This window comes from Mustela putorius, unplaced genomic scaffold (genome assembly GCF_011764305.1).
Source record: "Mustela putorius furo isolate JIRA1106 unplaced genomic scaffold, ASM1176430v1.1 tig00537227_pilon_pilon_pilon, whole genome shotgun sequence".
Classification (NCBI taxonomy): domain Eukaryota; kingdom Metazoa; phylum Chordata; class Mammalia; order Carnivora; family Mustelidae; genus Mustela; species Mustela putorius.
The window spans coordinates 780,165-852,253 of NW_025422368.1; the positions used below are offsets into that span (position 1 = coordinate 780,165).

General features: G+C 37.0%; 2 protein-coding genes and 7 pseudogenes across 2 annotated transcripts; 3 read left to right on the forward strand and 6 right to left on the reverse strand.

Moving 5' to 3' along the window:
- Positions 1–10,271: 10,271 nt before the first annotated feature.
- LOC101677221 lies at positions 10,272–11,228 on the forward strand (annotated as a pseudogene).
- Positions 11,229–19,349: 8,121 nt separating this feature from the next.
- Positions 19,350–20,327, reverse strand: LOC123390058 (olfactory receptor 9K2-like). The gene has a single exon (XM_045073439.1). It carries the CDS (start codon positions 20,310–20,312, stop codon positions 19,350–19,352), a length of 963 nt encoding a protein of 320 aa, XP_044929374.1. The 5' UTR covers positions 20,313–20,327.
- Positions 20,328–27,810: 7,483 nt separating this feature from the next.
- LOC123390075 lies at positions 27,811–28,733 on the forward strand (annotated as a pseudogene).
- A 724-nt stretch (positions 28,734–29,457) lies between these two features.
- LOC123390098 lies at positions 29,458–29,569 on the reverse strand (annotated as a pseudogene).
- Positions 29,570–33,054: 3,485 nt separating this feature from the next.
- LOC123389987 (NADH-ubiquinone oxidoreductase chain 6-like) lies at positions 33,055–33,541 on the forward strand. Its single transcript, XM_045073189.1, has one exon. It carries the CDS (start codon positions 33,056–33,058, stop codon positions 33,539–33,541), a length of 486 nt encoding a protein of 161 aa, XP_044929124.1. The 5' UTR covers position 33,055.
- Positions 33,542–33,596: 55 nt separating this feature from the next.
- LOC123390007 lies at positions 33,597–36,310 on the reverse strand (annotated as a pseudogene).
- A 2,239-nt stretch (positions 36,311–38,549) lies between these two features.
- On the reverse strand, positions 38,550–39,230 carry LOC123390024 (annotated as a pseudogene).
- A 250-nt stretch (positions 39,231–39,480) lies between these two features.
- On the reverse strand, positions 39,481–40,146 carry LOC123389984 (annotated as a pseudogene).
- A 68-nt stretch (positions 40,147–40,214) lies between these two features.
- LOC123389983 lies at positions 40,215–41,821 on the reverse strand (annotated as a pseudogene).
- Between the last annotated feature and the right edge of the window lie 30,268 nt (positions 41,822–72,089).

Sequence of the window (72,089 nt, forward strand, 5' to 3'; positions counted from 1 at the left end):
CCATGAGTGATTGAGACCAATCTTAGGAGCCTCAGAATGTCCCAGTAAACCTGGACAAAGTCAAGCCATAGATTTCTGATCAAATCTAAAAATAAAAATAAATGTAGTTAGTTATTTTCATTACTTATTGTATCATATATCCTCTTTCCTCTTCATTTTTTTCTCTATACATGTAGGCATAAGTGGTAGTTATATTTACCATTTATTCCACAGATGACAATAAATCAAAGGGTGCCTAAGGCATTTACAGAGAAGCACATAGATATCATCCAAAAATTCTGACTTGATTCTGAACACAGGAAGTTGCAAAATATTTTTCATTTTTTAGGAAATGATTTTGTTTTGTCTTGTTTTTGTTTTTTTTGAGAGTCCCAAGAATAATTGCTGGGTGTCAGGAACAGAAATATATGCTTCAGGGACACCTGGGTGGCTCAGTGGGTTAAAGCCTCTGCCTTCAGCTCAGGTCATGATCCCAGGATCAGGCTCTCTGTTTAACAGGGAGCCTGCTTCCTTCTCTCTCTCTCTCTGCCTCCTTCTCTGCCTACTTGTGATCTCTGCCTGTCAAATAAATAAATAAAATCTTAATATATATATATATATATATATATATATATATGCTTCAGAATGGGCATGTTGGGATGGGCTCTCAAAGTGTTGAACTATACTGAATTAAAAAAAAAAAAAAAACTAGTCTGCCTGGTGCTAATTTCCCCTTCCTAAATATATTTTCATTACATTTGTTTGTTTGTTTATTGAGTAAGCCCCACCCTGAACATGGAGCTTGAACTCACAACCCCAAAATCACATGCTCTACTGACTTAGCCAGCCAGGCACCCCTTTTACTTTTATTTAAATAAACTTTTTCCTTTCTGATAGTTTTATATTACAGAAAAATTACAAAGATAGTACTTTGAGTTCCTACATACCCCTTACTAAGTTTCCCATGCTGTTAACACTTTACATTACTATGGAATATTTGTCACAGCAAAGGAAGCAAAGAATGGTATATTACTACTAACTAAACTCCACACTTAATTCAGATTTCGCAAACATTTTTTCCTCTAATGTCCTTTTATTGTCTCCGGATTCTGTCCAGGACACAGCATTAATTCTCATGTCTTCCAGGCATCTTTTGACTCAGTGTCTCAGACTTTTCCTGTTTTGGATGGTCTTGTGTTTTGAAGGGCTCTGGTGAGGTATTGTACAGAATGTCCTTAAATTTGGCTTTGTTTGATCCTTTTATCCTGGTTAAACTGAGTGTGGGTTTTGAGAAAAATCAGAGAGATAAAGAGACCTTCTCATCACATGACATCAGCAAGTTCATATGACCAACATGACTTATCATTGATGATATAAACTATGGTCATCTGGCTGAGGTAGTGTTTTCCAGGTTTCTCTATTACCTCTCATTATACCTTCCATAAAAATCTTCTTTACAAATAGTTCACTAAGATCATTTCATACTCAAGGGGTTAAGTTCTACTTTCTTGAGGTTGAAAGGTATCTACATAAATTACTCAGAATTCTTCTGTACGGAAAATGTGTCTCCCCTCTCTGTTTATTTATTTCTTAAATAATTATGTATTATGGACTTGATATTTATTTTATACTTTGAGTTACAATACAATACTATGTTCTTTATTTTTTGCTTAAATTTTTCCACGTTGGGTCATTTAGAGGTCTTTCCAAATGATTCCTGTGTCCTTTTAAAACGTCCCATGTTTTTCTTTGTGTACTAAGGACCCCCCCTTACTTTCTGTTACTGTAAGATTCTGCAGGATCATCTTGGATGTCTTTTGCCCAACCCTAGAACCAGCCATTTGTGCAGTGATTCCTGTTTCTTTTTGCTAAATAATGTAATTAGAAACCAGAATTTCTAGATGTATCATTTGCTACTGAGGTGTCACTGCTTCTAGACTCTCTCAACAAACAACTACAGACACACACACAAGCACACACAAAGACAGGAGCATGTTTTCATACAAATTTATTATTGTTTCTGCATCTACTCATCTGCATCAATACTATCTAAAGACTGGGTGTAGTGCATAAATGAAACTTGAAACAATAAAAAAATAAAATTTAAAAAGAAAAAAATAAATATATATGATACAAGACCAAAAAAATAAGTAAATTGAAATCAAAATATAAATAAATAAATAAATAAATAAGAGTTCATACTGATGGCCCAACTCTAATTTTATGCCACATGATTTTCAATACTGAGAAACGTGATGGTCTCCACCATTTTCCACGCATTTACTTTATTTTCTTTAAGTTAATTTTTTTCACTGTTCCAAGATTCATTGTTTATGCACCACACCCAGTGCTCCATGCAATACGTTCCCTCCTTAATACCCACTACCAGGCTCACCCAACCTCCAAGCCATCCCCCTGCCAAAACCCTCAGTTTGTTTTTCAGAGTTCACAGTCTCTCATGCTCTGCCATGAATTTAGTTTAATTTATTCCAGCCCAATATGCACCAACTCAATTTTCAAGATTGTAACCCTATCTCTCTATTAGAAATGACATTACCAACAAGACTGCCTTCTGTATTTATTCTTATATTTTCCAGCCAAAAAGCTGCTTTCTAAAGTTACTTAGGCCAGCAACTTTATCCTCATCTCATCATTAAAATTATGTCATATATTTGTAATGCAGTATGATTCTTTAGTCACAGTCTATAATTCATCATGGATCCCTTGACCTCCTAAATTTTTAAAATTTGTATGTGTGAATATTCATTATTTGTGTCACAAAGGTTAATGGGCTTTGAGAAATGCATATTGCCCTGTATCCACCACTGACTATCCCTTGGATTTTTATGTGAATGTAAATTTTCAAATCAGCTAGGAGCACTGAGGATTATATGCAAACAATGAATCATGGAGCAACACACATCAAAAACTAGTCATGTACAGTGATGGAAAAAACATAATAATAATAATAATAATAAATTAAAAACATAAGGGGGAAAGCAATTATTATTTTAAGATATAACTTTAAGATATAACTTTCTTCTCAATAGGAAATTAATGTATGCATTAATTAATTAATTAGAATCTTCCTAAATTTGTTATTAGTATTTGAAATGGTTAGCAAATTTGGGTTTATACCTTCTGTTTTTATGTAGTGAATTTTATAACCTTGAGTTATCCCCTTCATTATGAAAGAGTGATATTGTGCCATACATTTATGAGTTGTGTCTTTTAATGTATGTAGTACTTTTATGGAAATGAATAAAAACAAACATTGTGTCAATCTTTGTCCATGACCATATTTCTGTTGATCATGTGTCCTACACAACCAGTGAAATATATTTACATTAAATATGTTTACCTATGCATAATTTTAGGAAGATTGAACTTTCTTTTTGACCTGACAATTAACCATATAGTGGACGTGTGAACAAGTAAGTAACTGCAAAAAGTAACTTTGAAGTAACTGCAAAAAGCTAATGAATCAGAGGGAGCACAATAATTATCAATAATTATTTACATCATCACTTCTCACTCATTACTACCATGTCATAATGGATTACAACAAAATGGTCTTTAGAGTACAAAATACTCTTTCAAAGTTTGTTTTCCTTCTGAATTTGAGAAATTCAGTGGGGAAAAACAGTACCAAAAATATTATCAAAGTTGGACCGTCATGAAATGGATATTTAGCATAGATGTTTTGAGATAAGATTGGAATCTTAACATTTTAGTTTCTGAGAAAAAAATAAATTGTGCCAAGTTTATGGATGGTGCTTTATGTATAGATATGAGCACTGGCAGGAAATGGACTGCTATAGCAGCATTCTAGTCCAACACAGATTTACTTCCTAATGACACTTGTAAGGAAAATATTCTTAATGGACATAATCTCAAACTGCACACTTGTTCTCTTTTCTGAAATACAGTCTGGGACACAAATTTGCACTGATTTAGGGCCAGTGGGCTAGCTGTTTACTTGGGTAACTAGGAACTTGAAAGCAACAAGATTGAAGGATTACTGACATGATGTTCTGTTTGTAGATGGAATTCCCCAAATGATAAAAGGAATTGAGAATATTAACTTCCCACATGAATACTTGGTAATTCCTATCAGATATGGACCAGTTATCAGTAATCTGGTGAAGGCAATGATCCATTATCTTCCATATTCTTTGCCGTCTACTTCATTGCTCATTCTTTGGGTTCTCATCAATAATATAGCCATGGTAGAAAAGGTAGAACTCAACAGCATGGATTGCTAAACATGCCTGACCTAGAAATTACCCATGGTAAGTGCACAATTTTCTTATGATGGTTATCAAAAATATTTGGAAAGGGGCACCTGGGTTGCTCAGTGAGTTAAGCCTCTGCCTTTGGTTCAGGTCATGATCTCAGGGTCCTGGGATCAAGCTCTGCATTGGGCTCTCTGCTCAGTGTGGAGCCTTCTTTCTCCCCCCCCCAACCCTCTGCATACTTGTGATCTTAAAAAAAAAAAAACGAGAACATATGGGGATATGTTATAAAAAATATATGGAGAAAAACAAAATGCCCATTGATGGATGAATGGATAAAGAAAATGTGGCGGGTGCCTGGGTGGCTCAGTGGGTTTAGCAGCTGCCTTCGGCTCAGGTCATGATCTCAGGGTCCTGGGATCGAGTCCCGCATCGGGCTCTCTGCTCAGCAGGGAGCCTGCTTCCTCCTCTCTCTCTCTGCCTGCGTCTCTGCCTACTTGCGATCTCTCTCTGTCAAATAAATAAATAAATAAAATCTTTAAAAAAAAAAAAAGAAAATGTGGCATATGCATACAATGGAACATTATTTGGCATTAAAAAGGAAGGAAATTCTGCCACAGTGACAATGTGAATGAAACTGGAGGACATTGTGCTAAGGGGAAAATGACAATCAAAGCAAATACACCATGATTCCTGTTATATAAGGTATCTCAAAAAGTTAAGCTCATAGAAGCAGAGAGTAGAATGATGATTTCTTGGGGCTGAGGGGATGAGAAATGAGGAACTGCTGTTGAAATGGTTTCAACTTAAATTATGCAAGAAGAAACAGTTCCAGAGATCTGTTGTGTAACATCGTACATGTTGTTACAATACTGTGTTGCACACTTAGAAATTTCTTAAAAGGGTAGATCTCATGGTAAATATTCTTACTACAACAAGAAATGTAAATAAATTCTTGGGCTACCAGCCAGCTGTCATGCTTCCATTTGATTACATTGGTTTTTCCATCAAGAAGAAGTATTGATTCACCCAGGCTCTACTCTAGGTGTTATTTTGCCCATTTTGCTCAATTGCTTCTGTTAACATGACTATATTGGGATTTAACAAATGCCTTATTCACTATTATGCCATATTGCAGTAGAGCTTTGGTGTAATACACTCACTTTGCAAGAACAGAAGTAAGGCAATGCACTCATTCCCATGGAATTCAGTGGAATCATCAGGCACCACATAGAAGAGAATCAAGGGAACTAGTGGAATGGTGGAATCACTTACAAAGACTCAGTCATTAGAACAACTGCTATTGCCCCTTACAAAATTGGGTTATTGTTTCAAGGATATGGTCTATGCTCTGCATTAGCAAACAATGTATGAGGCTATTTCTTTCATAATCAGACTGTTGGCCCAAGTACCTTGGGTCAAAATGGGAATGCCAGTGACCAACCTAATACCTGCTAACCCACCCTCTTTCCCCCATTGCCGATCCTATGTCATTAGACTTTTCTGAATTAGTATACTTATTACTCAATGGAAGGATATTTTATGGGGGGACACAGCAATTAGTCCTATCTCCTGGGTATTCATTTCCAACAGGTAAACAAAATGCTTTGTATTCTTTTGGGTAACTGATAGTGATTAGCAGAAGATATTAATAGAAAGGAGAGGGAGAGGTATATAGAAGTAACCCAGGGAATTTTCCAGAATGCCTTGTAACACCATCGTGTCTGCCAGTAAATGTTAATCAAGTATAGCAATTCAACATGGCAAGACCATAAGGGCCCAGATCCTTCATCAGTGGAGTTTGAATGACACCACCAGGTAAGTAGATTCTGGATTCCGAATTTATTTTTGAGACCAAGGTGCATATGGAAAGAAATGATCAAATGTTGCCCTTGACCAGTGCACATGTGAGGACGTAGGAGCTACCATTACTTTAATTTAATTTTTATTATATACAAATGGGATTTTTTGGACTGATACTGTACATTTAAAGAATAATTGAAGTTTATACAGTGACTGTTGGGAAATTACTTACTTAATATATGACACCTGGACAAAACTTTCAAGCAAATAGAATTATAAGGTGAATTTAACTGTAAATCCAATGAATCAATATTTAACCTCTACTTAAGGAATTAGAATGCATTTGGTGGGCTTATTTACCCCACATCATCCCCATGCCATTGTACTTCTAATTATCAATTATCAGTGACAAAATAGAGCTAAGGAATAAATATAGAGAGTTTTAAGTGAAAATGAATGAACTTCATGACTAGGAGAAACATTTCTTTAAAAATATATTTCATGACATAGTATTTTCTTTCATAACGATGTGAGTTAGCCTACCACAAGTTTTGCTGTAATGATGTAATGATAAATTGAAATGCTTCTTTTTCAGTGAAGAAATTAGGAATGAAAGATCCTTTTGGTCCCTCCCAAAGGATTCACACAAGAAGAGAAAATATGAACTGTTGTTATATATTTTGACTCCTACCAAGTTTAAGCTCTTCTTTTTCCTTTCTTTTCTTCCCTTTATTCCCTTTCTTCCTTTCCTTCCTTTCTTTTTCTTTCCTCTTTTTTTTCCTTTCCTTTTTCCCCTCCTCTCCTCTCTTCTTTTGTTCTCTCCCCACCCTCCAAATCTAGCGATTCTGTGGTCCTCATGGATCTTGACTCCCGAGCCTGAGTATCTTAGTAATTATGCTTCCTTCTCTCCCAGGGGGACTATCTCTCAGAAGGTAAGAGAAACCCCAGTGCTGTAATTATTTGAAAAAGTTACATCGTTATGGTAAAATCAAAGCCAGTAGAGATAACTGCTGCTGACATTCTGGTGGATGATCAGAGATTCTCCATGGCTCAGGACCTCTACTTACATATCCAAGACAATCTACTTTGCTTCTTTAAAAGTATTCAGCATCCAAGAATGCAGGACAGAGTATCCTGCGGATTGACTCCTCAGGTTCACTTTGTGTAATTGTAGAATATAATTCCTGGAACTGTTTCAGTATTAGCAAAGCATCATTTGGAAAATTCACCTTGTGTCTCTTCCACAAAGGACTATAGCATTTTTCAGGAAATCGACTACCTAAAGAAAGTACAGTTTTTAATTAGAGCAACAAGGGAAATTAGCTCAATTTCTCTATGGGAAGAAGTAAAATTGGGATGATAAACATGGGTTTGGAAGTTTTTTTGGAGGGGGAGGGATTCATTTTATTTGACATAGAGGATATTTAGAACCTGTGGCATTGTCATTAATTAATTTTATGTTTATTCTTTCTATAATTAAGACAATAACAAGAATTAAAGACCAGGATTCTGCTGCTTCCTTTTAAGCAACAAAGGTGAGAATAAATCTTAAAACATGTGATTTTTGACAAGTGATAAGTAATAAACTGACTAACTGACTACTTGTTTATTGGCTCCTCTAGGAAAGAATCTCTTTGCTAGGTATAAACATTTTGGGGCATAAACTTACTAACATTAAAACAAGTTTGATAGGAATACATCTGGATAATTAAAATGATCTACAATCTTACCCTGGGAGAGATTAGAAGAAAATAAATAGACTATATTGAAGAAATATTTCATATCAACTTCAGGCTCTCTTTTCACGTTTTAAGTAAGTATTTGATGCCTTTGTTTTTTAATCTTTAGCATTTTCCTTGATTCCTTTCCTCAACTTAGGATGGTTTATCAAAAAATAATACCCAAAACATATTAATAATTTTTAACTTAATCAGTGCTGAATATTTTGGTATGCATTGTTGACTGAGCACAGAAAAATATGATAAAATAGTAATAGCTAGTATCTGTCAGGTGCTTATTCTGTCAGGAAGGGTTCTATATCTAAGTATCCTTAGGAAAATGTTGGGAGTTATAGTGTTTTCATCCCTGGTTTATGTGAGGACACCATGGTATAGTCACTTGCCAGAAGTTATGGCAATAACTTAATTGCCATGAGTAGATTATATAGAGGATATAAGCAAGTTACATAAGTCACTTATTCCAAGGTCCCAGTTAGTAAATGTGAGAAGCAGCCTTGGACGTTCTTTCCCGCACTTAAACCGAAACCCATGTTAACCATCTGAGTATTTCAATGTCTTCAAGGTTTTCTGATTTTGCATTCTCAATTGTCATTCAACATTTATCTGTGTAATAGATACTGATTAATTGAAATCTGCCAGACACAGAACATTGTGCATACATGCATGAGGACAAATTGAAGTTTTGATCTTAAGGAAGAACTTATTAATATTCAATATGAATATTAAAATATGGTGATAATATGGTGATAATAGCTGCTGTCCTTAGGAACATGATATATGCAGATGTGTTTAAACCGAGGTTGAAAGATTGGAGAATTTACTTTGCAGACAAGAAAATTTAATAATTTCAAAGTATAAATAGAGATAAATCAGGTAAAGGAACTGCAATAGATTATTATAAAAGGCGGTAATTTGCAGTGATTAAGGATGCATGGATTCTGCAGCCTGGGTTTTTGACTACAAATGTCACGTCTGACTCTAACAGGTGGCTCTCAACAACTTTACTTATCTTTATCTTTTTCCATGTGTAAACTAGAGAATAGGATAGTAATCACCTCATATTATTGTTGTATGGATTAAAATAAGTGGTCAAAATGCATTTAGAAGAGTGGCAGTTGTGTAAAAAGTTCTCCATTATTGTTTTATTATTGTTACTTAGGCAGAACCATGCATAGAGGGCCCTGAGGAGACAGAAGGACTGACCATGTTGTTAACACAACCAGTTCAAATCCTTAGTTGAGCTGTCAAGTAAATGAGGTATGATGGCTGTGAAAGTCATATCCCAGGTAAATAAGAATGCAATCAGCAATCCCTCATATATATTTTTGTTTGGTCTTTCTTTCTTTCTTTCTTTCTTCTTTGTTTTCCCTTCCTTCCTTCCTTCCTTTCCTTATTTCTTTCCTTCTTTCAGTATCATTTTCCAAAGTAACTCTTCCATCTAAACTACCTGTAGGTCTTTTTTTAAAAAGAAAAAAAAACAAAAAAACAAAAATCATGGATTGCATGAAGCACTGGGTGTGGTGAAAAAATAATGAATATTGTCTTTCTGAAAATAAATAAATTGAAAAAATTTTAAAAAAAATCAGAAAAACAAAACAAAACAACAACAACAACAAAAAAAAAACAAATAAATAAAGGAGCATGTGATAGCTCTTACCTTGTATAAAGTAATGCCTAATTGTAATGGCAAATGTGTTTCTTTGAGCCAATGTGTGTGATGGCCAAGGTTTGTTATCAGAAGAACCCTCTTCAGTTTTGAAGGGGCAGGGGTTGGGAGGTTGGGGGAGCCAGGTGGTGGGTATTATGGAGGGCACATACTGCATGGAGTACTGGGTGTGGTACATAAACAATGAATTCTGTTACACTGAAAAGAAATAATTTTTTTTTTAAAGAAAAAAAAAAAAACAAACTCTGAGCTGCAGGCTGAAGAAATGCAGGGAAATATCATGGTGAAGGGGCTGCGGAGGCCCACCTGGGAAAGAAATACTAGTATTTGAGTCCTAGTAACATTTGTGTTTTTTGTGCAGAACCATGATCTTAGTGAGTAAATAACTTACAACAGAATTCAGAATTTCCATTGCCCACAAAAAATAATTGTACCTCTTATGTCATTTTTAAATTTGATCACTTTCTTTATATCTGCTGCTTTGTAATGTAAAGACCCAAAGTTATGTTTTCTAACTATATTATTCTATTAAATTATTTGTGCATTCTTCCAATTACTCTAATTTCTTCCAATTCCAACTAAATCATGATTCAGAGACATACACAGAAGTGATACTTGCATATGCATTTGGGTGGAAAGGAATTGCATTAGATATAGAGGAAAGAAATCTAATTCCACCACTTGTATGAAGAGGGTCATAAAACTAACCTTTTGATTCACCATCAGTTGCAAAGGTTTAAATTTAATGGACAGTGATCTTTATAAAGTTAAAATGTATGATCACTATAGAAAAGGTTTTTAAGTCCTAAGTCTGTAATGATTATTTCTAGCTAGAACCAAGGAGTTCATTTATTTATTTTCCCTTGTGTCTTTCAGCATGTTTCTGCCATGGGTGACAGGGGAACAAGCAATCACTCAGAAGTGACTGACTTCATTCTTGTAGGCTTCAGGGTCCGCCCAGAACTCCACATTCTCCTTTTCCTACTCTTTCTGCTTGTGTATGCCATGATCCTTCTAGGGAATGTGGGGGTGATGACCATCATTATGACTGATCCCTGGTTGAACACACCAATGTATTTCTTCCTAGGCAACCTCTCCTTCATTGACCTCTTCTATTCTTCTGTTATTGCACCCAAAGCCATGATCAACTTCTGGTCTGAGAGCAAGTCCATCTCCTTTGCCGGCTGTGTGACCCAGCTCTTTCTCTTTGCCTTGTTCATTGTGACTGAGGGATTTCTCCTGGCAGCCATGGCTTATGACCACTTCATTGCCATCTGCAACCCACTCCTCTACTCTGTCCAGATGTCAACTCGTCTCTGCATTCAGTTGGTGGCTGGTTCCTATTTTTGTGGCTGCATCAGCTCAGTTCTGCAAACAGGCATGACATTTACTTTACCCTTTTGTGCTTCCCGGGCCTTTGACCACTTTTACTGTGATACTCGTCCACTTCAAAGGATATCTTGTTCTGACCTCTTCATCTATAGGATGGTTTCTTTCTCCATATATGGTATCATTATCATGCCTACCATCATAGTTATTATTATTTCTTATATGTATATTGTGTCCACAGTTCTGAAGATACACTCCTCTGAGGGACGTAAGAAAGCCTTCTCCACTTGCAGCTCTCACTTAGGAGTCGTGGGTGTACTGTATGGTGCCAGACAGATTTCCTGAGCTGAGTAAAGTGGCCTCCTTATGTTACACTTTAGTCACTCCCATGTTGAATCCTTTGATTTACTCCCTGAGAAACAAGATGTCAAAGAAGTGTTAAAGAAACTTCTAGAGAAGAGAAATACAATTGTTTGATTTTTATTTATTTTCCACCATTGATTTTGTGGCAATTTCTGTCATATGCCTCATGGCCATTACTGAAAATCCTTCTCCATAAAAAATACCAGAACTTTTTCAAGGTGAGTTACCTGGAACACTGTTAACTCTGAATGTCCTAGATATTGGATATATACTGAATATTGGATCATTTTTCAAGATTAACCTCACACTATCTCAAGTATGACTTTGTTTCACAGAATTGATTTCCTTTATTTTAATGGTTGGTTGTTGAACCTGACTTTTATATGTCATTCTGTTGTGTAAACAATGTTTTGCCTGGTGTTTGTTTAAAAATGCTCCTGGCAATATACACAATCACTAGTGATGGACAGGAATGCCCAACTTCTTTCTTCTACTTCTTGTGCTTTTTTTTTTTTTTTAATTTGAAAATGATAGAAAGGGTGAGATTGAGAGAAAGAGAGTTTGGGCAGAAGCATAGAGAGAGAATGTCAAACAAACTCCCCACTGAGCACAGAGCATGACATGGGGCTCAACCTCATGACACATGAGAACATTACCTGAGTGGAAACCAAGAGTCAGACACTCAACTGACTGAGCCACCCAGGTGCCTGAATGCCCAACTTATTTTTTAAAAAGTAATATTTTCACACTTACTAACTACCTTTTTTAGCATGTTAACCTCAATTTTCATTTTAAATGAAGTATGGTAAGTGTATTTTATCAAGAGAAAGAAATAAGAAACCAAACAGAAGTAATCTTTGCTATATGCATTAATTTGAAAAATTTTATATTACGGGTATCAGGTATTTTAGGTTGTTCTGAGATACTGCTAGTTGCTAAATCTTACTATAAATACCAAAGTGATAGTGCAAACAGATTTGGGCAATCATTCCCTCAGTTTGGATTTTCATTCATTTTTACCCGTGTTGATTTTTGTGAGAAATATTGAATAAAGATATGGAGCAAGTTGGTCATTAAAATAGTGTGTAATCTAAAATTCACTCATCTATGCCCCTGGATATTCATTTGTTTCATAATTTTATTGACTGTGTAATACATTTTGTAGTGGGTTCTGGTGTAAATAACCTTATTCTTCAGGGAGCTTACCATTTAGTGTGAAAATCACAACCTCACACAGACAATTCAAATCCATAGATGTTTATGCCAAACAGACACATACAGATTTCAAAGTGGGGTGCCTGATTGCATGTGCTCACAATTAGGGAAAGTCTTAGGTTGATGGATGATGTATTTAAAAGGAGTAAGAATGGAGTCAGTATACTGTTATATCAATTCATGTTATTGATGTGGGCTTGAAGGGTAGCAATGTAAGTGGAAAAGAAAGGCTGATTTGAAAATTTCTATGTTAGATACAGAGAACTGATTAACTGATTAATATGAGGGGACTAGGGGAAGGAGGTGTGTCTCACGATGTCTGAACTGGTATCATGTTTCCGGTGATGGTACCAACAGATAAAAAGTAAAGGAATTCTTAGCAAAGTAGGAATAGAGGGACCTTTCCTCAGCTTGTAAAAGAATATCTACAAAAACCTACAGCTAAAATCACATTTAATGTTAATGAAATAGAAGCTTCCCCACTAAGATAGGAATCAGGGAAGGATGTCCCCCTTCACCGCATCTCTTCAGTGGTTGTTTGGAAGTCTTAAGTGATGCAATAGACAAAAAAGTAAATAAAAGTATTATGGGCTGAATTATGTTTTCCCAACTCATATGTTGAAGGCCTAACCCCTAGTATCTCTGTATGTGACTATAGTTGGAGATAGAACCTTCAAAGCAAGGCTGCTACAGTGGATTTTAATACAGTCTGACCAGTGTCTTTATAAGAAGAGATTAGGACACACAGAGAGATACTGGATATGCATGCGCTCTGAGGGACAACCATTAAAGAGGAAACCAGTGACAGACATCTGTAAGCCAAGGAGAGAATCCTCAGAATATTTAGTTATGGCACATTGATCATGGACCTCTAGTCTGTAGAAGCGGGAGAAAAAAACATTGGTGTTTCAGGCCTCCAGTCTCTGGTGTTTTGCTGTGGCAGCTATATCCAATTACTATAAAAGATTAAAGAGAATGAGAAGGAAAAATAACGTCATCTTTGTTCACAGGTGACATTGTTGTCTCTGTAAAAAATCTGAAAGAATTGACAAAAACACCGTCCTGAAACTAATAGGAAGGGTAGGACGGGACTCGAAGAGATGATGCTGAGTGAAATAAGTCAAGCAGAGAGAGTCAATTATCATATGGTTTCACTTATTTGTGGAGCATAACAAATATCATGGAGGACAAGGGTGTTAGAGAGGAGAAGGGAGTTGGGGTCAATTGGAAGGGGAGGTGAATCACGAGAGACTATGGACTCTGAAAAACAATCTGAGGGGTTTGAAGGAGTGGGGGGTGGGAGGTTGGGGTAACAGGTGGTGGGTATTATAGAGGGCACGGATTGCATGGAGCACTGGGTGTGGTGAAAAAATAACTGTTATGCAGAAAATAAATTAATTAAAAAAAGAAAGATAGGCGGATTGCAGGATACATGGTTAGTATATAAAAGTTAATTGATTTCCATATACCATCATTGAGCAAGTAGAATTTCAAATGAAATCACAGTGCTGTTTATATTATCACTTACCCCAATAAAACACTTAGGAATGAACTTCACAAAATATGTACCAGATCTCTAGAAGGAAAAGCATAAAATTCTAATGGAAGAACTCAAGGCAAACTTAGATAAATGGAGAACCACTGAAGGTTCATGGAGAGGAAGATTAACATCCTCAAGATGTCATTTCTTCCCAACTTGAGATATATTTTCAATGAAATCTCAATGAGTTATTTTTGGTTATTTTTGTTTATTGACAAACTTCAGATAATAAAGTTTATATGAAAAAGCAAAAGACCAGAAAAGCCAAGAGTATGGAAGGAGAAGAACAGAATCAGAGGACTGACACTACCCAAAGTCAACTATACACGACCATACAGCTACAATAATCAGGACAACTGGTATTGTGGGAGAATAAACTAATAGAATAACGGAACAAAACTTAATAAACTCTGGATTCAGGATGACAATGGGTGTCATTGTATTCTCATCAATTGTAATAAACATACCAATCTGGTGGGGCATGTTGACACTGGACAAAGGTATGTGTGTGTGGGGGGGGGGTGGCAAGGGTAATTGGTAGATCTCTATACATTATACTTCTATAAAAATTAACGTCTTAATTAAAAAACAGACAAAAGACAGTGTACTACTAAATACCTACTAGAATGACCAAAATAAAAACCACTGACTATACCAAATGCTGTCAAGGATGTGGAGGGACAGCCACCCTCACTCATTGCTGCTGTGAGTGTAAAGTGGCACAGGCATTTTGGAAGACAGTTTTTCAGGTTCATGCAAAACTAAACATACCCTTACTACATAATCCAGCAATTGTGCTCCTTGATGTTTACTCAAACAAGGTGAAAACTTGTGTCCACATAAGAATCTGCACACAAATGGTGAATGAATAATAAACTATGGAACATCCAGACAATAGAATAATATTCAGCACTAAAAAAAAATGAGCTAAATCTTTCAAGCTGTGAAAGGACATGAGGGAACTATAAATGCGCATTACTAAGTGAAAGAAGCCAATTCAAAAAGGGTACATACTGCATGATTCCCACTATATAACATTTTCAATTTATTGTATCTTTAAGCTCCAGAATATGTTTTAGAAATAATTTCTGTATTTTTGTCTTTTGCCTGTTTATTTTTATATCTGTATTATTGAAATCTCTTTGCTCTGAGAGGCATTCTGTGTCACCTCAGAGGCATAACCTTAGGCTTGTGTGTACTCTTGGATGTCAGCAGTTTTTTGGGTTAGCTTTGGCTGTGTCCTCCCCTGATCATTTCATTGAGTGATGTTCCTCTGTAGATTTTCCACCCAGCAGAGAGACTCCACTAATTCTTCTTGTTCTATTGCTTTGAAGACATTGTGGGACACACACACACACACACACACACACACATATATATATATATATATATTTTTTTTTTTTACTATGTTTCATATCTTAACTATCCAATTAATCCAATTTTGCTCCCCTCTGCAAAGATAGTCTTTAAGGCCAGTCTTTGAGGTTTTCTCCAAACCTAGCATAGCTTTCTTTGTTGTCTTTTTCCCTCATTGTCTCTGGTAATCTTCTAGTTGGTTTACAGCCCCTTCTTAATTGCTTATTACCTAGTGTGTATTGTGTTTGAGAGTCATTTATGCTAAAACTTTCCTACACTTCATTCCAAATAAAGCCAGTTCACATGAGGAGAGCTTTGGGGCCCTCTGTTCTTATGGCCTGCCTTTCATTCTAGGTGAAATCTATGTTCAAGCATGCTAGAACTGGAACAGGAGCAGTGGCCTAGTTCTCTTAGAGTGTCACTTTGGCTTTATGAGCAAGTTTCTGGGTGAGGTCAGTAGTCCATGATCTTTTAAGCTTATCTCTCTTGGCAAAAATTCTCTATCTTTTGAACTGGAGCAAGTGGAATTGGAGGCCTGTAATTTTTGGCCTGTTATGCCTGGAGTAGCTTCTACTCTATGAATAGGCCCTGGGTAGAGGAAGAGATTTCTAGACATTTTAGCCACTCTTGCCTTGAATAGAGCTTCTAAATGTGGAGCTGGAGGAAATAAGAAATGTTTTCAGCCTACTCCTCTCAAGGTGATATGGTAGCCCTTGAGTGGGATCTAGGTGAAGAGGAGCCTGTCTGCACTTGCCTGTGCACTTTCTATCACCCTAGGCTGAAAACTGGAGGGAGGGAGTGGGAGTGGGATCTGGCTCAAATACAGATGTGTGCATATTCCTATTGGCTTTATTCACAATATCCCTGATTTCAGAACCTACACTGTATAGCACAGGCATCCACCTTGAATGAAAAGTAAAATGAGAAGAGTAATTTCATAACAGGAGTGAGAACAGAATATACCTGAATGCAATTCCTGTAGCAATAAAGAAATTTCTTGAAACCAGGAAAGAAAAGAAAAAAAGTCAGCACTGAAAAATGACTTCACATATCTTCTGTGGTAAGGTCTATTAGCTTCTAGCTTAGCGTGAGGATTCTTTTAGGTGTCAGTTGGAGGATACTGGATGTATATTGTTCTAGGGAATGATACATTCAGTGATATTTCTTGGTGTCCCTCTCAGTGATATCCTGGTGTGTGTGTGTGTGTGTGTGTGTGTGTGTGTGAGATATATAGAGAGAGATGGAGAGATAGAGAGAAAGAGTGAAAGCATGCTACTGTTTGATTTTATGTGTATATGTGCGTCCAGTGTGGTTTTGGTGGGGGGTACAGCATATGGTGCTTGTGGAGGAATGTTGTTCTCCCTTGACAGTCAATACCATTGTTAGTGTCTTTTTTTCCTTTCTTCTTCTTTTTTTCTTTTTAAGGATTTTAGCTTTATTTATTTGTCAGAGAGAGAGAGCAAGTGCACAGGCAGGCAGAGGGGCAGGCAGAGGCAGAGGGAGAACCAGGCTCCTTGCCGAGCAAGGAATCTGATGTGGGACTGGATCCGAGGACAATGGGATCATGACCCAAGCCGAAGGCAGCTGCTTAACTGAATGAGCTACCCAGGTGTCCCAGGGTCTTTTTTTCTCATTTTCATAAAGGATTACTAATATCCAATGGACAACGATTTAACGTGCTGGGAGAATCGCTCATTTCAGGTTTATTACACTATAGGACTCAGGTGTTGTCTGAGGGGTCTGCATTTTATTCCCAAGGGAGGATTGGTAAAATATGCCTCTTTCAACCCACACATGTTTGTCCTTCATTTCAGGAAAGAAACAAGACACAACCTGAGCAAGTGAGCATTTTTTTGGAAATCTTCATGAAGTTTTTCTACTTAATGGGCCCCCTGTTTTCCCCAGTAATCTGTGTTTTTAGAAATGTGAAAGAAAGTGATGACATTTTGTTAACGTGTAAGAGAGGATTTTTAGAGAAAAACATTAGTAAAGAGATGAATAGATATCACATCTGATGATAAGATACTATTTTGTATTTAATTGGAGGCTCTATTAACTTTTTGGTCATTGTACAAACTTTTCCATTAGTTGTCATCAGAGGGAAAGGTAAAGATTGAAATGATAATGTAGTAGGCAGTTTCTCAAGCTCCTACAGAAATGAAAGCAGACACTTGGAGACTTGAGGATGCGTCATGGCAGAGAGTGAAGGGAAAGGGGCAGAGAAAGTTTCTGTTTTCCTCTCTCAGATTTAACGTCAATTGTGTAGAAAGCAGGAAGAATGGGCAAATCTGACAGCTCTGAAATATGTGGATTAAACAATTTTATGTGAAATTTATATAATCTAATCATTCAAGTAACTCTGAGATCTAGATACTGTTATGCACCCCCATTTTACAGGAGGAAATAACAACACGGAGATAGTATGTAGCTTGCGTAAAGTCACATTGGCAAACCCAGAATTTGAAAGCTCTGTCTGGCACCTGAGCCTATTTTCTTAACTCTGAAGTTAACCATGAACTGTTATTACCCTTATGCTTTCTACCTCATTTATTAGGTGATATTGAGTAGGAGATGCTCAAACATTAGAAGTCATTATTTTTCTACCTCATTCTCTTTTTATCAACCATCCTGGTCAATATTCAGGTTACATTACCTGCCATTCTAAAAATAGTCTCTTCTTTACCCTCCCTAATAATTCTGCCCTTGGTAAAGCCATCATAACCTCTTACTTGGACAATCACACACATTACCATCTTCTCTTTGTGAACATTTATCTTCCACAAAGCTACCAGTATGGTTTTTGTAAAATGCCAATTTGAACACAGCACTATCTTCCTAAAAATCTCCAATACCTAACCTCTGTCTACAGAATTAAGATCAGTTGCCTTGGCTTGACATAGAGCTTTGAATGATTTCCATTAGTTTCCTTTTAAAAAGCTCATCCTTCACTCGTCTTGTGCATAACAAACTTCATGAAGTTCACCATATAGTTATTTCTCCCTTTGTAGAGAAGCCTATTTATTTCATGTTGCTTAATGCTATTTATTTATTTATTTAAAATGATTTATTTAAAATGATTTTTATTTATTTCTTTGACAAAGATCACAACTAGGCAGTGAGGCAGGCAGAGAGAGAGGAAGGGAAGCCGGCTCCCTGCTGAGCAGAGAGCCCAACTCAGGGCTCAACCCCAGGATTCTGGGACCATGACCGGAGCCAAAGGCAGAGGTCCCAGCCCACTGAGCCACCCAGGTGCGGTCAATGCTATTTGTTTTTAAAAATGTGCTTTGGACAAGTTCCCTGATCATTAGGACCTGTCCCCTTAAGAGGTTGCGCTCTTTCTGTGTTTACAAATGTCTTTTGCAGTGGACTTCCATATGGTATTTTAATTCTCTAGTTAGCTATTTCCCTCTTATTTCATGGTGAGCTAAGTACTGAAATTATTTATATGTAGGGAATGTTATAGGGCAAGTGGTACACCAAAATTCAATAATTATCAATGTGATGAATTAATTCTCACTAAGCCATATATAACAAAAAATGAATTACATTTATTTTTTGTTCATTTTCATTACAGTTTTCTTGTGAAGAGAGAGGATTTGCAAGAATTCATCTAAGCCAGAGAAAACATTAAAGAAGTGTGTCAATCATTCAGCTTCTGGATAATTGAGCAACTAATGTGTGAACCTTAGGATTTTGTATGCTCTAGAGCATATGTTTCTCTCATCCAGTACTCAAAAAGATTTCTTGGATCAATCTTATATTTTGTTCTGTCTTATTATATCAGATTTTGTTATATCACCAATTATATAACTTATATAACATTTGTTCCTAATTCAAGATAAACAATATATCTCAACATCATCCTCTGAGTGCCAGTAGCAAACTTGGAATATATTTTCCCTAAAATCAAATTACGTGGCAATCATGATCTTTACCCAAATGAAGATGAAGTACAGAGAAAGCCATTTCACTCTAAAATCAACAGGAAAAATCCACCCAAATGTGCTCTTCAGCTTTAAGTACATGGGATTCAAAGGAATTAACTTTCTAAAATATTTCAAAATTGTGAGTGCTTTATGTGCATCAATGCCTTCCAAAATTGTCATAATGTCCAGGCCTTTCAGTTATATCATTGTTAAGATAGAATTAAATAAAAATAATTTTTTCCCCAGAATCTTTCTCAGAGCTTCTTTGACATCTTTGTTTCTCAGGGAGTAAATCAAAGGATTCAACATAGGAGTGACTAAGGTATAACATAAGGAAGCCACTTTACTCAGCTCAGGAAATCTGTCAGGGATGAAATACATAAAAATGATGGCACCGTACAGTACACTCACGACTCCTAGGTGAGAGCTGCAAGTAGAGAATGCTTTCTTACGTCCCTCAGTGGATCTTATCTTTAGAACCGTGGACACAATATACATATAGGACACAATAATGACAATTATGGTAGGCAAAATAATAATGCTGCATAAGAAAAAGGAAACTATCTTATGAAGGTAGAGATCAGAACAAGAAATCCTTTGAAGTGGACGGTAATCACAGTAGAAGTGGTCGATAGCTCGGGAAGCACAAAAGGACAAAGTGAACGTCACACTGGTCAAAAGAATCGAGCTGATGCAGCCACAAAAATAGGAACCAGCTACCAACTGAATGCAGAGATGAGTTGACATCTGGACAGAGTAGAGGAGTGGGTTGCAGATGGCAATGAAGCGGTCATAAGCCATGGCTGCCAGGAGAAATCCCTCAGCAACAATGAACAAGGCAAAGAGGAAGAGCTGGGTCACACAGCCGGCAAAGGAGATGGACTTGCTCTCAGACCAGAAGTTGATCATAGCTTTGGGTGCAATAACAGAAGAATAGAAGAGATCAATGAAGGAGAGGTTGCCTAGGAAGAAATACATTGGTGTGTTCAGCCGGGGATCAGTCATAATAATGGTCATCATCCCCACATTCCCTAGAAGGATCATGGCATACACAAGCAGAAAGAGCAGGAAAAGGAGAATGTGGAGTTCTGGGCGGACCCTGAAGCCTACAAGAATGAAGTCAGTCACTTCTGAGTGATTGCTTGTTCCCCTGTCACCCATGGCAGAAACCTGCTGAGAGGTACAAGGTAAAATGAACAAATGAAATCTGGGCTTTGTTTATAGTAACATGAATATTTTCTTTAATGTAGAATAAATTATTTACATCTTAATTAAATATTGCGTATAAAATAATTTTAATATCATGAAGAATCAGGAATTTGGATTAGCTAATACTAGTTCTATGAGGTGGTTATTCTATGAAGCAGTGAAAGATGTTATTGGGTTACTGTATTTACATCATAATTTGGGGGACTCTTGGTGGCTCAGTTGGTTAAATGTGTCTTTGGCTCAGGTCATCATCTCAGGGTCCTAGGAGACCCTCACTGGTCTCTGCTCAGTGGAGATCATGACTTTCCCATTCCCTCTGCTCTTCCCTCCAAAAATAAAGAAATAAAATCTTAAAAAAATAAAAATAACAGCAATGTCAACAATAGCCGAACTGTGTAAAGAGTGGAGATGCCCTTCAACAGATGAATGGTTAAACATGTGGTCCATATACATAATGGAATATTCTTCAGCCAGAAGAAAGGATGAATACCTAGCTTTTGCATCAACATGGACGGGACTGGAGGAGATTATGCTAAGTGAAATAAGCAGAGAAAGTGAATTATCATATGGTTTCACTTCTTTGTGGAACATAAGGAATAGCACGAAGGACATTAGGAGAAGGAAGGGAAAAATGAAGGGGGGGAATTAGAAGGGGAGATGAATCATGAGAGACTATTGACATGGAGAAACAAATTGAAGGTTTTCAAGGGGAAGTGGGTGGGGGAATGGGTTAGTCCAGCGCTGGGTATTAAGGAAGGCATATACTGCATGGAGGACTGGGTGTTACACACAGACAATGAATCTTGGAACACTACATCAAAACCAATGATGTACTGTGTGGTGACAGAAAGTAATAAAAAAAGTTAAAAAATAGAAAAAGTAAAAAAAGAAAAAATAAAATAAAATAAAAAGAAAAAATAAAGAAATTAGGGGCGCCTGGGTGACTCAGTTGTTAAGCGTCTGCCTTCGGCTCAGGTCATGATCCCAGGGTTCTGGGATCGAGCCTCGCATCGGGCTCCCTGCTCAGCAGGAAGCTTGCTTCTCCCTTTCCCACTCCCTCTGCTTGTGTTTCCTCTCTTGCGGTGTCTCTTTCTATCAAATAAATAAATGAAATCTTAAAAAAAAATAAAAAATAATAAAAAAAATTAAAAAACCGAAATTTGGCTGAATATATACCAAGTTGTAACATATTATTTTGTCTAAATTTAGTCACATTTTGAATATCTATTCTCAATATATTAAAGTTAAACAATCATCTTTACTTAAAATAAGAGTATTACATAGACCTAAAATATGAGCAATACATTTATGATTGCCTCTCTGTGTTTGAATCATTAAACAACAGTAACAAATATATAAGAAAATATTTTTACCTTTTTTGCCTCCATCTATTTAGTTTCCATTATCACACTGCCATTTTTGAAAATAGAATAAAAAATGAGATGTTATTCTTAGGTTAAAATTAATAACAACAAAAATATCACTAAGCCTATATCACAGTTTCTAAAGCTCCTTCCAAATATTTTTCATTTACTCAGTCATTGCTATTCCTCCCAAATAAATTAACTGTTATTGCTCCATTAGATATCTATATCTATATCTGTATCTATAGATATATCTACAGATATATATATATATATATATATATATATATATATTAGTAGTTATGTAGTTTAATATATTCCATATTTGGTTAGCCTTTTTCTTTGAATCAGAGATAGAAGCTGATGAATATTCCAATCCTTACATGACAATGAATGACTTTTTCTCAAAGCTGCATCAGTTTGAGGACTTTCACTCTTTAGTCAAGGCAAGTAAACTTAAGGAATATATATATATATATATATATATGGAGAGAGAGAGAGAGAGAGAGGGAGAGAGTTCCTTTCTTGAATTCTATTATGCCTTACATATCTTAAAGTAAGGATAATGGGATAACCATGGATATTTAAGGACCATAACAACCTTGGGTCTCCAGAGTCCATGATCACTTGGTAGAGTAGCAGCAGTGATTGTGATGGTCTTACTCATTTTACTTCTGACACTTTTCTTCAGGATTTTGTAATATTGAGGTTTTGCTCATCCACTGTGATGGATTCCACTGGGAGAGGAGTAATCATAAAGGCAATTATGGAGACATAAGTGCAAGCTCAAGGGCTGTTGTCCATGAGGACTGCAGTAAGTTCAGATATAAGCTAATAATCTAATAATGGTCCAAATACAAGGGACTTTCCTTCTCTGGTTTTGCCTATCCTTTGGGAAATTTATCTGGACTTTATTTTCTGTATTGATAAGGAAAAACTTCTTGATAATTATCATAGCATACATAAGCGTCATATCATATCACATACATACATATCATAGTATACATAGCATACATTATCATAGCATACATAGCATACATACAGTTTTAATGCTTGTGCTACATGAGATAAGTTTTAGATGAATGAATACACTAAATCATGTAATAAATTAGGTTTGTTAGGCTTTAAAAAAAGATAGAGGTTAACTTCAAATTATGAGTTACCTGTATTCCTGATATAGACATATTGCATGATGTGCAAATGCCCTTTAAGTCGCAAAGTCAGCTAATTTTTTTTTTATTTTATTTATTCATTTGACAGACAGATTACAAGTAGGCAGAGAGGCAGGCAGAGAGAGAGAGAAGAGGAAGCAGGCTCCCTGCTGAGTGGGGAGCCCGACGCGGGGCTCGATCCCAGGACCCCGGGACCATGGCCTGAGCAGAAGGTAGAGGCTTTAACCCACTGAGCCACCCAGGTGCCCCACAAAGTCAGTTAATTTTTGCTAATTCTATGCTTTCTTATGTTTTCATTCTAAGTAGAAAATAAAAGGGAAGAAATTATAATATTCAAAAATCATTTTAAAAATCCTTAAGAATATTTATGAAAGATCATGATCTATATTTAAAAATTCTCAATAACTATGTGTGACTAAAAGACTACAGTAAAACCAGAAACACATTACTTTAATGAAATATTATAAGGATGCCATTTCCCCTAAATATATTCATAACTTAATTTTAATTCTATTTTTAGAAAATCCATTTTTTTCATTTATTTATTTTCAGCATAACAGTATCATTATTTTTTCACCACACCCAGTGCTCCATGCAATCCATGCCCTCTATAATACCCACCACCTGGTACCCATTTTTAATTAAAAATTATTCCTAGAATTTAAACGGATTTTTAAAATTTGTAGATAGCAGAGTATATGGAACCAAAGCTTTTCCTTATTGTAATGCAGTATTAGTAAAAGAATGGTAAGTATAGGAAGAGTATACAGTTTAAGTATTTTAAACAGGAAAATACCAATCAGGGTGAATTGATGGCTATCATATTTGGAAAGGCTGGAGGAACTTCTGAGTGACACTCTTACAATGACCCTTAGAACAATATAGTAAAATTCAGAAAGATAGGCTACCAGTGGGTACAATTTAAAAAATGGAGCATCTTAATTGTGGTCTAAGGATCAGACACCTGGAAGCAAAGAGATATCACTCCTTCCTCAACCATCAACATAGCTTCTCTGTGAGGTTGGGAAATCAACAATACTCTGGCAAATAGCTCATATGTTTGCACAACCTTCCTAAGGTGACATTTCCCTGGTAGAAAATATCAAAAAGAATAGAAAATTGGTGTGCAGCTCACTGTGCCCTTTAAAATTCCGAGTTTGTGTGGATCATATTGGTAGAGCAAAATTTGTGCCAAGAATACTAGTAGCAGGAAACATTTGAACTTCCAACAACTCCAATTTAGAAAGTACATGCAATAGTGTTTGGTTATCCAATCTACAAAATGTGCCAGAATCCAATATATTTTTTTCTTACCCTTAAACTCCCCACAATGGCATTAGCAATAAAAATATTCTAGTGGTTAAAATGCACAAGAACACTTATTATCATTCACCATAGATGGGGCAGAAAGAAACCCTCAGCAGATTCAATGATTGAAATCATTCAGTATATGTTCTTTGATAATGGTTAGCTTAATAGAGGAAACAGTAACAACTAAATAATGGATTGAGAAACTCTATGAGCATGGACATTAAAATTACTTCCCAAAACTCAATGGATCAAAAGGAAATAAAACTAAATGTTGACTTTGTTTCAAGTAGAGAGAGTCAATTATCATATGGTTTCACTTATTTGTGGAGCATAACAAATAACATGGAGGACATGGGGGGGATGGAGAGGAGAAGGGAGTTGTCGGAGATTGGAAGGGGAGGTGAACCATGAGAGACTATGGACTCTGAAAAACAATCTGAGGGTTTTGAAAGGGCGGGGGGTGGGAGGTCAGGGGAACAAGGTGGTGGTTATTAGGGAGGGCACGTATTGCATGGAGCACTGGGTGTGGTGCAAAAAACAATGAATACTGTTACCGTGAAAAGAAATAAAAAGAAGAAATAAAAAATGTTGACTTTTAGCTAAAAAATTATATCTAAACTTTTGCAGTATAGAAAAATAAGCACTTAGAGGGATATATACAAAGCATTGTAGGTAAATATTATAAACAGGTAAAACAGAAACATTGATATTGATCTTCTATTTTAATATTGAAATAGAAAAGAGCAAGTCAAAACAAAAAAATGAAAGAAAGTAAATGTTATACATAAAAATTCATGAAAAAGGACAAATTTGGATAAGATATTCACATGACTTACCTTTTTTTTCTATTGGCCATTCTTGTATTTTTTTATTAAGTTCTTAATTTTAATTCCAGCACAGTTAATGTACAGTGTTATATTGGTTTCAGGTGTACAATATAGTGATTCCTCAATTATTGTATACCTTACTCAATGTTTATCATGATTACTTTATTCTTTAATCTCTATCATTTATTTCCCCCATCCCCCTATCCACCTCCCCTCTGGTAAACATCAGTTTGTTCTCTATAGTTAAGAGTCTGTTTCTTGGTTTCTCTCTCCCTTTTTGTCTTTGCTTTTAGCATTGTTTCTTAAATTCCACGTATGAGTGAAATCATAGTGTATTTGTCTTTCTCTGACTGACTTCACTTGGAATTAGGCTCTCTAGCTCCATCCATGTCATTGAAAATGGCAAGATTTCATTCTTTTTGAAGTGGTTGAGTAATATTCTATTGTGTATATAGACCATGTCTTCTTTATCCATTCATCTATTGATGGGCACTTGGACTACTCTCTCATAATTTGGCTATTGTAAATAATGTGCAATAAACTTGGGGGTGCATGTATCCCTTTGAACCAGTGTTTTTGTATTTCTGGTTAAATAGCTAGTTGTGCAATTACTGGGTTATAGGGTAGTTCTATTTTTAACTTTCTGAGGAATCTCCATACTGCTTTCCACAGTGGCACCAGTTTGCATTCCTACCAACAGTACATGGGGGGTCCTTTTTCTCCACATCCTCATCAACACTTGTTTCTTGTTTTTGATTTTAGCCATTCTGACAGGTATGAGGTGATCACATAGCTTACCATTGATTCTTGGAAAGACCAGTAAGATGTACAAAACTCTGGCAAATGTTACAATGGAAAAAGAGCAAAATTAAATGACAAGCATCAGGAATGAAAAAAGGATGGCAATACAGATACTCCTGACATTTAAAAAATATATATAGCTGAATCTTGAACAATATGGGTTTGAACGGCATGGGTCCACTTCAATGAACATTTTTTTTGTTCAATAAATACAGTACGATGCTGTAAGTGCCTCTTCCTTATGATTTTCTTGATAATGTTTTCTTTTCCCCAGCTTATTTTAGTGCAAAAGCAGCATATAATACATATAACAGACAAATGTTAACAAACTATGTTATCAGTAAGGCTTCTGGTCAACAGCAAGTTTTTAGTAGTAGTTACAATTTTACAGAATCAAGAATTTTATGCAGATTTAAACTATATGGGAATTCTATCTTCCTAATGTGTGCCCATGGGTTCAGCTGTATAATGATTTTTTTTAACAAAAAATAGATGATTTTTTAAAATAAAAATATTTTAAATAGGGGCGCCTGGGTGTGTCAGTGGGCTAAACCTCTGCCTTCGGCTCAGGTCATGATCTCAGGGTCCTAAGATCGAGCCCCACATCGGGCTTTCTGCTCAGGTGGGAGCCTGTTTCCCCCTCTCTCTCTTCCTGCCTATCTGCCTACTTGTGATCTCTCTCTCTCTGTCAAATAAATAAATTGTAAAAATCTAAAAAAAATATTTTAAATAGATAAAGATGATGTATAAAGGAGAAATATAATTTTAAAATATCATCTATAGAAATCATTTTAATAATAATCTTCCAATGAAGAAGGATTCTTTTCTAATTCACTTCACTAATGTTTACTATCAAACATCAATGAAGAAACAAGATTGGGGAATCTAAATGACTCAGCTGCTTAAGCATCTAACTCTTGATTTCCACTCAGGTCATGATCTCAGGTTTATAGATTGAACCTCATATAGGGCTCTGTGCTCAGCAGGGAGTCTGTTTGAGATTCTCTTTCACTCTCTTTCCTTCCCCCACCCATGAGCATGCTCTCTCTCTTTCTAAAATAGATTAACAAATCTTAAGAAAAGATCGTTCTTATATAAACAAGAATCATCATAAAGTCAGTATCTCCTAGCTGTATTTATGAGTCTGTCATTAGTCTCATATAGGAATTAAAACATAAATTATAGGTAAATCTGTCTCATAAGTTTAACTTCAAAAGTTTAAACTTTAGAAGCTGGATATGACATGGATTTCTTGACAAATTTAAGAAAACAGTATCAACACACTTTACAGGATACAAATTATAAAGGCATCAATCACATTTTAGTTTTGTGTTTAAATAAAATTAGATTTTTTCCAGAAGTTGAAGTCTGCTTTTATTTTTAAAGATCTCAAAAAAGACAGTTAACTCCTTAGTGACTTACTTGCTGTTGTAAAAGCTCTTTTTGGTAGAAAGTTCATATTATCTTGAAAAGAACTTGTATCTTTCTTTTGAGATTAATTAATTTTACTGTTTTGAAGCAAAGTATTATTATAAAAATGAATATAAAATGATAAATGAAATTTAAGGAAGTGTCTTTTTCTTAATATGAAGAGTTAGACTTTAGTACTTTGAAATTACAAATGACATCTTGCAAACCATCTGTATGACAAGATAGAAAGACATAAGGACGTATCAGACTTTGTTGTATTGAAATTCACAGTAACCTTTAATATAAAATATTTCACCTTGAGTTCAAATTCCAGTTTGAACCCTAACCAGTTGTGTTATCTTAACCAGTTGTGTTACCTTACACACGTCAAATACCTCTCATCTTGAATTTTCTCATGTGTGTAAACTTAATGGGACTTAACTTGAAAGTATTCTGTCAACTATAAGGTTTTTGTTTAAAATATAAAGTATTATATGTGATGGTAGAGAAATAGTGGAAACTTTATCTGTTGACTTTTTATTATACTTTAAAGCAGAAATTTGCCATGGGTGACGAGGGCAGAGACAACCACTTAGAAGTGACTGACTTCATTCTTGTAGGCTTCAGGGTCCGTCCAGAGCTCCACAGTCTCCTCTTCCTACTATTCCTGATTGTTTATGGGATGGTTCTTTTGGGGAACAATAGCACGATTGGCATCATTGTGACTGAGCCCTGGCTAAACACACCAATGAATTTCTTCCTAGGCATTCTTTCTATCATTGACCTCTCCTACTCCACGGTTATTGTACCCAAAGCCATGGTCAACATCCTGTCTCAAAAAAAGTCCATATCTTTTGCAGGTTGTGTGGGTCAGCTATTTCTTTATGCACTCCTTATGGTCTCAGAGGCTTTTGTCCTGGCAGCCATGGCCTATGACCACTTCATCACCATGTGCAACCCACTCCTCTACACTGTTTTGTATCCAGTTGGTGGCTGGTTGCTATCTCTGTGGCTGTCAGTTCCATCCTTCAAATCAGTGTAGCCGTCTCAATGTCTTTCTGTGCTTCCCGAGTCATTGATCACTTCTACTGTGATTCCAACTCAATTGAGAAGATCTCCTGTTCCAATATCTTTATGAATAAGATGGTGTCATTTAGTCTGGCTGTGCTCATTATTTTGCCCACAGTAGTCATTATTGTGGTATCTTATATGCATATTGTGTCTGCAGTCTTAAAAATCCACTCCAGGGAAGGGAGGAAGAAAGCCTTCTCCACTTGCAGCTCCCACCTGGGGGTTATAAGTTTGCTCTATGGGACTGTCACCTTTGTCTACCTCACACCTCCAAGTAACCCTGAACTTTGTAAAGTGACTTCAGTATGTTACATTTTGTTCACACCTATGCTGAACCCCTGAATCTACTCTCTAAGAAACAAGGTTATTAAAGATGCCATGAAAAAAGGCCTATGGAAGAAAAAAGTTGTACTTTAAATCTGCTTCCACATGTTCTGTTCTTGTACCAGCTGATTTTATCTTCTTGATCTTTTAGACTCAGGCATTTTAAAGCTCAGGTTTATTTAAAAAAGAAAACCCCACCCCTTCAAAGAAAAATGCACCTCAACAGTTTTATTCTACAGCATTAATAACATCCTGTAAAGAAAGCTCCAAATAACATATTCACTTTTTCACAAGGCAATGTTAAACCTGAAAATTCTGGACACCATGAAAATCTGCTGCATTTTTATAAAGGGTTATGTATTTCTCACTCTGCAGGCAATAATATGTTATGCAAATGGGGAATTACAGAATTTTATAGTTTTGCTTCCCTTTGTAAGTAAAATAGAGATGCAGAAAATACCTAGCATAATTGGGTCGCCTGGGTGGCTCAGTGGTTAAAGCCTTTGCCTTCGGCTCAGGTAATGATCTCAGGGTTCTGGGATCGAGTCCTGCATCGGGCTCTCTGCTCAGCTGGGAGCCTGCCTCCTCCTCCTGTCTCTCTCTGCCTGCCTCTCGGCCTACTTGTGATCTGTCTGTCAAATAAATTAAAGAAAAAAATCTTAAAAAAAAAAAAAGAAAAGAAAATACCAAGCATAATTATTAACTTAGAAACTGTGTAACCCAATTGTTTGTATGCAAATGATAGTTAGTATAAATGTTAGTGGTGTACTTTGTTTCCCATGTCAGGCAAAAGATAAGAGAACATGTGGATATACACAACACCCAGGAAGGAATACTACGCCTCCTCCTCGTGGTCTTGAGTACACTACAAGTTCAGAGAAACTTCTCTAGTAACAAACTATAGAAATGATCCCTGAAAGTATAGTCTTCAGAACATGTGGATATAATGAGGAGAAAAGGGAAAGGTAGAATAACCAGTGATCTTTGTTGAATTAATAGGCCAAAAAAGAAATGTGAAAATTGCATTGATTTTGTAAGTTAAGATATTTTATTCAAATTTCTTTGAATGACAGACTCATGCCTACTTTGCTGTCATACCATGAAAATAATTTAGGATATTTTCAATATTTTACAACACATGCTCTCTATGTTTTGGATGACACAAATTATTTGTTGAATATGCAGTTAGTGAAGGCACCATATTAAAATGAAGAGAGCTTGAGAATTTCAGTGAAAAATATCACAAGGCCTTACAATAACCTTCATGAATAGTTGGATTATATATATGTGCAAGCATGTATTATATTTATGTGTGTATGAGTGTGTTTATTAGTTTGGTTAAGGAGTAATAAAATTGTTATTAGTGCTAAGTATAAAATGCCAATTGAGAGAAGAGTGGTTAATGCAGCAGCAACCCACAGATTTGACAGGTATCAAGGGAAGCAAAGTTCTAGAGAAAGTTATAACAAATCACTGTTTTTACAAGTGCTCTAAGTGCAAAAATGAAACAGGGCTTCAGTGAAACAGTTAATGCTTAAGTCCAAACAAAATCAAATGTGGAAAAAGCTAAATCTAAGAAATAAGGTACAATGATCAGTTTTGTCGATGTACTTGGCATTGTGAAAACCCCAAACATGGGTATCTGACTAAGCTTTCTTTTTTTCAGTTTTTGTTTAGATAGCAAAGCTTTCTTTGATGAATGCACAAGGCATTCATTTTGTGGGTTAATGTTTATTAGGGTTCAAGATTTGATTAATGATTATTTAAGAGATAAAGAGATCAGCAAAATGATTTTTAAAAAAAAAGTAAGGTTATATTTATCCCCTCCTCCCTAAACCTGTGGATCTACCATTATAGTTGATACTCAGTGGTGACCATTTAATTATACTTGAGAAAAACATTATTTGAAAGCAAAATAAATATCCTATTTGGCTTGGGAAAGTGATCATTGTCCTGTATTATTATTAGTCTGGAAAATACCCTTTTAAGTTTAGGTTTGACATATTTCCATTGGATGCCCATTACTGTTAGAGTGTCACTCTGCTGTAGAGCTAACAAGTGCAGGTTACTAAGAACTGTTGGGAAAAGGCAATAGAATACTGGATAAGAATACAGCCTAGATTCTTTTGCTTTAGTTTTTGTCTGATTGATTCATATTTACTGTTTTGTAGCCTTAACAGATAAAAGTATTCCAGTGCAAAACCTCAGAAGTGGCATTGCTGAAACTACTTTAAATGTTTGAAGGAATCTGGGAAAGTTGAAAACCAAGGCAGAATACTTCCAAAGGTGCTCATTAAGGTCTCTATAATTTTCTTTCAATTGCCATAAACAGTTCGGTAACTTTTTTCTCTGGGTCTCCTATGAAAAGTAGTGCCGAATTTATATATTTCTTGTTGCTTGTGCCATCAAGATGCCATTGGAACATCCCAATGTCTTACCAACCTTCTGTTGGCTTTCATTGACAGTCTTTTTTTTTTTTTAAATGATGCATGGGTTGTTTATGAAACACTGCTACATCCAAGAGACTTTGAAGATTACATTCTGCAACATAGACATCACAAGTTGTTATTTAGGGGTGACTTTAAAATTGTACACAAAAATCCACATGAAGAAATCTTTTAATAGTGATAGCATCTCAAGAAGCTGAAGATTGAACTCGCTTTCTCAAACACGATTAACTTATTTGTTGTTTTGTACTGCAGGATTCATCTTTCTTGATTAACATTCTTAGTTTGGATATGCATGTATATTAATTGCCCTATAACATCATGTATTGCATTTTGTCTTTAAATTTTATGTATTGTTGATGGTTACCTAATATTAAGTGTAATGATGCAGAACTTTGGTGAAGGCACTTATAATAATATTTTCTATTGCCAGGATGCTAATATTCTCTGACTCTGATAGTTGTAAATGGTAATGAAGCACTGAATTGAAATTTCACTAACAAAGGTTAAAATGACTACATTAAGCATCTGTGGACAAGCACCCAGAGCTTACTTCAATGTCTTTTCCTTAAGATAATTTCAACTTCTTATTATGGTGATTGAAAAGAAAAGATTGAAAAGAAAAACTTCTTTTTATGGTGATTGGAGAAGCTGAACTGATTAGATATTGCAAAATGTTGGGTGCTGATGGTGGGGCTATTGCTTCTTCCTTGAGTCTTAGGGAGATAGGGTTCTCCATTTTTGGTTTACAGACCAAAGTAATTAATATACTACAAAGACTCTTCATTTTAATAGATTATTTTTGATAATGCTGATGGTTGGTATAAGGACTAGGAGAATTGTGAAGTAAAGGATTGAGGCTAGTTGGCCGATGGTGATAAATGGGTGTTCTACTGGTTGACCACCAATTCAGGTTAGGGTTAGGAGGTTGGCTGCTAGTAGTCAGAATAAACATTGGCTTAGTGGGCGGAATATCATGCTTCTTTGTTTTGAGGTATGTAGTAGGGGGATGATGGCTAGGACTAGAATAGAGAAAATTAGGGCTAGTACTACTCCTAGTTCATTAGGAATGGACCGTAGGATAGCGTATGCGAATAGGAAGTATCATTCAGGTTTAACATGGGGAGGTGTTTTGAGCGGGTTGGCAGGAATGTAGTTGTCTGGATCTCCTAATAGATCAGGTGAGAATAGTACTAGTAATATTAGTATTAAAATAAGAAATAGAGCACCTAGGATGTCTTTGATGGTATAGTAGGGGTGGAATGGGATTTTGTTGGAGTTGGATGGGATTCCGGAAGGGTTGTTAGATCCTGTCTCATGGAGGAATAGTAGGTGAACTGCTGCTAGTGCTGAAATGATGAATGGTAGGATGAAGTGGAAGGTGAAAAATCATATTAGGGTGGCTTTGTCTACTGAAAATCCCCCTCAGATTCATTCTACAAGGTTAGTTCCGACGTACGGGATAGCTGATAATAAATTAGTAATTACGGTTGCGCCTCAAAATGATATTTGTCCTCATGGTAATACATAACCTATGAATGCTGTGCCTTGACTTCGAATAATAAAATAATACCAATGTTTCATGTTTCGGGGACTATATAAGATCCATAGTATAGGCCCCGTCCTACATGCAAGAATAGGCAGACAAAGAATATGGAAGCTCCGTTTGCGTGTATGTATTGAATGATTCAGCCATAGTTGACATCTCGGCAGATATGGGTAACTGATGAAAAGGCTGTGGCTGTGTCTGATGTATAGTGCATGGCTAAGAATAAACCTGTATGAATCTGAAGGATTAGGCAGATTCCGAGGAGGGAGCCAAAGTTTCATCATGCTGAAATGTTTGATGGAGCGGGGAGGTCAATGAATGAGTTGTTGATGATTTTGGTTAACGGGTGAGTCCTACGAATGTTGGTCATTAATGTTCTTATAGTTGAAATACAACAGTTATTTTTCATGTCACCAGTCATGGTTAGATTCCATGTAGGAATAATGATGACATACATTGTATTCATTCTAAGTGTTATTTTTGTAGTTAGTTTTGTAGGGTTTTCTTCAAAACCTTCTCCTATCTACGGCGGGTTGGTCTTAATTATTAGTGGGGCTATTGGTTGTGGTATTGTGTTAAGTTTTGGGGGGTCTTTTCTGGGCTTAATGGTGTTTTTAATTTATTTAAGGGGGATGTTGGTTGTTTTTGGATATACTACGGCTATAGCCACAGAGCAATATCCTGAGGTTTGGGTTTCTAATAAGGCTGTTTTTGGTGCCTTTATTGTTGGCTTGCTATCTGAGTTATTAACTGCTTGTTATATTTTAAAGGGTGATGATGTTGAGGTTGAGGTTGTATTAAAGTTTAATAGGGCGGGTGATAGAGTTATTTATGATACAGGTGATACAGGCTTTTTCAGTGAAGAGGCTATGGGAATTGCAGCTTTATATAGCTATGGAACTTGACTTGTTATTGTTACAGGTTGATCCCTTCTTATTGGGGTGTTGGTAATTATGGAGGTTACTCGTGGAAATTAAGTGCTAGTAGGCTGAGGCCCAGGGTTAACATGAATGATATAAAATATAGTCTGATTAGACCTTTTTGGCTTGAGATGGTAATTGAAGATTTTATTTAGAAGTGGGAGATGGATTTTGGTAAAATTTTTTCTAGTCAAATTATATCTAGTAGTGCTGATGCTGATTTTTGGCTTACTAGTAGATTTGTTTTGGGTATTAGGCGGTGAATAATGGTGGGGAAATAACCCAGCATGTTTGAGAATTTGAATAGGCTCGAGGGGTATTTGAATTTTAGGCTCTGCATTATGAGGTTAAGTTCTAGTGCCAGGATGAAACCTAGGATAGTTACGGTAAGAGCTATTATTTTAAGATAATGAGGCATAGTTATCTGTGGGGTGGTGGTGGGTGTAATATTGTAGGAGATTAAGAATCCTGCAAAGATACTCCTGAATAAGAGACGTTTAATGGAATTGATTAGGAGTGGATTATTCTCGTTGATTGTAATGATAGGGTTGAAGAGGGGTTGTCCTAATAGCGTGAAGAATATAATTTGAGTGCTGTAGGTGGCCGTTATGGAGGTGGCAACGAGGGTTATTAGAAGGCCTCAGGCATTGGTATACGACGTGTTGGCGGTCTCGATGATTAGGTCTTTGGAATAGAATCCTGTTAGGAAAGGTATTCCTGTGAGTGCTAGGCTTCCGACAACTAGGGAGGTGGTGGTGAATGCTAATGCTTTGAATAGTCCTCCTATTTTTTGAATGTCTTGTTCGTCATTTAAGCTGTGAATGATTGATCCGGAGCATATGAATAGTATGGCTTTGAAGAATGCGTGAGTGCAGATATGGAGAAATGCTAGGTAGGGTTGGTTGATGCCGATGGTTACAATTATTAGTCTGAGTTGGCTTGAAGTGGAGAAAGCAACAATTTTTTTGATGTCATTTTGTGTTAAAGCACAAATTGCTATAAATAGGGTTGTAATTGCTCCTAAGCATAGTGTGATGGTTTGTATTATTTTGTTATGTTCTATTAGGGGGTGGAATCGGATTAGTAGAAATACTCCTGCTACAACTATTGTACTTGAGTGCAGTAGGGCTGATACAGGAGTTGGGCCTTCCATGGCTGAGGGTAGTCATGGGTGAAGGCCAAATTGTGCAGATTTTCCGGTGGCTGCTAATAGTAAGCCTATGAGAGGGATGGTTAGGTTTTTGTGCTTAGTTATGAAGATTTGTTGAAAGTCTCATGTATTTAGGTTGGTTAGGAATCAGGCTATAGCTAGGATGAGTCCTACGTCCCCACTGCGGTCGTATAGGATGGCTTGTAGTGCGGCTGTGTTGGCGTCTGTTCGTCCATACCATCATCCAATAAGTAATAATGACAATACCTACTCTCTCTCAGCCGATGAATAGTTGGAATATATTGTTGGCGGTAACCAGAATTATTATGGTAATGAGAAACAGGAGTAGGTATTTGAAAAATCGATTGATGTGGGGGTCTGAGTGTATATATCATATTGAGAACTCTACAATTGATCACGTGATGAATAGTGCTAGTGGTATAAAGTTTATTGAAAAGTAATCGAGTTTAAAAATTTAAGTGATAGTTTTATTGTTGGATTGTAATTCAGTGTCAGTTTGAAATTATTGTGTCTTGTCCTAGGTGAAGGAATATTATTGTGGGGATTAGGCTGATTATGAAGGCATGTCAAATGGTGGTTTTTACGTATTGAGGGTAGAGTTTATTGGTATATATGGTGGTGTTAGTTATTATAATGGGAAGAGTTAGTATGAATAGTGTTACAAGTATTGAAGAAGTAAATAGGTTAATTACTTTTATTTGGAGTTGCACCAATTTTTTGTTCCTAAGACGAATGGATTACTACTATCCTTTAAAAGTTGAAAAAGCCATGTTTTTATACATGGGAGGATGAGTTAGCAGTTCTTGCGTGGTACTTTTTCAGTAAATAAAAAGGTTTGAGCTTTTATTGTTAGATTCACAATCTAATGTTTTTGTTAAACTATATTTACAGTAAATAGGTCCTAAAATAATTTTAGGGTTGAGTGAGAGGAGAAGTAGGGGTAGTAGGTGGAGGGCTATTAGGGAGTTTTCCCGTGTGAATGATGGTTTGATATTCTTGATATGGTGTGTGTATTTTCTGCGTTGTGTAGTAATTAGTATGTATAGGGAGTATAGGGCAGTGACGGTAATGTTAACCCCTATTAGGACAATAGTGATGTTGGATTATGAGAATGAGGCTATTACTACCAATAGTTCTCCTACTAGGTTGATTGTGGGTGGTAGGGCTAGGTTAGTTAAGCTGGCAAGTAGTCATCATGCAGCTATTAGTGGTAGGAGTATTTGTAGTCCTCATGCGAGGATTATGGTACGGCTGTGAATGCGTGCGTAGTTGGAATTAGCTAGGCAGAATAGCATAGATGATGTCAGACCATGAGCAATTATTAGGGCTGTTGTTCCTATATAGCTTCATGGTGATTGGATGAGTACAGCTATAATTACTAGGGCTATGTGGCTTATGGAGGAGTAGGCAATTAAGGATTTTAGGTCTGTTTGGTGTAAGCAGATGGAGCTGGTTATAATTATTCCTCATAATGATAGTATTATGAAGGGGTATCCTATGTAGCTTGTTAATGGGTTTAGTGGCATGGTAATTCGTATTATTCCGTACCCTCCTAATTTAAGAAGTACGGCGGCAAGGACCATGGATCCTGCAATAGGGGCCTCTTCGTGGGCTTTTGGGAGTCATAGATGAAGGCCGTATAGAGGTATTTTCACTATGAACACTATTATGCATGCTAGTCATAATAGGGCATTGGATCAGGAATTTGGTAGGGGTTGTGCTCAGTATTGAATAATTAAGAGATTTAGGGTACCTAAGTTGTTTTGCTCTCATAGTAGGGCAATTAGGAGGGGCAGGGAGCCTACTAGAGTATAGAATAAAAAATATAGGCCAGCGTTTAGTCATTCTGTTTGGTTGCCTCATTGGGTGATGATAATTAATGTTGGTATGAGTGTGGCTTTGAATAGGATATAAAATATGATTAGTTCTGTGGTGGTGAATGTTATGATTAGGAACAGTTGCAGTATGATTAATATTGTAATGTAAAGTTTTTTTGGGTCAGGGTTTCTTTCAATAAATGGTGTTGGCTTGCTATGAGCATTAGGGGAAGGAGTCATGTTGTGAGTGTTAGTAGGGGTGCTGATAAGGAGTCTGCGAAAAATAGCAGTGAGAAGTTTAGATTATTGTCTGTAAGTTGGTTGAGATATGTTAGGCTAATTAAACTAATTAGTATGCTGTGGGCTGTTGTGTTAATTCAGATTATACTGGGTTTTGATAGTCATGTTTGGGGAAATAGTATTATGGTTGGGATGATGATTTTTAACATTGTAGTAGGTTTAAGTTTTGTACATAGTCTGTTCCATATGTGGTAGAGATTATAACTAGTAGGGATAAACCTAATGCTGCTTCGCAGGCTGCAAATACAAGGAGGATGATAGGGGTCATGCTAGCTAATGTGAAGTGGTTTGTTAGGATGGTGACTGTTATTATGATGAAGAGGGATAGCATTATTCCTTCTAGGCAGAGAAGAGAAGATATTAGGTGGGATCAGTAGATGAGTAGCCCCATAAAGGATAGAGTAAAGGCTAGAAAAATGTTGATGTATACTATGGACTTTGATAATTGTAATATGAGTTACAATCTAATGAGTCAAAATCATTTGTTTTTGTTAAACTAATTATCATATTCATTTCATTCTAAGCCTTCTTCAGTTCATTCGTAGGCCAGGCTCGTGGCTAATAGGGAAACTAGTGCTAGTGCTATGGTGAGTGTAGTTTTTAGGTCAATTGATTGTGAGGCCCATGGTAGTGGTAGGAGTAGTGCAATTTCTAGGTCGAATAGTAGAAATGTAATGGCTACTAGGAAAAATTTTATAGAGAAGGGTAGACGTGCTGATCGTAGGAGGTCAAAGCCACATTCATATGGGCTTGCTTTTTCTGTATAGATGTTTAACTGGGGTAGTCAGAATGTGATTAGAATGAGTAGGGATGCTAGGGATATGTTGATGAGTATGGTTAATATTATATTTATTATTTCTCTCCGGGCTGTACCAGAACTAGTTGATTGGAAGTCAACTGTACTTATTAATACTAGAGAAATAAGATCCTCATCAATAGATGGATACATATAGGAATAGTCATATGACATCTACGAAGTGTCAATATTAGGCAGCTGCTTCGAATCCGAAATGGTGGCTAGATGTGAAGTGGTAGTTTAACTGTCGTAGGAAGCATACAATGAGAAAGGTAGATCTGATGATGACGTGAAGGCCATGGAATCCTGTGGCTATAAAAAATGTGGAACCATAGATTCCATCAGAGATTGTGAATGGGGCCTCGTAGTATTCTGAGGCTTGTAAAAGGGTGAAATATAAGCCTAGGGAGATTGTAATATATAGGGCTTGGAACATGTGTTTGTGGTTTCCTTCTATTAGGCTATGGTGGGCTCAAGTAATAGAGACTCCAGAGGCTAGGAGAACCAAGGTGTTGAGTAATGGTACTTCTAGGGGGTTTAGAGGTGTAATGCCTGTGGGTGGTCAACACCCTCCTAGCTCAGGGGTTGGTGCTAGGCTTGAATGGTAGAAAGCTCAGAAGAAGCCTGCAAAGAAGAAAAGTTCTGATGTAATGAAGAGAATTATTCCGTATCGTAAGGCTTTTTGGACAGTAGGAGTGTGGTGGCCTTGGAATGTTTCTTCTCGGACAATGTCTCGTCATCATTGATATACAGTCAGTATGTTAGCTGTAGTACATAGGGTTAGAAGGGATAGTGAGTTATAATGGAATCACATTACTAGTCCTGATGTTGTGAGTAGGGCAGAAAGGGCTTCTGTCAGGGGTCATGGGCTTGGGTTGACTATGTGATATGAGTGTGTTTGGTGGGTCATTAAGTGTTGTCATGTAAATATAGGCTTACTAACAAGGTGAAGACATAGGCCTGGATAAGGGCTACTGCAAATTCTAGGATGGTTAGGAGGACAAGGATAGTGAAAGTAATTATTGCTGTAATGGTACTAATGTTTATTAGGGCTAGAGTAGCTCCTCCAATTAGGTGAATTAATAAGTGGCCTGCGGTAATATTGGCTGTTAATCCTACGGCCAGGGCTATGGGTTGAATGAATAGGCTAATAGTTTCGATGATGATAAGTATGGGAATTAGGGGTAGTGGTGTTCCTTGCGGTAGGAAATGGGCTAAAGAGGCTTTTGTTTTATACCGGAAACCAGTAATTACTGTGCCTGCTCATAGGGGGATGGCTATTCCTAGGTTTAAAGATAGTTGTGTAGTGGGGGTAAATGAGTGGGGCAGGAGACCTAATAGATTAGTAGAGCCAATAAATAGGATTAGGGATATTAGTATTAATGCCCAAGTTTGTCCTTTTTGGTTGTGAAAAGATAATATCTGTTTTGATGTTAATTGTACTAGTCATTGTTGAATAGAGATGAGTTGGTTATTAATTAGTCGGTTAGGTGAGGGAAATATAATACCTGGGAATATGGTAATGATAATAATGATACGTAGTCCTATTATTGTAGGGGTAATGAATGAGGAAAATAGATTTTCATTCATTTCTTTTCTCAAGGTGTAATAGATTTTGATGTAGCCACTAGTTTTGGTTCGGGGTTTTCTGGAAAATTATATTTTGATACTTTTAGTTGGAATATAAAAAATAGGGTGATAATTATTGATAAGATAGTGATAAATCATGTTGAAGTATCTAGTTGTGGCATGTCACTGAGGAGAGGTTTACGCTCTCAATCTTTAACTTAAAAGGTTAATGCTGTTTAGCTTCTCAATGAATTTATAATTTTGAGGCAGATCATTTTTCAAAGTGCGATAGAGGTACTAACTCGAGAACAATGGGTATGAAGCTGTGATTAGAGCCGCATATTTCAGAGCATTGGCCGTAGTATAGCCCTGGTCGTATGACTATAATAGTAGTTTGGTTTAGGTGCCCTGGGATAGCATCAGTTTTTAATCCCAAGGATGGAACGGCTCATGAGTGTAATACGTTTTCGGAAGAGATTAATATGCTAATTGTTATTTCTATTGGGAGGACTATTCGGTTGTCTACTTCTAGTAATCGTAGTTCTCTGGGTTTTAGCTCTTGAGTTGGGATCATGTGGGAGTCAAAGTTTAAATCTTCGTAATCTGTATACTCATAGTTTCAATATCATTGGTGGCCTATAGTCTTTATGGTTAAGGAGGGGTTATTAATTTCGTCTATCATATAGAGGATTCGTAGTGAAGGTAAAGCAATCAGAATTAGAATAATAGCAGGCAAGATGGTTCAGATCGTTTCAACTGCTTGAGCATCTATGGTGCTAGTATGTGTGAGTTTGGTGGTTAACATTACTGAAATAATGTAGAGAATGAGAGAACTAATTAAGAATACGATCATTAATATATGATCATGAAAGCGTAGTAGTTCTTCTATGATAGGGGAGGTTGCATCTTGGAGGCCTATTTGGAAAGGATACGCCATAGAGATATAAAGGACTTTCACCTATAATTTGACTTTGACAAAGTCATATAATTTTTACTAATACCTCTTATCGAGAAAGACATAGTGGTTATGACATTGGCTTGAAACCAGTTTTAGGGGGTTCGATTCTTTCCTTTCTTATTTTGATAATACATAGGTTGGTTCCTTGAATGTATGGTATGGAGGAGGACATCCATGCAATCATTAGATGTTTGTTGAAGTTAGTTCTACTGTCAGCACTTCTCGTTTGGATGCAAAGGCTTCTCAGATCATGAAGATTATCAGTATTACTGCTGTTAATGAAATGAATGAGCCCATGGAAGATACTGTGTTTCATGTTGTGTAAGCATCTGGGTAGTCAGAGTAGCGTCGAGGCATACCTGATAGGCCTAGGAAGTGTTGAGGAAAGAATGTTGTGTTTACTCCTACAAATATAATTGTAAAATGGATTTTTGCTCAGATATCATTTAGGGTGTAGCCTGTGAATAGTGGGAATCAGTGGACGAATCCGTCTATGATTGCAAATACTGCCCCTATTGAAAGAACGTAGTGGAAATGTGTTACTACATAATATGTATCGTGAAGAATGATGTCTAGTGATGAGTTTGATAGTACAATGCCCATTAAAACACCCACTGTAAATAGAAAGATAAACCCTAAGGCCCATAGTATAGCGGGGGATCATTTGATATTTCCTTTGGCAGGGTAGCCAGTCAGCTAAATAATTTTACTCCTGTGGGAATAGCGATAATTATAATAGCTGAGGTGAAGTATGCTCGTGTGTCGACATCTAGGCCTACAGTAAATATATGGTGGGCTCATACGATGAATCCTAGGAAACCAATTGATATTATTGCTCATACTATTCCTATGTAACCAAAAGGTTCTTTTTTCCTGAGTAGTATGTTACAACGTGTGAAATAATACCAAATCCTGGAAGAATTAAGATGTATACTTCTGGGTGTCCAAAAAATCAAAACAGATTGTTGGTATAGGATGATCCTCCAGCTGGATCAAAGAAAGTAGTGTTCAGGTTCCGATCTGTGAGTAGTATGGTAATACCGGCTGCCAAGACTGGTAAGGATAGAAGTAGGAGTATGGCTGTAATTAAAACAGATCATACAAATAGGGGAGTTTGGTATTGTGACATAGAGGGTGGTTTTATGTTGATAATAGTAGTGATAAAGTTGATGGATCCTAGAATAGATGAGACACCCGCTAAGTGTAGAGAGAAAATTGTTAGGTCTACGGATGCTCCTGCATGTGCTAGGTTTCCTTCTAAAGGGGGATATACAATTCATCCTGTTCCTGCACCTGCTTCTACCATGGAAGAGGCTAATAGGAGGAGGAAAGAGGGGGGTAGGAGGCAGAAGCTTATGTTATTTATTCATGGGAATGCCATATCAGGTGCACTGATTATTAGAGGGATAAGTCAGTTCCCAAAGCCTCCGGGCATGATAGGTGTTACTATAAAGAAAAGTATTACAAATGCGTGAGTAGTTACGATTACATTGTAAATCTGGTCATCTCCTAGCAGAGCGCCGGGTTGACCTAGTTCAGCACGGATTAATAGACTGAGAGCAGTTCCTACCATTCCGGCTCATGCACCAAACAAGAGGTAAAGGGTTTCAATGTCTTTGTGATTAGTGGAGAATAATCATCGATTTATGAACATAGGTAAAATGGCTGACAAGGGCATTAGGCTGTAAATCTAAGAATAGGGTTTAATTCCCCTTTTTGCCAAGCTCTGTAGTGCAATATCACATTGAATTGCAAATTCAAAGAAGCAGCTTCAACCCTGCCGGGGCTTCTCCCTCCTTTTTTTTTCTTTGTGGCGGGAGAAGTAGATTGAAGCCAGTTGATTAGGGTATTTAGCTGTTAACTAAAGTTTCGTGGGATGGTAGCCCACCAATCTAGAAAGGGCTTAGCTTAATTAAAGTGATTGATTTGCGTTCAATAGATGTGAGATATACTCTTGCAGTCTTTATGATGGAATCAGGAGTTAACGGACAGCCTCTTTGGAGAACAGTGTGGAGATTCCTCAAGAAATTAAAAATAGAGCTTCCCTATGACCCTGCCATTGCACTCCTGGGTATTTACCCCAAAGATACAGATGTAGTGAAAAGAAGGGCCATCTGTATCCCAATGTTTATAGCAGCAATGGCCACGGTCGCCAAACCGTGGAAAGAACCAAGATGCCCTTCAACGGACGAATGGATAAGGAAGATGTGGTCCATATACACTGTGGAGTATTATGCCCCCATCAGAAAGGATGAATACCCAACTTTTGTAGCAACATGGATGGGACTGGAAGAGATGATGCTGAGTGAAATAAGTCAAGCAGAGAGAGTCAATTATCATATGGTCTCACTTATGCTATGCTATAGCATAACAAATAGCATGGAGGACAAGGGGTTTTAGAGAGGAGAATGGAGTTGGGAGAAATTGGAAGGGGAGGTGAACCATGAGAGACTATGGACTCCAAAAAACAATCTGAGGGATTTGAAGTGGTGGGGTGGGGTGGGAGGTTGGGGTACCGGGTGGTGGGTATTATGGAGGGCACGGATTGCATGGAGCACTGGGTGTGGTGAAAAAATAATGAATACTGTTTTTCAGAAAATAAATAAATTTATATAAAAAAGAGTCTGTTTCTTGGTTTGTCTTTCTCTTTTTTCCTTGCCTATTAGTATTCTTTCTTTCATTTTTTTAAAAAGATTTTATTTATTTATTTGACAGACAGAGATGAAAAGTAGGCAGAGGCAGGCAGATAGAGAGAGAGAGGGGAGGCAGGCTCCCCGCTGAGCAGAGAACTCAATGTGGTGCTCGATCTCAGGACCATGGGATCACAATACAAGCCAAAGGCAGAGGCTTTAACCCACTGAGCCACGGAGGCACCCCCCTTTTTAAAGTAGTATTGTTTCTTAAATTCCACATATGAGTGAAATCATAGTGTATTTGTCTTTCTTTCACTGACTTACTTCACTTAGCATTATATTCTCTAGCTCCATCCATGTCGTTGCAAATGGCAAGATTTCATTCTTTATGAAATGGTTGAGTAATATTCTGTTGTGTACATAGACCACATCTTCATCCATTCATCTATTGATGAACAATTGGACTACTCTCACAATTTGGCTATTGTATATAATGGCGCAATAAACATGGGGGTTCATGTATCCCTTTGAATCAGTGTTTTAGTATTTTTGGTTAAATAACAAGATGAGAAATTACTGGGTTATAAGGTAGTTCTATTTTAACTTTCTGAGGAATCTCCATACTGTTTTCCACAGTGGATGCACCACTTTGCATTCCCACCAACAGTGCTTAGGGTCTCTTTTTTTCTACATCCTCATCAACACTTATTTCTTGTTTTTGATTTTAGCCATTCTGACAGGTATGAGGTGATCACATAGCTTACCACTGATTCTTGGAAAGACTAGTAAGATGTTTAAAACCCTGGCAAACATGGGGTACCTGGGTGGCTCAGTGGATTAAAGCCTCTGTCTTCGGCTCAGGTCATGATCCCAGAGTCCTGGGATTGAGCCCCGTATCAGACTCTGTGCTCAGCAGGGAGCCTGCTTCCATCTCTCTCTCTCTCTGCCTGCCTCTCTGCCTGCTTGCGATCTCTGGCTTTCAAATAAATAAATAAAATTGTAAGAAGAAAAAAAACCCATGGCAAATGTTACATTAGAAAAATAGCAAAATTGAATGACAAGTATCGGAAATGAAAAGGGGATGGCACTACAGATCCTTCTGATATTTAAAAAAATATATATATAGATGACCCTTGAACAATATGGGTTCAAATTGCATGGGTCCACTTCAATGCAAATTTTTTTTCAATAAATACAGTACAATGCTGTAAATGTACTGCCTCTTCCTTATGATTTTCTTAAAAATATTTTCTTTTTTCCAGCTTATTTTATTATAAAAACAGCATAAAATACATATAACAGACAAATATATGTTAATAAACTATATTATCAGAAGGCTTATGGTCAACAGCAACTTATTAGTAGTTAAATTTTTATAGAATAAAGAATTATATGCAGATTTAAACTGTATGGGAGTTCTATGTTCCTAACCTGTGCTCAGGGGTTCAGCTGTATAATAAAGAATATTTTTACCAAAAATGGATGATCTTTTAAAATAAAGATATTTTGAATAGATCAAGATGATGTATAAAGGAGAAATATAAATTTGAAAATATCTATAGAAATCAAGTATTTTTTTTTAAGATTTTATTTATTTTTTTGACTGAAAAAGAGATCACAAGTAGGCAGAGAGAGAGGCAGAGAGAGAGGAAAAGAAGCAGGACCCCTGCCTAGCAGAGATCCCGACGCGGGGCTCGATTCCAGGACTCTGGGATCATGACCTGAGCCAAAGGCAGAGGCTTTAACCCACTGAGCCACGCAGGCATCCCTAGAAATTAAGTTTTAATAATAATCTTCCCATGAGGAAAGATTCTTTTCTAATTTACTTTACTAGTGTTTACTATGAAACATCATTGAAGAAACAAGATTGGGGAACCTAGATGACTCAGTTGCTAAAGCATCTAACTCTTGATTTCCACTCAGGTTATGATCTCAGGGTCATAGATTGAACCCCACATAGGGCTCTGTGCTCATCATGGAGTCTGCTTGAGATTCTCTCTCACTCTTTTTATCCCCCCACTCATGTGCATGCTCTCTCTCTTTCTAAAATAAATAAGCAAATCTTAAGAAAAGAAACAAGATCATTCTTATATAAACAAGAATCAGCATAAAGACAATATTTCCTAGCTGTATTTGAGTTGTAAGTCTCAATAGAAATTAAAATAAAAATTATAGGTAAATCTGTCTCATAAATTTATCTTCAAAAATTTATAGAGAATATTTAAAATATGTCAATATATAAAGAATAATAAAATATCACTGAACTGTATGTTTACACTACCAATGTAAATGCCATTTATTATTTAAAAAAAATAACGAATTTAAGATGTTTCCATATTCACTCATGAAAGAACAACACTGAGAAGGTTTGCCTTCAGTGACAAAAAAACTAAACTCTGGAGAATATATATGAACTGACTATTTTCAGAGATTGTATAATAAGCAGTGAATGACTGTAATTCTTGAGAAAAGGAAACAAATTAGGAGGAAAAGATTTTAAACTTGAATATATAGCAATAGAAACAAATGAAGCCTAAGACTGAGTTAAAAAGGAAAAATAATAAACAGGCATTCAGTGACACCTGAGAAAATATTTACATGTAACTGGAAGAAAAAGGCCAGAAAGATAATGTAAAATATAATGGGCAAAATTTTTTTTCATATTTGATGACAAACCTGACCACAAAGATGCAAGAAAGTGAGCAAAATCCCATTGATAGATACAGAGAAATCCCATAGATAGAGAACAAAATAAAGCACATCAGAATAAAATTCTGAAAATGAGCAAAAAAGAGACATTGTCAAAGTAGCAGGGGTGGAGGAGAGACATTACACACAAGCAAATCATTGTTGGTATATAGAAATGCAACAGATTTATGTTCATTGATTTTGAATCCTGTGGCTTTGTTGAATTCATGTATTAGTTCTAACACAGTCTTTTGGTTTTCTACAGAGACTATCATTTCATCTGCAAATGCCAAACGTTTAACTTCTTCCTTCCCAATTTGGTTGCCTTTTTAAAAAATTTTATTATTTTGTTTTACTTTATTTATTTTATTTTTTGGTGTCTGATTGCTGTAGCTAGGACTTCCACTATTGTGTTCAATACCAGTGGTCAGATTGTACCTCCCTGTCTTTTTCCTGACTGTAGAGGAAAAGCTGTCAGCTTTTCTCCATTGAGGATGATATTAGATTGAGTTTGTCTACCTGGCCTTTGTGATGTTGAGATATGTTCCCTCTATCCTTGCTTTGTTGAGGGTTTTTATCATGAAAGGATATTGTACTTTGTACAAAAATAAACAGATCACTAGAACAGAATAGGAAACCCATGCAACTATATGGCCAATTAATCTATGACAAAGCGGGAAAGAATATCCAATGGAAAAAAAAAAATCAGTCTCTTCAACAAATAATGTTCAGAAAACTGAATAGCAACATGCAAAAGAATGAAACTGGACTATTTTCTTATACTATACAAAAAAGTAAATTCAAAATAGTTGAAAGATCTAAATGTGGGACAGGAGACCATTAAAATCCTAGAGGAGAAAACAGGCTACAACTTCTTTGACATTGACAGTAGCAACTTCTTACTAGATACCTCTTTTGAGGCAAGGGAAACAAAAGCAAGAACAAACTATTGGAACTTCTTCAAAATAAAAAGCTTCTTCACAGTGAAGGAAAAAAAAATCGATAAAACTAAAAATCTACTGAATGGAAAAAGATATTTGCAAATGACATATCTGACAAAGGGTTGGTATCCAAAATCCATAAAGAACTTATCAAATTCAACACTCAAAAACCAAATAATCAAGTTAATAAATGGGTTAAGAAGTTAATCCAGTTAAGAAGACATGATTAAACATTTTTCCAAAGAAGACATGCAAATGGCTGATGCATGAAAAGATGCTCAACATCACTCATTATCAGAGAAATCAAATACAAATTAAAACCACAATAAGATATCACCTCACATCTGTCAGAACAGCTAAAACTAACAACAAAAGAAATAATAGGTGTTGGTGAGGATGCAGAGAAATGGGAACCCTTTTACTCTGTTGGTGGCAATGCAAATTGCTGCAGGTACTCTGGAAAACAATATGATGTTTTCTCAAAAAGTTAAAAATATAGTTACCCTACAATCCAGCAATTGTACTACTAGGTATTTACCCAAATAGTACAAAAATACTAGATTAAAGGGATGCATGCACCCTAGTGTTTATAGTAGCATTATCAACAATATCCAAATTACAGAAAGAGCTCCAATGTCTATTGACTGGTGAATAAATAAAGGAGAAGTGATTTTATATATATATATATATATATATATATACACACACACACAGGTGTGTGTGTGTGTGTGTGTGTGTGTGTGTATGATGTATATATTCAGCCATAAAAAAGAATGAATTCTTGCCATTTGAAATGTCATGGATGGATCTAGAGGAAATAATACTAAGTGAATTAAGTCAGTCAGAGAAAGACAAATGTATGATTGCACTCATGTGTATAATTTAAGAAACAAAACAAATGGCCAAAAGAAAAAAAAAAAGGGCGAACCAAGGAACAGATTCTTAACTACAGGGAACAAAATGCTGGTTAGAAGAGAGGTGGATTGGGTGGTGAGGGTGAAATAAATGAAGGGGATTAAAGGTACACTTGATGAGCATTGAGTAATACATGGAATTGCTGAATCACTAGATTTTGCACCTGAAATTAACATAACACTATATGTTAACTACACTGGAATAAAAAAAAAATGGCAGAAGGTGATGTACTTCTAAAACTTCAATATTTCCCCAGATGTTGTAGTTCAATTTAACACTCAACTGCAGATAATTAAAAACAAGTGAGGATGCATAGGTGACTCAGTTAAATGTCTGCTTTTAGCTCAGGTCATGATCCGAGGGTCCTAGAATGGAGTAATGGGTTGAGCTCCCTGCTCAGTGGAGAGCCTACTTCTCCCTCTACCCCTCATCCTGCTTGTTCTCTCTTTCTCATATAAATAAATAAAATCTTTTATAAAAGTAAACTGATACCTCATTTCCAATTTGCTACTTTTGCTTCAGGAAATAAGTCCTATAGATACTTTTGATAGGATGCACAGCCAAGCTATATCAGCATCACGAAACTGCTGGTGTTTTTGTAAAATATTACTCAAGAGGGCTCAAATTACATCAACATTTAACAATAATAATTTCTGTTGGTTTACGAAGTTTAGTATTGTGATCCTATAGTACATTTTATGCATATGATCTAGTAAGCATAGAATGTTCTATAGGATCAAGGTATTTTTGTTCCACAGATTTGCTTATTGATTTTATGCTGGTATCACATGCTTGTTGTATAATAAGTTTTAATGCCTCATAGGACTACGTATTCTTTCAAAAATATCTCAGCCAATATACTTATTACAGAGAATTTCAGAATTAATTTTCATTAAAAAAATCCTTATTTGCATTTTAGTAGGATTGCATTTAGTAAATAATTGATCTATTTATAATATACATTTCTAAGAACAAGGTTATTATCATTGCTTCTGATATCAGACAGCCCAGGGTGAGTCAATGTACTGTGAATGAACACAGGTTTTAAGAGGGCCTTGAATGGTTTTAAGACCTAATGGATAACATCTAATAAGCTCCTTCATTCCATAGATGTAAGAATTACTTCCTATAACTCAAGCTTTTAGCACAAAAAAGTATGAAATTAATGGTAGTATATACTACTATTATTTTTTATTTTTTTTTATTTTTTTCCTTCTAATTTTCAAAAATTTATTTTCAGCATAACAGTATTCATTATTATTGCACCACACCCAGTGCTCCATGCAATCTGTGCCCTCTCTAATACCCGCCACCTGGTTCCCCCAACCTCCCACCCCCTGCCCCTTCAAAACCCTCAGATTGTTTTTCAGAGTCCATAGTCTCTCATGGTTCACCTCCCCTTCCAATTTCCCCCAGCTCCCATCTCCTCTCTAACTCCCCTTGTCCTCCATGCTATTTGTTATGCTCCACAAATAAGTGAAACCATATGATAATTGACTCTCTCTGCTTGACTTATTTCACTCAGCATCATCTCTTCCAGTACCGTCCATGTTGCTACAAAAGTTGGGTATTCATTCTTTCTGATGGAGGTTGTTCTACTATTATAACCATCATAATTTTTTACATGTTTTAGCAATGTTGTGAAATTTATATACTTGAGAACAATTATAGAATCATCATCATCATCTTTTACAAGTTTTAGGAATGTTGTGGAATTTTTTTAATAAATAAAAAAATTTTAATAAACATATAATATATTATTAGCCCCAGGGGTACAGGTCTGTGAATCGCCAGGTTTACACACTTCACAGCACTCACCATAGCACATACCCTCCCCAATGCCCATAACCCCACCACCCGCTCCCTATCCTCCTCTCCCTGGCAAACCTCAGTTTGCTTTGTGAGATTCAGAGTCTCTTATGGTTTGTCTCCCTCCCAATCCCATCTTGTTTCATTTATTTTTTTTCTATCCCCAAATCCCCCACATTGCATCTCCCCTTCCTCATATCAGGGAGATCATATGATAGTTGTCTTTCTCCGCTTGACTTATTTCACTAAGCATAATACCCTCTAGTTCCATTCACATTGTCACAAATGGCAAGATTTCATTTCTTTTGATGGCTGCATAGTATTCCATTGTATATATATATACCACAGCTTCTTTATCCATTCATCTGTTGATGGACATCTAGCTTCGTTCCATAGTTTGGCTATTGTGGACATTGCTGCTATAAACATTCGGGTGCACGTGCCCCTTTGGATCATTACGTTTGTATCTTTGGGTAAATACCCAGTAGTGCAATTGCTGGGTCACGGAGTAGTTCTATTTTCAACTTCTTGAGGAATCTCCATGCTGTTTTCCAGAGTGGTTGCACCAGCTTGCATTCCCACCAACATTGTAGGAGGGTTCCCCTTTCTCCGTATCCTTGCCAGCATCTGTCATTTCCTGACTTGTTGATTTTAGCCATTCTGACTGGTGTGAGGTGATATCTCATTGTGGTTTTGATTTGTATTTCCCTGATGCCTAGTGATATGGAGCACTTTTTCATGTGTCTGTTGGCCATCTGGATGTCTTTTTTTGCCGAAATGTCTGTTCATATCCTCTGCCCATTTCTTGATTGGATTATTTGTTCTTTGGGTGTTGAGTTTGCTAAGTTCTTTATAGATTTTGAACACTAGTCCTTTATCTGGTATGTCGTTTGCAAATATCTACTCCCATTCTGTCAGTTGTCATTTGATTTTGTTAACTGTTTCCTTTGCTGTGCAAAAGCTTTTGATCTTGATGAAATCCCAATAGTTCATTTTTGCCCTTGCTTCCCTTGCCTTTCGTGATATTCCTAGCAAGATGTTGCTGCGGCTGAGGTCGAAGAGGATGATGCCTGTGTTCTCCTCCAGGATTTTGATGGATTCCTTTCTCACATTGAGGTCCTTCATCCATTTGGAGTCTATTTTTGTGTGTGGTGTAAGGAAATGGTCCAATTTCATTTTTCTGCATGTGGCTGTTCAGTTTTCCCAACACCATTTATTGAAGAGGCTATCTTTTTTCCATTGGACTTCTTTCCTGCTTTGTCAGAGATTAGTTGACCGTAGAGTTGAGGGTCTATTTCTGGGCTCTCTATTCTTTTCCATTGATATATGTGTCTGTTTTTGTGCCAGTACCATACCATCTTGCTGATGACAGCTTTGTAATAGAGCTTGAAGTCTGGAATTGTGATGCCACCAACTTTAGCTTTGTTTTTCAACATTCCTTTGGCTCTTCGAGGTATTTTCTGCTTTGATATAAGTTTTAGGATTATTTGCTCCATTTCTTAGAAAAAAATAGATGGGATTTTGTTAGGGATAGCATTAAATGTGTAGATTGCTTTAGGTACCATAGACATTTTCACAATTTTTGTTCTTCTAATCCAGGAGCATGTAAGATTTTTCCATTTCTTTATGTCTTCCTCAATTTCTTTCATGAGTACTTTATAGTTGTCTGAGTATAGATTCTTTGCCTCTTTGGTTAGGTTTATTCTATGTATTTTATGATTTTGGCTGCGATTGTAAATGGGATTGACTCCTTAATTTCTCTTTCTTCTGTCTTATTGTAGGTATAAAGAAATGCAACTGTTTTCTGTGCATTGATTTTATATACTGACACTTTACTGAATTCCTATATGAGTTCTAGAAGATTAGGAGTGGAGTCTTTTGGGTTTTTCACATACAGTATTCTATCATCTGCAAAGAGTGATAGTTTGACTTCTTTGCCAATTTGGATATTTTAAATTTCTTTTTGTAGTCTGGTTGCTGAGGCCAGGACTTCTAGTTCTATGTTGAATAGCAGTGGTGGTAATGGACATCCTTGCTGTGTTCCTGACCTTAGCGGAATAGCTCTCAGTTTTTCTCCATTGAGAATGACATTTGCAGTGGGTTTTTCATAGATAGTTTTGATGATATTGAGGTATGTACCCTCTATCCCTACACTATATATTTTCCTTTCAGGACCGCCTTTGCTGTGTCCCACAGATTTTGAACCATTGTTTTTTCATTATCATTTGTTTCCATGAATTTTTTCAATTCTTCTTTAATTTTCTAGTTGACCCATTCATTCTTTTTTTTTTTTAAGACTTTATTTATTTGTTTGAACAGAAAGAGATCACAAGAAGGCAGAAAGAGAGGAAGGAAAAGCAGGCTCCCCACTGAGCAGAGACCTCGATGCAGGGCTTGATCCCAGGACCCTGGGATCATTACCTGAGCTGAAGGCAAAGGCATTACTTAACCCACAGAGCCACCCAGGCACTCCGACCCATTCATTCTTTAGAAGGATGCTCTTTAGTCTCCATGTATTTGGGTTCTTTCCAAATTTTCTCTTGTGATTGAGTTCTAGCTTCAGAACATTGTGGTCTGAAAATATGCAGGGAATGATCCCAACCTTTTGAAACTGATTGAAACCTGATTTATGACCCAGGATGTGATCCATTCTGGAGAATGTTCCATGTGCACTAGAGAAGAATGTCTATTCTGTTGCTTTGGGATGGAATGTTCTGAATATATCTGTGATGTCCATCTTGTTCAGTGTGTCATTTAAAGCTTTTATTTTCTTTTGATCTTTTTCTTGGATGATCTGTCCATTTCAGTGAGGGGGAGTGTTAAAGTCCCCTCTTATTGTATTATTGTTGATGTGTTTCTTTGATTTTGTTATTAATTGGTTTATATAGTTGGCTCTTCCATGTTAGGAGCATAGATATTTAAAATTGTTAGATCTTTTTGTAGGACAGACCCTTTGAGTATGATATAGTGTCCTTCATCATCTCTTATTATAGTCTTTGGCTTAAAATCTAATTGATCTGATATAAGGATTGCCACCCCAGCTTTCTTTTGATGTCCATTAGCATGGTAAATTGTTCTCCATCCCCTCACTTTAAATCTGGAGGTGTCTTTGGGTCTAAAATGATTTTCTTGTAGGCAGCATGTGGATGGATTTTGTTTTTTTATCCATTCTGATAGCCTGTATCTTGATTGGGGCATTTAGCCCATTTATACTCAGGGTAACTATTGAGAGATATGAATTTAGTGCCATTGTTTGTCTGTAAGGTGACTATTACTATATATTGTCTCTGTTCCTTTCTGATATACTACTTTTAGGGTCTCTCTTTACTTAGAGGACCACTTTCAATATTTCCTGTAGAGTTGGTTTGGTGTTTACAAATTCTTTTAGTTTTTGTTTGTCCTGGAAGCTTTTTATATCTCCTTCTATTTTCAATGATAATCTAGCTGGATATAGTATTCTTGGCTGCATGTTTTTCTCATTTAGTGCTTTCAATATATCATGCCAGTTCTTTCTGGCCTTCCAGGTCTCTGTGGATAAGTCCACTGCCAATCTAATATTTTTACCATTGTATGTAACAGACTTCTTGTCCCGGACTGCTTTCAGGATTTTCTCTTTGTCGCTAAGATATGTAAATTTCACTATTAGATGACAGAGTGTGGACCTATTCTTACTGATTTTGAGGAGGTGTTCTCTGCACCTTTTGGATTTTGATGCTTGTTACCTTTGCCATATCAGGGAAATTTTCGAAAATAATTCTCTCCAACATCCTTTCTGCTCCCTTCTCTCTTTCTTTTTCTTCTGGAATCACAAATATTCTAATGTTGTTTCATCTTTTGGTATCACTTATCTCTTGAATTCTCCCCTCGTGGTCCAGTAGTTGTTTGTCTCTCTTCTTCTCAGCTTCTTTATTCTCTGTCATTTGATCTTCTATATCACTAATTCTCTCTTCTGTCTCATTTATCCTAGCAGTAAGACCCTCCATTTTTTATTGCACTTCATTAATACCTTTTTTTTTTTTAATTTCAACTTGGTTGGATTTTTGTTCTTTTATTTCTCCAGAAGTGTTTTTATTGCTCTGGACAGGGTTTCTCTAATATCTTCCATGCTTTTTTCAAGCCCAGCTAGCACCTTGAGAACATCATTCTGAACTCTAGATCTGACATATTACCAAAGTCCATATTGATTATGTCCCTAGCCTATGGTACTGTCTCTTGTTCTTTTTTTTGTGCTGAGTTTTTCCACCTTGTCTTTTTATCCACCTAAGAATATATGAAGAAGCAAATAAAATACAAAAAGGTTGGAAAAGACCCTAGGAAAATGTGCTTTAACCAAATCAGAAGAGACCCCAAATTTTGGGGGGAGGAGAAAGGGGGTAAAAAGAAGGTCATAAAAAAAAAAAGAAAAAAGAAAACAAATAAAATATATAAAAAGAAAAAATATATATTATACTGGTGACTAGAACAGGGTCACTCACTTAGTTTTGGGAGTATTTTGTTCTCTTAGAAGAAACTTCCTCCCAAAATTTTAAAGGATGAAAAACACATAAGGGTAAACACAATGAAAGGATGGAATATGAATATAAAAATGAAAAAAAATTTTTTGAATTTCTAAAAAAGGAGTTGATAAGATAATTTGCTTGGGAGAATAAAGAAAAAAGAAAGTGGAGAGAATTGGCTCAGGATGAAGACTAAAACAATGCCCTCTGCCAGATTTAGGATGTATTTTGATCTATTAGAAGTTGTATCTAGAAATTTTTTAGAAGAAAAAACCCTATGTGTATACAAAAAATAATGTTAGATACAATGAAGAAAAAAATATGACTATAATAATGAAGGTTTTCAAATGACAGTACAGACAAAAGGTTGATATCTAGGATCTATAAAAAACTCCTCAAACTCAACACACATAAAGCAGACAATCATTTCAAAAACTGGGCAGAAGGTATGAACAGACACTTCTCCAAAGAAGACATATGACTATCAGACACATGAAAACATGTTCATCATCACTAGCCATCAGAGAGATTCAAATGAAAACTACATTGAGATATCACCTTACACCACTTAGAATGGCCAAAATTAGCAAGACAGGAAACCACATGTGTTGGAGGGGATGTGGAGAAAGGGGAACCTTCTTAAACTGTTGGTGGGAATGCAATTTTGGTGCAGCCTCTTTGGAGAACAGTGTGGAGATTCCTCAAGAAATTAAAAAATAGAGCTTCCCTATGACCCTGCCATTGCACTCATGGGTATTTACCCCAAAGATACAGATGCAGTGAAAAGAAGGGCCATCTGTACCCAAATGTTTATAGCAGCAATGGCCATGGTATCCAAACTGTAGAAAGAACCAAGATGCCCTTCAACGGACGAATGGATAAGGAAGATGTGGTCCATATACACTATGGAGTATTATGCCTCCATCAGAAAGGACGAATACCCAACTTTTGTAGCAACATGGACGGGACTGGAAGAGATTATGCTGAGTGAAATAAGTCAAGCAGAGAGAGTCAATTATCATATGGTTTCACTTATTTGTGGAGCATAACAAATAGCATGGAGGACAAGGGAAGTTAGAGAGTAGAGGGAGTTGAGGGAAATTGGAAGGGGAGGTGAACCATGAGAGACTATGGACTCTGAAAAACAATCTGAGGGGTTTCAAGTGGCAGGGGGGTGGGAGGTTGTGGGAACCAGGTGGCAGGTATTAGAAAGGGCATGGGGTGTGGTGCAAAATCAATGAATACTGTTATGCTGAAAATAAATAAATTTTAAAAAAATAATGAAGGTTTAAAAAATAAATTGTTTTTTTATGAAAGATATTGTTAAGATAAACTGGTTAAAAAACATTAAAAGAGGGAATGGTAAAAGTTAATTAAATTAGCAGAAGAAAAAAATAAAATTAAAAAAATAATTAACTTGGCAAGTCTAAGGAATCATAGGGAGAAAGCCATGAATTCCATGCTTTGCTTTCTCCTCCTCTGAAATTCCACTGTTCTCCTTGGTAAGTGAACTTGGTCTTAGCTGGATTTCTTATTGATCTTCTGGGGGAGGGGCCTGTTATAGTTTTATTCAAGTGTCTTTGCCCAAGGTAGAGTTGTACCGCCCTTACCAGGGGCTAGGCTAAGTAATCTGTTCGGGTTCGCTTTCGGGAGCTTTTGTTCACTGAAGACTTTCCGTAGAGTTCTGGAGGATGGAAATGAAAATGGCAGCATCCCAATCTCTGGGCAGGAGGAGCCGAGAGCTCGAGGCCTCACTCCTCTGTGCACCCTCCGTGAAAAGCGCTCAACACTCCTGTCTCTCTGACCTCTGGCCACTCTCTGAGCTCAGTCAGGCAGTGATCAAGCTTCTCTGTCTTTAGCATACAGCCCCACCTGGAGTCTCCGAACCTCACAGATCCCTGAACTCTTCCAGGGGAGTCTCCCTGGATCTTGTGTGTTCCCTGCTCATAGTGCAGTGGCCTGTGTCACGAATCATGATAAGGTAACCCTGAGTTGAGAGCTCACTCCAAAGCTCCATCTCTGTAGCTGGCTTCCCCACTCTAATACCTATGAGCTCAGTGACACTCAGCCCCGATCCTTCTGTGACCCCACGGGACCTGAGACCATGCTGTCCCCACGTGGGCTTCACCCTAGCTTAGCCTCTGAAGCAATGTCCCTCAGTGGAGCAGACTTTTAAACGTTCTGATTTTGTAATCTGTTGCTCCGCTGCTTGCCGGGAGCTGGCCCCTTCCCCCATGTCTATGTTCCCATCACTCTGGATTCACTTCTCCACTGGTCCTACCTTTCAGAAAGTGGTTGATTGTCTCTTTCTAGAATTGCTGCTCTTCTCTTCTATCTCCTGTTGGATTTGTAGTGGTTGGGAATGGTTTGATAAGTTATCTAGGTGATCTCCTGCCACCTGATGTCGTCTCAGCCTGCTGCTTCTCTGCCATCTTGACTCCTCCCAAGAATGTCGTGGGACTTATATATTTGAGAACCACACATTTTTTAGTTGCTGCTGTAGTTTTTTAACAGATAATTCTAGGACTCAGAGAATTTATTAAAACTGCTGTTTTTATTTTACATGAATTCAATTTACTAAACTTTTATTCAATTCTTAGAGTTTTTCAATTAAATACTACGTTTGAAACCTTACCTAGCAGTCAATTTTTGAAAAGTTTTCACTGGCACTTTTAAAAAATATATATATTTTATTTATTTATTTGACAGAGAGAGATCGCGAGTAGGCAGAGAGTCAGGCAGAGAGACAGGAGGAAGCAGACTCCCTGCTGAGCAAAGAGCCTGATGTGGGGCTCAATCCCAGGACCCTGGGATCATGACCTGAGCCGAAGGCAGAGGCTTAACCCACTGAGCCACCCAGGCGCCCCTCACTGGCACTTTCTTAAAGAGTTGGTATTAAATAAAAATACTTAAACTACAGATATTGGGTACTGTTTAAAGTACACATGTATTTCCTTACTCCCCAAATCAGGCTTATGGTGAAGGCAACATTATATGTATCAATGGCATAATTTTTAGTAAAGTATATTTTACAAGTATAGAAATTGTATCTCAGAAGAATTAAGTAATGTGTTTGATTTCACATTGCCAGTAACAGTCAGAGAACTGTTACTGAGAACTGATCAGAACTTTCTGATCCTGAAGCCCACAGAGGTAAAAATTATGTGGCAGTGGCTCAGTGAAAGCTTCATCCTGTATGGTCTTTAATATAAATGTTTTTGTTAACTCAAAAGTATTAATAATAATGTTCAAATTTCTCTATTTTCAATGATTTTTCTTTATATATCACAAACAGAATGTATTTAAGTACTGTTTGTAGTTTTTGTCATTTTCTCCATTACAATAATTTTTGCTTTATTGTGTTGTATAACATTTGACTGGGTATTAAATTAAGATAGGTGCATTTCTTGTTTTATGTGTAAGTGCATTATGCTGAATTTTACTTTATTTAATGTTGAGATGGCATTTGAGTCATTTTTAAAATTTTACCTGGTATATCTTGTTAAACATTGATTTTTGTTTTTATACAGAATTTTATGCCTGTAATTTTTTTTTTTTTTTTTGAGTGGGACCAGGAGAAGGAGAGAGATTTTTTTCTCTTACTTTAAAAAAATTTAAATTCAGTGTGTGTGTGGGGGGGAGGACAAGATGGCGGGGAAGTAGGAGGAGGCGCCTTTTCAACTTGTACCCCAAAGTGAGCTGATTACCTACCAAAGAACTCCAATTACTCATGAAATCAGCCTGAGATCAGAATTCTACACGTCTGGATCTCTACAGGGGGAGAAGATGCCAGTGGGCAGGGAAAGCTGATTGGGAACGGTGACTGATATTGGAAGATAAACAAAAGGGGGAGGGAGCCACCAGAGGCGACCAGTTGGAAAGTAATACCCCAATAGGAGTGAGAGTGCCCTGCGTCTGGGGACCAGCATTAACTTGGACACTGGTTGAAAGCACTACAAAAGAGCAAAGGATCTGGGGGGGGGGGAATTGTGGGAATTGGGAGGACTAGGGACAGGGGCTTAAGTCCCCGGTACCAGAACAGCCTCCCCTGGCGCTGAGGCAGAGAGAGTGCGGCGGAGAAACCAGGTCTTGGTCCCTAAGCCGCCAACGCACCCGAGAACGCGCGTGGGGTCCTTTTCCTGTGAGGGGATGGGCGCCACACCGCACAGCAGAACACGCGAACCCTGCTATAGCACCTGAGATTCTCCCCTGAGAGAGGTATAAAGGCCCAGCCGGTGGCCTTTGATACGCGCCATTGTTTCAGAGCCTGCACCAAACTCTCCCCCCTGAGAGGTGTGAGAAGGCTCAGCCTGGTGCTCTGGGACCTGCGCCCCATTCCCAGAGCCTGAGACCCACGCGCGAACCTCAACCTCCCCTGAAATTGGTGCGTGCAAGCCGAGCGCTCTTAAACCCAGAAAGACCAGGGACTCACAGCCCAGGCCAGTGGGAAAATCTCAGTGTGCGATTGCTGCTTGGAACCTCTCTGGAGGTCTGGAGCTGCCAAGACAGCTGCCACTGCCTTGGCTTTGGGTACAAGCAAAAGATCCTGCGTCCCCAGGGACCACGACTTGGAACCTGCTCTGCCAGTGGCCAAGGGGGAACTTATTTAGGCTCTGCAGCCAGACTGAGGTTTCTCTCTGAGAGGGAGATCAGGGTGCAGTTTGTTTTCCTCTAAAACTACAAAAACCATCAAAAGCGGTCAACGTGAGGGAAAAAAAAAAAAAAAAAGTGAACAAACATAAAAACTGCCAGAGGAAAAAAAAGCCTGAAAAAAAAAAACAACTAGTTTCTTCAGAGCCCACCCCCTTGAGGGGCGCAGGAGGACTTAAGTCAGGGAACATCCTTGGCTGAAAACCCACGTGACAGGCCCTTCCCGCAAAAAAAAAAAAAAAAAACAAGAAAAAAAAAAAAAGAACGAGGAAATTATAAAAAAAGGACTACAAGAGAACAACCACTACTTCATAGGAAAACTTTTATTTTTCATTCATTCCCACTATTCTGGTTCATTTTTTTATATAGGTAATTTTTTTAACCTAATAACCATCACAGCAAGCTGTCCAGTACATCAAATTCCGTAATAACTTTCTAACCTGAACTTTTTGATACATACGTCTATGTTTATCTTTTGCATTTCTAGTTTTTGAATTCCTTCTTTTTTTTTTTAAATTTTAGTTTAGTTTAACTAGATTATTCCTTTTTATTCTTATCTTCTAATACTCATATAGAGTTAAACTTTAAAGTAATCCCCTTCCCCCAATCAATACTACCCCTATAGGTAAACTAATTTTTAATCCCCCTTTATCATAGGAAAGTTCAGTCCTTTAACAAAGATATATCAAGATACATCCAGGAAGAATCAAAACAACCTTCCTCACACACACTGTGAATTTATAACCACTCTCCCATCTTTTTCTTCCACAAGTGTTTCTGTGTTTTTGTGTTTGTCCTGATAGCATATAAATCTTACACTTGGGGTTCTTTTTGACGAGGTTCTTCCTTTATTTTCATATATATATTTTTTCTCCTGTCATATACTTTTATCAGTCTTTTTGTTTGTCTGTTTTTGTTTGTCCACTTCATAAATCTTACCTTGGGGCCTATTTGGGCTGAACCTTCTCTTTCATCTTCCCTTTCTTTCCTGTCTCTCTATCTCTTTCTTTTTTTTCTTTTTTTTTTCTTTTCTTTTGTCTCTCGTTTGGGTGGGGAATCCTGATTGCTCAGAAGTGTTCCAGGGTGCACCTTGACTTCACCATGGTTAATATATCCAGCTACATCTGTTCTGTCATCTCCCCCCAAAATGACTAGGAGGAGGAATGCCCAACAGAAGAAAAATACAGAGAGGATGGACCTTCTGCAACAGAGCTAATGGGTATCAACATACACAAAATGTCGGAAAGGGAATTCAGGTTAACAATTATCCAGGCAATAGCTAGGTTGGAGAAAGCCATGGATGACCAAACAGAGTTAATTAGGGCTGAGCTGAAAGCGACCAGAGAGGATGTTCACAATGTTAGGGCGGAGCTTAAAGCTACCAGGGAGGAGGTTTACAATGCTCTCAATGAGCTTCAATCTAATCTAAACTCTCCCAAGCTAGGGTAACTGAGACAGAAGATTGAATTAGTGATCTGGAGGACAAACAGATAGAGAGAAAGGATCAGGAAGAAGCCTGGAACAAACAGCTTAGAAACCACGAAAACAGAATCAGGGAAATAAATGATGCCATGTAACGTTCCAATGTCAGAATTATTGGAATCCCTGAAGGGGAGGAGAAAGAAAGAAGTCTAGAAGCTATAGTGGAACAAATCCTTCATGGAAATTTTCCCAGTCTCGCGAATGGAACCAGCATTCATGTACTAGAGGCTGAATGGTCTCCACCCAAGATTATACATTCCAAAAAAAAAAAAAATCATGACACCTGATACTCAAATTGAGGAATTATAATTGTAGGTATAATCTCTTGAAAGCCGCTAGGGCAAAGAGGCTCCTTACTTACAGAGGAATGTCCATCAGAATAACATCAGACCTGTCCACAGAGACCTGGCAAGCCAGAAAAGGCTGGCAAGATATATTCAGGGCACTAAATGAGAAGAACATGCAGCCAAGAATACTTTATCCAGCAAGACTGACATTCAAAATGGATGGTGAGATAAAGAGTTTCCAAGACCGACAAGGCTTAAAAGACTATGCAACCATCAAGCCGACACTGCAGGAAATATTAAGGGGGGGGTTCTATAAAAGAGAAAAAATCCTAAGAATAGCATTGAACAGAAATATAGAGACAATGCACAGAAGGAAAGACTTCAAAGGTAACTTGATGTAAATAAAAATGTATCTATCAATAATCACTCTTTATGTGAATGGCCTAAATGTGCCCATAAAACGGCACAGGGTTGCAGATTGGATAAAACGACAGGACCCATCCATATGTTGTCTATAAGAGACCCATTTTGAACCTTAAGATACACCCAGACTGAAAGTGAAGGGCTGGAGAAGCATTTTTCATGCCAGTGGGCCTCAAAAGAAGGCTGGGGTAGCAATTCTCATATCAGATAAATCAGATTTTAAACTAAAGACTGTATTCAGAGACCCAGAAGGACACTACATAATCCTTAAAGGGACTTTCCACCAATATGATCTAACAATTGTAAATATCTTAGGCCCCAATATGGGAGCAGCCAATTACATAAGAAAACAGTTAATCAAAATAAAGAGTCATATTGATATGAATACACTAATCGTAGGAGATCGTAACATGCCTCTCTCAGAAATAGACAGATCATTGAAGCAGAAAATCAATAAAGAATCAAGAGCATTGAATGACACATTGCACCAGATGGACCTCATAGATATATAGTGAGCAGTCCACCCTAAAACAACAGAATACTCATTCTTCCCAAGTGCACATGGAACTTTTCTCAAGAATAGACCACATACTGAGTCACAAATGAGGACTCAACCGATACCAAAAGACTGAGATGGTTCCCTGCATATTCTCAGATCACAATGCTTTGAAAGTGGAGCTCCATCACAAGGAAAAGTTCGGAAGGAACTCAAACACCTGGAAGCTAAAGACCACCTTGCTTAAAAAAGCTTGGATCAATCAGGAGATCAAAGAACTGAAACAATTCATGGAAACCAATGAAAATGAAGACACTTCTGTCCCAAACCTATGGGATACAGCAAAGGAGGTCCTAAGGGGGAAATACATAGCCGTCCAAGCCTCCCTCAAAAAAATTGAAAAATCCAGAACACAGCAGCTTTCTCTACACCTTAAAGAACTGGAGAATCAACAACAAATCAAACCAACTGACACATAAGAAGGGAAATCATCAAGATTAGAGCTGAGATCAATGAGGTAGAAACCAAAGATAGAGTAGAACGTATCAATGAAACTGGAAGTTGTTTTTTTGAAAGAATCAATAAGATTGATAAGCCACTGGCCAAACTAATCCAAAAGAAAAGAGAGAAAGCCCAAATTCATAAAACTATGAATGAAAAGGGAGAGATCACAATGAACACCAAGGAAGTAGAAACAATCATCAGAAGTTATTATCAACAGTTATATGCCAATAAGCTTAGCAACCTTGATGAAATGGATGCATTCCTTGGAAACTATAAACTACCAAAATTGAACCAGGAAGAAATTTACAACCTGAATAGACCTACATATAGTAACAAGATTGAAGCAGTAATCAAAAACCTTCCAAAAAACAAGAGCCCAGGACCTGACGGATTCCCTGGGGAATTCTACCAAACTTTCAAAGAAGAAATAACACCTATTCTCCTGAAGCTGTTTCAAAAAATTGAAGCAGAAGGAAAACTTCCAGACTCTTTCTATGAAGCCAGCATTACCCTGATCCCCAAATCAGGCAAAGACCCTACCAAAAAGGAGAATTTCAGACCAATATCACTGATGAATATGGATGCTAAGATTCTCAACAAGATCCTAGCCAACAGGATCTAACAGCACATTAAAAAGATTATCCACCATGACTAGGTGGGATTAATTCCTGGGCTCCAAGGATGGTTCAACATTTGGAAATCAATCAATGTGATAGAACAAATTAATATGAGAAGAGAGAAGAACCACATGGTCCTCTCAATTGATGCAGAAAAAGCATTTGACAAAATCCAGCATCTGTTCCTGATTATAACGCTTCAAAGTATAGGGATAGAGGGAACATTTCTGAACTTCATCATATCTATCTATGAAAGACCCAGAGCAAATATCATCCTCAATGGGAAAAAGCTTCAGCCTTCCCGTTGAGATCAGGAAGAAGACAAGGATGCCCACTTTCACCACTCTTGTTCAACATAGTATTAGAAGTCCTAGCAACAGCAATCAGACAATCAAGAGAAATAATAGGTATCCAAATTGGCAATGAAGAAGTCAAACTCTCTCTCTTTGCAGATGACATGATTCTTTATGTGGAAAACCCAAAAGACCCCACCCCCAAACTACTAGAACTCATATAGCAATTCAGTAATGTGGCAGGATACAACGTCAATGTACAGAAATCAGTGGCTTTCTTATACACTAACAATGAAAATACAGAAAGGGAAATTAGGGAATTGATTCCATTTACTATAGCACCAAGAACCATAAGATACCTGGGAATCAACCTAACCAAAGAGGTAAAGGATCTGTACTCGAGGAACTACAGAACACTCATGAAGGAAATTGAAGAAGACACAAAAAGATGGAAGACCATTCCATGCTCTTGGATCGGAAGAATAAACATTGTTAAAATGCCTATACTGCCTAGAGAAATCTATACTTTTAATGCCATTCTGATATAAATTCCACCAGTATTCTTCCAAGAGCCTGAGCAAATAATCCAGAAATTTGTATGGAATCAGAAGACACCCGGAATCGCTAAGGAAATGTTGAAAAATAAAAATAAAACTGGGGGCATCAGGTTACCTGATTTCAAGCTTTATTACAAAGCTGTGGTCACCAAGACAGCATGGTATTGGCATAAAAACAGACACATAGACCAGTGGAACAGAGTAGAGAGCCCAGATAGGGACCCTCAACTCTATGGTCAATCTTCAACAAAACAGGAAAAAATATACAGTGGAAAAAAGACAGTCTCTTCAATAAATGGTGCTGGGAATCCTGGACAGCTATATGTAGAAGAATGAAACTCGACCATTCTCTTACACCATACACAAAGATAAACTCAAAATGGATAAAAGACCTCAATGTGAGGCAGGAATCCATCAGAATCCTAGAGGAGAACATAGGCAGTAATCTCTTCGCTATCAACCACAGCAACTTCTTTCAAGATATGTCTCCAAAGGCAAAGGAAACAAAAGCACAAATGTACTTTTGGGACTTCATCAAAATCAAAAGCTTCTGCACAGCAAAGGAAACAGTCAAAAGAACAAAGAGGCAACCCACGGAATGGGAGAAGATATTTGCAAATGACAGTACAGACAAAAGGTTGATATCCAGGATCTATAATGAACTCCTTAAACTCAACACACACAAAACAGGCAATCATATCAAAAAATGGGAAGAAGATATTAACAGACACTTCTCCAATCAAGACATACAAATGGCTATCAGACACATGAAAGAATGTTCATCATCACTAGCCCTCAGGGAGATTCAAATGAAAACTACATTGAGATATCACCTTATACTGGTTAGAATGGCCAAAATTAACAAGTCAGGAAACAACATGTGTTGGAGGGGATGTGGAGAAAGGGGAACCCTCTTCCACTGTTGGTGGGAATGCAAGTTGGTGCAGCCTCTTTGGAGAACAGTGTGGAGATTCCTCAAGAAATTAAAAATAGAGCTTCCCTATGACCCTGCCATTGCACTCTTGGGTATTTACCCAAAGATACAGATATAGTGAAAAGAAGGGCCATCTGTACCCTAATGTTTATAGCAGCAATGGCCATGATCCCCAAACTATGGAAAGAACCAAGATGTCCTTCAACGGACAAATGGATAAGGAAAATGTGGTCCTTATACACTATGGAGTATTATGCCTCCATCAGAAAGGATGAATACCCAACTTTTGTAGCAACATGTACGGGAGTGGAAGAGATTATGCTGAGTGAAATAAGTCAAGCAGAGAGAGTCAAGTATCATATTGTTTCACTTATTTGTGGAGCATAACAAATAGCATGGAGGACATGGGGAGTTAGAGAGGAGAAGTGAGTTGGGGGAAATTGGAAGGGGAGGTGAATCATGAGAGTCTATGGACTCTGAAAAACAATCTGAGGGGTTTGAAGTGGTGGGGGTACCGGGTGGTGGGTATTATAGAGGGCACGGATTGCATGGAGCACTGGGTGTGGTGAAAAAATAATGAATACTTTTATGCTGAAAATAAATAAATTTAATTTAAAAAATTTAAATTCAATTAATTAACATATAATGCATTACTATTTCAGAGGTAAAGTTCAGTAATATAATATCTTTTTTAATATCCAGTTCTTCATCTGAAACTAATGATGGACTACATGTTGGTTAATTGATTTTTTAATAAAAAAAAATACCGAGTGCCCTCCTTACATCATGTGTCCTCCTTAATGTTTATCACCCAATTACAGCCTCCTCCTCCCCTCTTCCCCTCCAGCAACCATCAGTTTATTTCCTATAGGAGAGAGAGAATCTTAAGCAGGCTCCATGCCCAGTGCAGAGCCCTACACAGGGCTCAATCTCATGATCATGAGACCATGACTTCAGCTAAAATCAAGAGTGGGACATTTAACTGACTGAGGCACCCAAGCACCCCTAGCTGTGACTTTTTAAAGCTCAAGCTCCTCCCCCACCACATATACATTTGTCCCCTATTATCCCTGGGGGTTACATTCCAAAACCCCCAAAGGATACCTGAAAGTGCAGATAGTACTAAACCCTATAAATACTATGTTTTCTCTTATACATACATACCTATGGTAAAGTTTGATTTATAACTAGGCACATAAAAGATTAACAATAATAATTAATGATAAAAATAGAACAATCATAATAAAATTATAATAAAAGTTATGTGAATGTGGTCTATCTCTTTCAAAATATCTTATTATACTGTATCATTCTTCTTGGGTTGATGTGAGTTGATAAAATCCCTACGTGATGAGGTGAAGTGAGGTGAATGACATAGGCATTTGATGTGACATTATGGTTCTATTGACCTTCTGACCTTAAGTCAGAAGGAGGACCATTTGCTTCTAAACTGCAGTTGACCAGGAGTAACTGAAACCTTAGAAGGCAAAACTTCAGATAAGGAAGGACTACTGTACACAACATAGTACACTAGTGTACCTTATTATTAAATGGGAAGGATTTTTCTCATTTATATTAGTTGTAATCATCTTTTATTTTTCTTTTGTTATTTTTTTACGTCTTTGTTTTTTCTGTGTTCCTTTTTTCTTTGCATTTTACTATGAAAAAGTTATCCTGCTGCTTTTATCATTGAGTAATAGAAGGCTAAATTGCATTCTATCACTTTTTAACTATAGGAACTTACCTACCCTTCGTGTCTGTTTATCCTCTCTTATTTAAAATACAATTTTCTCAAACATTTACTCTTTAGACATAAAACCATAAAGTGCAATATTGTACCTTTTCCTTCAATAATCAAATAAATTATGGCATCAAGAGAAGGAAATTTTTTTTTTTTATCTGTAATGTGGTTTATTACCCACAATGTATCTTATTATGGTTTTATTTGCAACTCTTCTGTGTGATCTCTTATAGCTGTGACATTTTATGAATCAAGTTTCTCCTACCCCAATAGAAATGTAGTTTTCTTAAGATGAGGGTAGTATATCTCATTTGCATTCATTGTTAGAATCTATTATTTTTCTTCACTTTTGTAATTTTAAATATTTTCTTGTTTTATGTATATTCCTCTTTTGTATGTTGTTTTTGGGAAAAAATAATATTTCTGCTGTTTTTGTCTTTGAGCCTATATCAGATTGCTTTTGTCTATGTTTAGCAAATAAGTGTCATATTTTTTACCTTTCAACTTTAAAGACACAACAAATTTTTTATAATTCATCTTTTATGAATAGTAGGTTTTTCAGCCTTGTGAAATTATAATTGCCCTGTAGTTGTTCTTATATTAGAAACAAATGATCTAAAATGCAATAATTTTTTCCAGGAAATATTATTGTATCATTTAACATATAAGAAATATGAAATCACTATAATTTTATAGATATTTAAAAATCAGTGTTCTATACACACACGTGGAAAATAGTTTATTTTCATTCTTAAACCTCGTCATATTTATGAGAATTATATATTCCTCTATGCTTTCTCATCTTTTCTACTACTGCCTTTAAAATGTATCAATTTTATTGTTGTTTCTGGCAATAGCTAGTGATTGTCTCCATAGCAAAGACCATATCTTCTTCAATGAGTCTTTCCAAGGCCTTAAGAGACTGTAACTTGTTAACTTTCCTTTCCTAGAAACACAGTACAATTACCAAGTAAAATAGTTTAAAGAGCTCCTGCATGGCTCAGTTGGTTAAGTGTCTGACTCCTGGTTTCTGCTCAGGTTGTGGTCTCATGGGTCATGGTTCATTGGGCTCTGGGAGGAGTCTGCCTGGGGATGCTTGCCCTCTGCCCCTCTCCCCACTCATATGTGCTCACTTTCTCTGAAATAAATAAATCTAAAAAAAACAAAGAAAAAAGCGTTTATAAAACATGAGCAAACAGATTAAAAAATGAATAAAATTGTATGATCAGGCAAGGATGTACAGAACTGCTCAGGATTTCTGGAGAATTCTCACTTGAAGCAAACCCTGGGTGCAACTGCAGTTTTCTGCCATCTGGTGGATACTTCAACAAAATCTGAAGTAAAGAATCTGGGTACTAGGGATGCCTGTGTGGCTCAGTTGGTTAAGTGACTGTCTTTGGCTCAGGTCATGATCCCTGTAGGATCAAGCCCTACATTGGGTTTCCTGCTCTGCGGGGAGACTGCTTCTCCCTCTCTCTCTGCCTGGTGCTCCTCCTGGTTGTGCTCTCTCTCTGTGTCAAATAAATAAAATCTAAAAAAAAAAAAAAAAAAAAAGAATCGGGGTACTGTGATAGAATGACACTTCCAGAAAATGGCTAATAAAACAAAGTTATTTTTTTCATTCCAGATTAACCCTCTTATCCCAAAGTAGGACATCCCTATGAAAACTTTCCTAAGCCATAATGGCATAAATCAAAGAACCAATTACCATTAAGTGACATGGAAATTTTTTTTTAGCATTCCTAGTCTCAAAAAATAATCTCTCAGACTTTTCTAAACCTTATGACACATCTTGCTAACAGAAACACAAAATAAATTGAGATGAAGCACAGATGTTCACAGATGATTTCAAAGCTAGTGGCTTCATGTGAGATGCTGAGTCTCATTCCTTGGGAAGGAGCTCGGCTGTGCCTCTCTTGCTGCAAAACTAACAGGGGATGCTATTTTCACTTTTCATCTTTTTTTAATAAAAGGAAAAATTCTTTTTAGATATATTTTGTTTAGTGTGGTGAAGACATGTACTAATTTAGCACCTTCATAAAAAGCAAATTGGCTTAACAAAAACTCCCAAAAAGCCGGGAATGCCTGTATTGGATCCCCATCATATTGTTCTGAGCAAGGGAGATCAGTTGGAAATAACTACAAGTAGGCAAAGTCACTCTATACCTTGGCCAGAGTAAGTCCAGTCCTATCTGTTTTATTTTCCTAGCCAAATTAAACTTCTTTTCCAATCTGCCTATGTAGCAGAAATGCAGTTATTTTAGGGTCTTTTTTTTTTTTTAAATTATCATTTTAGGGGCACCTGGGTGGCTCAGTGGGTTAAAGCCTCTGCCTTCGGCTCAGGTCATGGTCCCAGGGTCCTGGGATCGAGTCCCGCATCGGGCTCCCTGCTCAGCAGGGAGCTTGCTTCCTCCTCTCTCTCTTTCTCTGCCTGCCTGTCTACTTGTAATCTGTCTGTCAAACAAATAAATTTAAAAAAAAAAAAAATTATCATTTTACCTAAGGCCCTCCATTGATCTGGTCAGTTTTGCATATGCATTGCTTTTCATTGAATGCTGAAGAGTCACTAATGGCGATTAAACCCAAATTTCCTATGGATAAAACTGTTCTGTCATTGATGAAGTTGCCTGCACCAGCTGTTTGATGTTCAAGGAAGAAAGTTAATATTTTTATTCCTTTTTATTGAAGAATAGTTTCACTCTCTGAATACCAAATTCTGTTAGGGAGTGCTTCTCTTACTTCTCAGCATTTTCTTTTCTATCCTCAAAAACAAAAAAAACAAAACAAAAAGAGAAACCCCTGAAAGATATATGACTGGTTAAATTATGACAATGGAGGCAAGATAATACAAGGAGGAAAGGAGAGTCCTTTCAATAAATGGTGTTGGGAAAACTGACTTCCACATGCAACAAACTGAAATTGTACCACTATTTTACATAATACACAAAAATCAACTTGAACAGAGGACCTGAAAAAATTGAACCAAGACCTGAAACCATAAATCTCCTAGAATAAAACATTCAGTAAGCTCCTTCACCTTGATCTCAGTGTTGATTTTGGGGATTTAAAAGCAAAGGCATTAAAACCAAAAATAAACAAGTAGAACTCAACAAATTAAAAAAGCTGCTGCACAGCAAAGGAAACCATTAACAAAATGAAAAAGCAGTTTACTGATAGGGAGAAAATATTTGCAGATCATTTATCTGATAAGAGGTTAATACTCAAAATATGTAAAAAAAAAAAAAAAACCTCATACAGTTCAGTAGTAAAATAGCCAATTCAATTTAAAAATGGGCAGAGGATCTGAATACATAATTTTCAAAGATGGAAATACAGTTGGCTAACAGGTGCATTAAAAGTTGCACAACATTACTATTTATCAAGGAGATATAAATCAAAACCATTATAAGGGCACCTGGGTGACTCAGTGTTAAGTGTCTGCCTTTGGCTCAGGTTATGATCCCGGGGTCTTTGGGATCCCCCTGTTGGGCTCCCTCTGCCTGTTGCTCCTCCTGCTTGTGCTATCTCTCCTTGTCAGGTAAAATAAAAAAAGAATCTTTTTAAAAAATATTTTATTTATTTATTTGACAGACAGAGATCACAAGGAGGCAGCGAGGCAGGCAGGCAGCGAGAGAGAGAGAGAGAGAGAGGGAGAAGCAGGCTCCCTGTTGAGCAGACAGCCCATTGCAGAGCTTAATCCCAGGACTCTGAGATCATGATCTGAGCCGAAGGCAGAGGCTTTAACCCACTGAGCCACCCAGGCACCCTAAAAAAAAAAAATCTTAAAAAAAGGAAAGCTCATAATGAGATATCACTTCATACCTGTTAGAATGTCTGTTATCAAAAGACAAGAAAGGGGGGCGCCTGGGTGGCTCAGTGGGTTAAGCCGCTGCCTTCGGCTCAGGTCATGATCTCAGGGTCCTGGGATCGAGTCCCGCATCGGGCTCTCTGCTCAGCAGGAAGCCTCCTTCCCTCTCTCTCTCTGCCTGCCTCTCCATCTACTTGTGATTTCTCTCTGTCAAATAAATAAATAAAATCTTTAAAAAAAAAAAGACAAGAAAAAACAAGAGTTGACAAGTCTATGGAGAAAAGGGAACGATTGTGCTCTGTTGGTGAGAATGTAAATTGGTACAGCCACTACGGAAAACAGTATGGAGGCTCCTCAAAAAATTAAAAATAGAATTATATTATGATCCAGCAATTCCACTTCTGAGTATTTATCTGAAGAATACAAAAACACTAATTGAAAAAAATATATGCATCCCCATGTTCATTCCATCATTATTTCCTATAGTCAAGATATCGAAACAACCTAAGTGTTTTTCAATGGATGAATGGATAAAGAAAATGTGACACACACACACACACACACACACACACATATATATATATAAACAAATATGACATATATATTTACATATATATACACACACAGTGAAATATTATTTTGACATTAAAAATGAAATCTTGCCGTTTGCAACAATATGGATGGAACTTGAGGACATTATGCTAAGTGAAATAAGTCAGAGAAAGATAAATACCATATAATATCACTTATATGTGGAATGTTCAAAAGAAAAAAGTTCAAAAATACATAGAAGAGATTAGTGGTTGCTATAGATGGGATACAAGGAGTTGGCAAAGTGGGTGAAGATACTCAAAAGCTACAGACTTCTAGTTAAAAAATAAATAGGTCCTGGAGATATAATGTACAGCATGGTGACTGTAGTTAATAATACTGTATTGTATATTTGAAAGTTACTAAGAGAGGGGTTTTTAACATTTCTCAGCTCAAAAGAAAAAAAAAATAATTTCTCATAACAGAGAAGACATCATGTTTAACAGATTCTGCCCAAGCTTATGGGAAGGTGTTGGTAGTAGTGACATTTTAATTATTTGCTCTTCCTAAATGTCCACATGAACACAGACAGAATATCTAGAAAGCAAAACCAAATCTTGGGGAGAGTTTTACAACAAATTTCGATGGCAGTGCAGACTATGAATCTCCAAGTACAAGAAAGTGAGAACAAACCAACAAACCACCAACAGTCTCAAGGCCTGAATGTTATTGGCCACTGTGTGGGACAGAGCAAATCAAGAATGGGGTTTCTTTTTTCTTTTTTTTAAATTTAATTTTATTTTTTCAGTGCTCCAAGATTCATTTTTTATGCACCACACCCAGTGATCCATGAAATAAAAGAATAAAAGAATTTCTAATAGACAAGAACAGAGAAAAAAAAAATCAACATATCCAGCAGATATTCACTGGAAAGTGTGGCAGACTAGTTTGAGATTAGGAACTGAAACCTGGGGAAGTTGTCCCCATTAACATGAGGAATGTATACCAGGGACCCATGGCAAGGCCTTTCAAAAAAGCCCGACTTTTTGAAAGGACCAACAGGACTCCATTTTGGGACATAGCCTTATGTTGAAATGATCCCAACTCTTCACCCCTCCTTTTGCCCACACTCTGTGCTATGCAGTGTGTGCTCTCCCAGTCAGGCCCTGTGCCTTGATTCAGGCATGTCACTCACTTTGGCCAATGGGATTGTTACACTGAAAAGTGCTGCTGCAATTCTGCTTTCACTTTTCTGCTGCAAGAGAGGACACATACAGAGGAGAGAAAACCTGCCTTAGTTATTGCAGCCAAGATCATCCTCAACTGGCCCAAAGTCAAGACTGCATAGCCAGGATCAACAGAATTGCCTAGTTGATGATCTCAGTTCCCTGGAGCTATACTACATCAAGGTTTTATGGTTGTTCTCTAAACATTATTTTTGCAATGTGTATGCTAAAGAAAATTTATTTTTTATTTTTATTTTTTCAAGACTTTATTTATTTATTTGACAGAGAGAGAGAGATCACAAGTAGGCAGAGAGACAGGCAGAGAGAATGGGGAAGCAGGCTGAGCAGAGAGCCCAATGCGGGGCTTAATCCCAGGACCCTGAGATGACCTAAGGTGAAGGCAGAGGCTTAACCCACTGAGCCATCCAGATACCCCAAGAAAAATTTATTTAAGTGTTTTATCTTGTGCATTTTATTCTAAAGTTTTTAATAACTGAAATTCAGTATATGGTATAGTAAGAAGGCTGTATGTAGTTTTATGTGTTGTTTCCTTCAAGTTCATTGCTCCTTTCATGTCAATAAAATAGGCACATTCTGGTATTTGGACCATCAAACTGGAACCACAGTTTTAGTCACTGGAGATAATAAGGTGTTGAGATAATACTTTTCATTTATATTCAACTAGACTTACCTATTAGTAGGCTCAATTATTAATATTAGCCATGAATATACTGGTAACCTCATCTGTAATATATTTTATGGTATAGTACACAAAGAGAAATCATTTAGCAGAGAGTAAGATCTGATGAGGAAATAGGGACAATGAACCTAGACTATACAAGACTATGAGATGTCAGGTAAAAGTATCAGTAGATAAATTCAATGTGACTG

Coding starts and splice junctions, on each gene's coding strand:
- LOC123390058 (XM_045073439.1), bottom strand. CDS start 20,312: ATGGGTGACAGGGGAACAAGCAATCACTCAGAAGTGACTGACTTCATT.
- LOC123389987 (XM_045073189.1), top strand. CDS start 33,056: ATGGTTAGATTCCATGTAGGAATAATGATGACATACATTGTATTCATT.